This window comes from Rattus norvegicus, chromosome 17 (genome assembly GCF_021556685.1).
Source record: "Rattus norvegicus strain SHRSP/BbbUtx chromosome 17, alternate assembly SHRSP_T2T, whole genome shotgun sequence".
Lineage (NCBI taxonomy): Eukaryota > Metazoa > Chordata > Mammalia > Rodentia > Muridae > Rattus > Rattus norvegicus.
Window position 1 is genome coordinate 10,911,055 of NC_141550.1, and position 72,089 is coordinate 10,983,143.

At 46.0% G+C, this 72,089-nt stretch overlaps 1 long non-coding RNA gene across 1 annotated transcript; it reads right to left on the reverse strand.

The window, feature by feature from the left end:
* Positions 1 to 18,032: 18,032 nt before the first annotated feature.
* LOC108348510 (uncharacterized) lies at positions 18,033 to 52,901 on the reverse strand. The gene is made up of 4 exons (XR_015642000.1): positions 52,667 to 52,901; positions 23,525 to 23,621; positions 18,613 to 18,770; positions 18,033 to 18,304 (listed from the first exon to the last, which is right to left on the reverse strand). It is a non-coding gene; the product is annotated as an uncharacterized LOC108348510 (long non-coding RNA).
* Positions 52,902 to 72,089: the final 19,188 nt, after the last annotated feature.

The following is a 72,089-nucleotide window of genomic DNA, read 5'->3' on the forward strand; positions in this document are numbered from 1 at the left end:
GCCAAGTTGTGGGGCTAAAATATGTCAGGGAGTGGGCTGATTTTCCAACAGACGCCTAGTCAAGGCCTTCGGCAGCTAACCTGTGGCTCTGCTTCACAGGGCTCTCTGTCTGATTCCCTGCCTCTTTCTGTGTTCTTCTTTCTGTGACTGTGTCCTTCTGTCTCTGTCTCTCCCTCTCCCTTTGTCTCTGTCTCTCTTTCATTATCTCTCTCTCTCTCTCTCTCTCTCTCTCCCTTCTCCCCTTTGTTTCCCTCTCTGTCTTTCTCTTTCTCTCCTCCGTTCCCTCTTCTTTTTCTTCCTCCTCCTCCTGTCTCTCTTTCTGCCTCTGCCTCTGCCTCTATCTCTGTCTCGGTCTCTTTGCCTCTTTCTCTGTCTCTGTCTGTGTCTGTGTCTGTCTCTGTCTCTCCCTCTCCTGCTGTTTCCCTGTTTCTCTGTCTCTCCCTTTGCTTCCCTCTCTGTCTTTCCCTCTCTCTCCTCCTTTCCCTCTTCTTTTTCTTCTTCTTCCTCCTCCTCCTGTCTCTCTTTCTGCCTCTGCCTCTGCCTCTGCCTCTGCCTCTGCCTCTGCCTCTGCCTCTGTCTCTGCCTCTGCCTCTGTCTCTGTCTCTTGCCTCTTTCTCTGTCTCTGTTTCTGTCTCTGTCTCTGTCTCTCTCTCTCTCTCTCTCTCTCTCTCTCTCTCTCTCTGTGTGTGTGTGTGTGTGTGTGTGTGTGTGACACAAAGCATTGAAGGAACTGCACAGCTAGTCTTGTTCATGTAGGCTTTATGCCATACAGGCTTCTGGGTCCCTGACCTTTGGTAATGACCTCTCCACACTCTCACGCATACCTAGAAGTGGAGATAAACAGCCCTATTTCAAAGAGGAAGGAAGTGAGGACCAGCAAGCCCGGGTGACAGTGCATCACAGCAGAGTTGAACTTGGGGTCTAGAAGTTTGGCTTTGGATACCAGTGGTTAGGGTTCGGTTGCTAAATGCTTCCCCAAATGCCCTTGCACAGACATACCAGACCCGGCACCCAAAGGCCATATGTTGAAGGCTTGGTCCCTACCTGCTTGACACAGTCAAAGGAGACTGGATATAGTGCTCTGACCTAGTTAGTAGAGTAATACATCAATACTCTCATATATTGTGAGAATGTAGGTTTATTAAGAGATAGAGCCTTGTTAGAAGAGGTAGGTTACAGGGGGTACAACTTATGCCCCATCATTCTCGCCTTCCTCTCCCTCCTTCTCCTTCTCCTCACCATGAGTTGAGTCTTTCCTCTACCAAATTCCTGTCATAACTTGATGTTCCTTGCTTAAACTCACAGTAATAGGTCTAGCTGCCCGGACGGAGAGGAATTTCCCTTCATTATCTGATTGGCTAATAAAGATGACGAATAGCCAATCGCTGGGTGAAAATGAGGAGGTGGGTTTTCCAGGCAAGACAGAAAGAGGAGGGGAGGAGGAATTGAAGGAGACAGGAAAGGAGGAGGCAGAGGAAGACTTGTTGGAAGGAAGATGGAACAGAAGCTCATGGCCTGAGAAACTGCAAGTAGCAGGGATTTCGTAGCTGGGGAAGAAAGTGGTGTAGAGGTGGATCTGCCCAATCCAGGCAGCAGATTATACATCCATACTGATTGCCTTCCCCTTGCATGGGCTTATTGGGATTGGAGATTTACACTGTTTCTTTCTGGCCTTTGTCACAGCGATCTGTTACATTATAGCCACATGCCCTGGAAAGGGTCGAGTTTTCTTGCTTTCAAACCAAAGTAAAGGAGAAAACCACCACCACACCCCCCTTGGAACTTGGGGTGAGAATTAAACCGAGGCAGATACTATTAATACTTTTAATAGTCTACACAGACCTCAGTGCTTTCTGTAGCATTAGATACCCATTGATGCCGTCTTCAGATGTGTCCTGCACAGAGAAGAGAGGAATTACCAGATTAAAAGATGCTGATGTGGGGGGAGGGGGTTTGCACAACTCTTCCCATAGGACATTGCTATAAATGTTTAACATTATTATTATTGTTAATCTCTTACAATGCCTAATTAATTGTGTTTGTGCCTAATTGTGTATGAATGTTCCCTCCAAATAGATGAATGTCATATCACATATGGCATAAGGAACATTATTTGCACATATATAAATGTTTAATTCATTGCCCAACCACCCCAGAAAATGATTTTTAGGAGAATAACAGTTGTGCCAAGCCTATGACACAGACTCGATGGCTAGAGGTATTTGGTTACTTACTTGCTCATTTCTTGATAGTTTTATTAAGTAATAAGTTTTGTATGTAATTCACATGTATGTATATGTAATTTGTATGCACTCATCCATTTACAATGTGCAACTCAATGGCATTGACAGGTATGTGCAACCAATAGCACAGTCAGTTTTAAAATGCTTCCTTCACCTCAAGAAGAAACCCAGTCAGTGAGCTGCGATAACCAGGTGGCTCTAGACACGCCCATGGATGTAATGGTGGCACAGGTCTTAATGGAGATAACCAACCCCTTTCTGTGGATTTAAGACCCTCTCCACAAGACGAAACCCATGCCCAGTTCTGTGAATCTGACCAAACAACCTATGGTGAGGGAACTCACAGACTCCTGTCATGTAGCTACATAGTATCAAACTGACCCATCTGTCAGAATTCGTTGGGGGAAGTCTCATTGTACAGAGGACAGCGGCTAACACAAACACAGATGGTCAAAGCAGAGAGAATAGGTGATTCTGGAGTCCTCAGCCAAAATCGGGACATCTATATCACAGCCCCTCCCCCAAGGTTCAGGGACCATCACTAATGAGGGGATGGAAAGATTTGAGTCTGGTTTTGAAGGAAACTAGGGTAAAACAGCGTCTTCAGGACCTCCCAGCACTAATGCCTTCATGGAGTCACACAGTCTGTGGTCGCCTGCCCAAGAGCAGCATTCTAGCATGGAGGAATAGGGACTTAGGAGCCCTCAGCTCTAGCTGAAGAACTGTTGAGATCTGATGGCTTCTAGGGGTGAGGGTTAGTTTTCTTTAATAGCGTGGACCTGAGCAGGGTGACTAGGCTCCAGTAGATGACCACACATGCATGAGTATATTAACAGCAAAGACTGAACTCAGCGGGTTATTAAAAAAAAAAACAAAACTGTGAAGTTATGAAGGGGGTACGGGGAAGATGGATCAAGGAGAGTTAGAGGGAGGCATGGCAAGTAAATATTATCAAAATTTATCGTATGCGAAGAATGAATGTGAATAAAATATTTATTCTAAAAAAGTACCCATTGGGTATGACCCACGTGCTAGTCTCTGCCCTGCCATTCACCTTTAAGAACTGTTCATACCCTTTCTATCTCTAGAGGTATCTGTGCTGTGAACCTCCACATGAACGGAACAGCAAACCACATAAACTTTTACAGGTGGTCACCTCACGTGGTCTGTTCACATTGTAGCCGGTGTCAGTGTTTCCTGTGCTCTGGTGATGGTGATGTTGTGATGGACCTGTCTACGGAAGGATGCTGGACACCTTGTTCTCACTGGAGGGCTGGGATGAACAATGCTGCCATAATCATTCATTTATGAGAAGGAAGAGGAGGAGGAAGTTCCCTCCACAGAGAACTCACCACTGTGCCAGGCATGAGGTGGAGTAGTCCCCCGCAGTCCACAGCCCCAGTATGGGGGTAACGCGGAAGCTCACAGTGATGAAGGAGAGTTGGTTCGTGGGCACCCTGCTGTGGCAGGGAGGGAGGTACTCACCCCACAGGAACCACGCCTTACTTTTTCACCCTTTCCTCTGATTGGCTGGTGGAAGCTCAGGTACCAGCTACCCTTAGCATCGCCTCAGCCTGCCACACAGCAGCCATGGCAACCGGCCGGAGCATAAGACAAGCATTATTTCTCTTCAGTGTGTTCCTTTGTTCAGTTAGCCTGCTGAGGATGTAAGGTTGTCGTACTTCCTTATCTGTGCTCATAACGCGCTCTAACAAAGCGGTGAGCGGGCTTTTAAATAATCAAGTGTGTAATTTTATGAATGAATTAGTACAAGTGCTGGAATGGCTGCTCCCTGCACAGGTGTGAGCGAATGGGATCTGGTGCAGGGGATTGGAAGAACAGACTGCTGTGTGATCTTGGGCAAGGTCCCAACCCTCTCTGAGTCTTTTCCCTAAACAGAATGCCCATCGGGTAATATTCACTCTCAAATACCAACAAGCCTGATGAAATCCTGATGAGCTGGGAAGGCTGAGGATTGGACAAGTCAAAAAGTATAATAGTGGGAGACCCAATATATACTATATAGCATTATACTATTTAGTACCCAATAATACTTATAAATATATAGTATTATAGTATATAGAATATAGTACCCGATAATAGTGTGTGTATATATGTATTGGTACCCAATAATAGTATATAATAGGGGACCCAAAATAAGTATATAGTGGGGACCCATAAACCAGTCTTGCTTCCCATCTCCTTCCCTCCATATCTTGCCAGATTAGAGACATCACCCACTGATGAAAAGTCTGTGTACCCCAGTGAGAGTCAGAGCAATCCCAGTGTGCTGGCCAGCAGTTTAATCTGCCTCCCCCCTCCCCATTATAGTGAGCTATTGTTTTGGCAAGCATAAGATATGTGTCCCTCAGAGAAAGTGTCCATCTTTATAAATCCTGGGACAAAAAACTAGTTTCTTTCCAAATAACTGACTGTGTTACTAGCAGACGGGATTGTGGGAAGAGGGAGAAAACCAGCAAGGGTGACCATGGATGGAGGGAAGATGCTGAGGGGTGGGTCTGCGGTTTCCTCTGTCACCTTCCATCATCTGAGGGGGAACGTCAACAGGCACAGATGCATACCTCGTGTGTTTCTAACATTTGGGGACGACATTAGAGATGCAGTGTTTCCATGGGGATTATAAACTGAAATGCCATGAGGTTTGGATCGAGATGTCATAATCCAATGTGAATGGGTGAGGCAGGTAGGGAGGGTACAGGAATCAGGGGGAAATGTTAATATCTGAAACAAGGGGCCCGGGGATGTTAGGGCAACACACACACACACACACACACACACACACACACACACACACACACAAATGAACAAATTAACATAATTAAAATCCAACCATTTTATTGGTAGCTCAATTATTTTATTATCAATGTGTGTGTTTGTGTGTGTGTGTGTGTGTGTGTGTGTGTGTGTGTGTGTGGTGTGTGTGTAGATGCACATAACAACTGTGGAGATCAAAGGACAACTTTGTGGAGTTGTTTCTCTCCATTTACCTTTATGTGAGATCGAAGGATCAACTCAGATCTGCACGGCCAGTGCTGTATTCCCAGAGCCATCCCATAGCCTGTTGTGTGAGTTAACTTGAGGACAGCCATTTTGAAATCTTTGCTCTGAGTACCCTGAACACCAACTTCAAGTCTCTACCATCTGAGAGCATTGGGGAAATTGCTCTCCTTGCCCCATTGGATCACAGAAGATACTGTGGGTCGGGTGGGGGTTCCTCTGGAAAGTACATCACAGACACCCCCCTCATCCCTATCTCTATTGGTGCCAATTCCAAAAATTTCCCTTTCTACCTTGGGGTGTAATCACTGGCTTGCTCTCTCTGCTCCCCTCCTGGATCCTGGCCGTGCACCTCAGGGGTGAGTCTCAGGGTTATTTCCGTCCTCTGGTCCCAGCACACAGTAGCTAATGCTCACAATATGCTTATCACATGAGCAAACAAAGACAGAGAACACACAGGTCACTCACAGGAAACTGACTGGCTAAGGATAAAATACTGTGGGTATTAATTAACCCTTCATTTGATTGACTGACAGTGTTTTCTCACATTCTGTGAAGCGTCCCTTCTCAAAGCCTTCTGCCGGTGAAACCTTTTAACTCTGACAAAGCAAAATGTATCTACTCTGTTGTCATTGTTGCACACGGCAACAAAGTTCAGCTTCCCCCAGCATTCTTCAGTGAAAAAGGACGTCGTCTCCCAGCATGCAGCCTCACACCCTTGGCCTTATCTTCGAGGATACTAAGTTGGGGGAACCCTAGAGCTAGTATGAGGTGTTTTCAAACAGTAATAATGTGTTTGAGGTCACAGAGCTGGTGATCACATGACCTTGGTGGCATGATGATGTCAGACGCGATGGCCTCGGAAGTAAAGGGGCAGTGACAACCCGTAGCCACTCAGCAACGTGTGCTAGCAAGTGTATTCCATGCTTGGAAGGCTGACAGGGGTATTCTCATCGGACATCCTCACTGTGTCTTCCCAACAACATTATTATCATCTTCACTTTACGATAACAGAGCAAATTATGAGAAGTGAAGTGAGCTTGTCCAAGAACCATTCTAGGACAGAGCAGAGGCAGCGTTCGAAGCCTGGGTTCATTGGCCAGTGAGCTGTGCTGTGTGTCCTTCACCGGCTGCTGCTGCTGAGGTACCAATAGTGGTACCTCAGAGCAGCTGCATCTGCCATTTGTGTCTGTTCTGCTGGAGTTCCCCCAGAGTCAGTTGGATTGGTAAGGCCCAGTACAAAATGAGAGTGGGGCACATAGCTCCTGGTACAGTGATTGCCTAGCGTGGAGGTTAAGCCTCAGTTGGTTGGGAGGCAGCAGCAGTCACCTCTCTTTCTTTTCTTCCACTCTCTTCCATCCCCCCACCCCCAGCTCCTTGCACACCGGTGCTAATGGTATTTCTGCTGCACAATGTCACATCCCCTTGGCCTTGAGATGAGCAGACCTTCACGGATGCCAGGAGCTATAACTGACAACCAGCTGGGTCAGGTTCACACTGTCCACCTCAACTCACCTGTTTCTGTGCTTAGGGTGGAGTGCAGTGGGAATTCATGGATGGGAGCGCAGAAAGAGACTGCTCAGACCCCACGGGATAGCCCAGAAGGCAGCAGGAAGTGGATAAGGCTCCATGCAACAACATGTGTTCTCTTGTCTCATCATACAAAACACATGAAATACACTGACCAAGGACTGCAGGATGCAGAGCACAGAGCAGAAACCCTGACTTAGATCCCTTGACCCCCCCAGCTCCACTGATTTCACAACCAAGATCACAGGTTGCCTTTTTACTAGAAACCAAGATGTTAGACTTTTGTTTCTCGTCTTCTGGGAACCTCAAGTCACTCAGAGTCCAGTTCTTCCACCTCTAAGAGCCTTTATTATGAGAAGCCTGTAACCCAGGATTCAAAGAAATCCTCTCACTAAGGGCCACACAGTGCCAGGACCCGACTAGGAAGTCAAAGCCGTTTCCTGGTAGTAGACATTGACGGATCTGCTGAAGTTTGAAAAGTCAGCTGGAGAGCATCTCGCCCAAACATCAGGGGCCCAGGCTTCCTACGGGTGACCCAGGAAGGGGAGTGCTCCTTCCCTTTCTCATCCAGAAGAGCAGCATGCTAGGCACCAAGTCGATTAAGGGTGCTAAAAAGCTTGCCACACTCGACTCCTCAATCTCCTTCTCAGAGACCCAATGTCCCCCCTGAATATTCTCATATGTTCATGCTCAGGTCTCAATCGGTGCTGGGAAGAGACACTGATGGACACTACTCTCACCCTATTCTACCTTCTCCCCCCACTCCCCACCTCTGTCTCTGACCACCCGCCTTTTCCCATCTAGGATTTGAAGGACAGACGCAACTGGGCACATCTTATAGTTTCAGACGTCAACAGAGACTTTCTCGTTAAGGGGATCGTTGACTTGATTTTTCCAGCAGTGGTAAATGGAAATGGGTGCAGCTTTCCCTCTACCTTATGAGACAGCTTAATTTGACCTCGTCTGTCTTCTGGTTGGGCTACCAACTATGGGGTTCGTGGATTATGTTCTACCAACAACATATTCGCCCAGTCTGTTCTTCCTTCTTTCAACCCATCCAATGAGCTCTACTCTGAACACCAGCGATCCCCAGAGGGAGGAGGAGGAGAAAAAGAAGGAAGGAGGAGGAGACGATGACAAAGGAGAAGAAGATGACGACAATGGAGGAGGAGGAAGAAGGTGCTGCTGCTGCTGCTGCTGCTGCTGATGATGATGCTGATGATGATGATGATGATGATGATGATGATGGTTGTGATGATGGTGGTAAAAATGATGCTGGTGACGATGATGATATGAAGGAAAGAGATGAAAAAAGAAAAGGGGGGCTTCGTTGCTTATGTTTTTGATTGGGAGCCTAGCCTTTCCTGGCTGAGCCATCTCTCCAGCCCTGGGAGACTTATCTGTATAAACATCTTTTATTGAGTGCTTACTTTGCACCAGTGATTTGAATTCACCCTCTCGGTCTCCCTGGGACTCACCTATTACCAGCCTTCATGTTACACATGGGAAAATGGACGCTCAGAGTCTGCGTTTCTACAGTGAAGAGCATCCAAGCTGAGACAAAAAGCCACTTGTGTGATTCTAAAGACATACCCTCTTCCCATCAGACGCTAAGGACAGTACATTGTGAGTGACAGGCCCAGTGTCTCGCGTCCAGCAGGTGCTGGATGTATAGGCCTCTATACTTCTCTGCCGTGGGTTTAGATGCTGTTCTCAAGATTGCTGGCCCTGGGTGCAGGGAACCTTGCCAGATTTGCAAGCGCTTTTTGTGAGCTCAGGGTTTGAAGGGAAGGGGAAAGGTGGGCCTTGCAGCCCCCAGATCTAGCAGTGGGCGGTTCCCACGCCTCCTACTGGGACAGAGCACCCTTTGTTGATTGTACTTCCACATCCTACCCAGTCTTCAGCGTTGGCAGCTTCATATCGAGTCTTTGTTTTCATAATTCACTTACCTGCTATGACATAATAAGAGGAATATTGATTTAATCCCAACTTCTCTTGGCTGAAAGCCCATATCAACCAATAAAAAAAATAATTGCTAATTGCAGGGTACGCTTGCTCAGCTGCGGCCTCTGAACAAGGCACCGAGATAGCGGTGGGAAACAGGCTGTATCAGCAGACAAATGCCCTCCTCTGGACTTGGGGCACCATCTTCAGGACAGCATTCTACACTAAGGCTTCTAATTTTTCCTGGAATACAAAAGACGAGCAAACAGGGTCATTGAGGTGAAGGTCAGGCAGGAAAATTCTTCACACTCCCGTTGGTAGAATGTCAAGTGAACTGTCCTTTGCTCGGACACAATTTTGATATTTATTGGTTCAAACCGACTGGAGGACTCAGTCTTGCGTAAGACTCCACGGTCCATTTTAATCCTGGTGTTCTGGAAGCCACAGTGATGGTAATGACTGGGTTTGCCTGAGATAAAAACGGGAAGGGAGCTAGGAGGAGGGTCTACAATAATTACAGGGAGGGCGATGTATATTTTGGTATAATCTGGAAAGGGCGATTTGTGAGTCTGATAAGTGAGAACGTGTTGTGGGTGGAGTCAGCGTGGATTAGCTGCCCCAGAGCATTCTGTGCAGGAAACGGAGGGGGAGAAGGTCTTTTATTGGGTAAGTACTTGATCCTCATCCATCTTTTGCTCACTTGCTTTCTGAAGTGACCGAGATAAGGCTCAGTGGAATACAGATTGTGGTCCTTCAGTTACAATTCATAAGGACTCCTGTTTCCGCAGGATAGAGAGGCAGTAAACCGATTTGTGTAATTAAACCCAGAAGGGAGGATGGGCTGGGGACAAACGCCCCAGTCCCAATGCCTGGTTTAATGTCTAGAATCAGAGTTTAGTCTGGCTGATTTAGCTAAGCATGGCCAGAATGTGGGTCACTTGTTGTTCCATGGGGCCCCTTGCCTAGGCCTTTTTCCGATGGAGAACAGTTCTCTTGGCCAGTCAGAAACCTTCTGCTTCTATCCCTTTAGATTTGAGACTTGTAGTCTTCAAGGAAAATCATTGAGCAAGCAGACTGAGGGCTTCACACCAACGATGCCAGAAGCCAGAGTTTCACACAGCTTCTTCACTTCTCCCCCACTAGGTACCCATCATCTCCTCCCCGGGAGAGGCCTGCAAGGGAAGGGACCTCCAGGTCAACCTCTGCACCTCATGAAACAGAAAATTCAAGTAATGATGAGATCAGCCCACCACGCGCACACCATGCTTTTCTGTAAGAGAAAGTACCTCCTGGACTTGTCTGTCCTCCCATCTCACTGTGAATCTACCAAGACAGTGCCTGGGTTTCCTAGTACCCAGAGTCTTTGACGACGACCACTTCCTCTGCTTTGTTCCTTTGACTCAGAAACATTGATTCTTTCAAAGGATGCCTCTCATTTCCTCAGGGACATTCAGATGAAGGAAAAAATGCTTTCTCTGAAGGCATCGTGGAAGGTCCCTGGCATGTGACAGCTGGGGACAGTATGCACTTAGGAGTTGCTGTTCATCCTTGTGATCTCTACAAATGGAGAGACAAATCTCTTCATCATTTCAAATATGGGCTCCTGGGGCACATCACCTAGGATGTGTGCAGTGGAGCACTAAGGTCAGTTAGGCAGGCAGAAGAGACAGTCTTCAGTACAACAGCCTCACGTGACACTACGCAGTATTAATTGCCTTCCAAAGCAACAACATAAGCAAGCAGGTGGCTTGAACGAGTCTTGGCACACAAACAGGTGGTTGGATTGGAGAGGACAAGAGGAGAAAACAGGAGGTCAGACGGAGGCTATTGTAAGAATCCAAGTGATGGTGGTGGTGACTTGAACTGAGGCAGGGGAGTCAGCAGAGGAATCGGCGCTGTTGTAAAATATGCCTCAGCTCATACTGTCCTTTCAGACACATTATCTGATTTTTATTTCTATGTTAACCCAATAAAGAAAGGGCTATTGTGCCTTACTTGGTAACAAGGAAGTAAAGTCTGATGTGGGCTAAAGGATGGGCCAGAGACTTAAGTTTCAAATCCACATCATCATGCTCCAGGTTTAGGCCCACGCGATTGAGCATTCATGCCATAGTTATATCTGAGACCATCTTGAATGCTATGTTTTTAGAGAGGAAGAGAGGGAGGGGGTTGAGAAGAGATGGGAGAAGGGCAGGGGGAGAAGGGAGGGGGGAAAGAGAGGGAGGGCACGCAACTTTTCAACTTTCAAAGTCTACATTCTTTCGCTAATCATCTTAATGCCCCTGGGTCTTATTCCTCATCTCACAGATAAGGAAATTGGGGATTCGGAGACCTTAAATGTCTCGCCTAAGCTTACGGAGAGCCAGAAAAGCCAGACCTTGAACTCAAATCTACATCCTTTGTGCAATTTCAGTTCTGTGCCTCTGCATCAAAAACATGACAACAGAGGTGGAAAAGGAGAGAGACATCTTTTTTTTTTCTCCTACCGTACTAAATCTGCCACAGTTCACAGTAAGCAGAGAGGTCATAGTGGTATGTCTGTCCCAAATGTTCTGAGCTGTACTGAATTTGATCTGGCAGAGGGCAGGTCTTATCTCTCACAGTAGTACAAAATATGTGCAAAGAGTCTGTCTTACTCATTGTTCTATTGCTGTGGGGAGATGCTGCAACCAGAGCAACTCTTTTTATAAGGGAAAGCATTTAATTGGGGTTTGCTTACACTCTCAGAAGTTTAGTCCGTTATCACAAAATCACAATAATAGCAGAGCGACAAGCTTGGCAGACATGGTGCTAGAGAAGGAGCCGAGAGTTATGCCCTGATCTGCAGGAAGAAAGAGCGAGGAAGTGAGCAAAAGCAAGAGCGCAGGGGAGGGGGGCAGGGAGAGAGAGAGAGAGAGAGAGAGAGAGAGAGAGAGAGAGAGAACAAGAGAGAGCAAGGGAGAGGGGGAGAGAGAGAGAACAAGAGAGAGCAAGGGAGAGGGGGAGAGAGAGAGCAAGAGAGAGGGTGAGAAACAGAGAGAGAGCAAGAGAGAGCAAGGGAGAGGGTGAGAGAGAGCAAGAGAGAGGGTGAGAAACAGAGAGAGAGAGAAAGCAAGAGTAAGGGAGAGGGTGAGAGAGAGAGAGAGAGCAAGAGAGAGGGTGAGAAACAGGGAGAGAGAGCAAGAGAGAGCAAAGCAAGGGAGGGGGGAAGAAAGCAAGAGAGAGCAAGGAAGAGGGTGAGAGAGAGAGAGAGCAAGAGAGAAAGCAAGAAAGGGTGTGAGAGAGAGGAAGAGAGAAAGCAAGGGAGAGGGAGAGAGAGTGAGAAAGAGAGAGCAAGAGAGAGGGTGAGAGACAAAGAGAGAGAGAGAGAGAGCAAGAGAGAGGGTGAGAGAGAGGACAAGAGAGAGCAAGAGAGAGGGTGAGAGAGACACACACACACACAGAGAGAGAGAGAGAGAGAGAGAGAGAGAGAGAGAGAGAGAGAGAATGTGCATTAAAAAGAGAACTGGGCCTGGCATGGACTTTCAAAATCTCCATATCCAATGGCACTCCCTCCAGTAAAGCAACACATACCCCAACAAGGCCCTACCTCCTAATGCTTTAGAAAGAAAGCTCCACTCTCTGGTAACTAAGCATTCAAATAGATGAGACAGTCTTATCCACACCACCACAGTGTTCAACAGAAGAAAGGTGAATGGAGAATCAGTGGTGTGCCCACCATGTTCTCACTCACATAGACAACCTAGGGTGGAGAATATGCCTTCTATAAGTACTGGCCTACTGAGATGGCTAATCCACACTGTTAACTTTGCTAGCTACATTTGAGACTCCTCTGGGAGACATGTCAGAGTCAGTCAGTAGGATTGTTCCCAGAGATGCTTAACTGAGGAGAAAGGCTCAACCTGAGTATAGACAGAACCATTTTGTGGACTGGGATCCTGGATTGGCTAGAAAGGGTGTGGTGGTTTGAATATGCTTGGCCCAGAGAGTGGCACTATTAGGAGACGTGGCCTTGTTGGAATAGGTGTGGCTTTGTGGGAAGAAGTTTGCCACTGTGGGGGTGGGCTTTGGGACCCTCTTTCTAGCTACCTAGGAGACAGTCCTCTCCTGGTTGTAGTTGGATAAAGATACAGAACTCTCAGCCCCTTCTCCAGCACCGTGTCTGCCAGGATGCTGCCATGCTCCCGTCTTGATGATAATGAACTGAACCTCAGAACCTGTAAGGCAGCCCTAATTAAATGTCCTTTAAAAGAGTTGCCTTGGTCATGGTGTCTGCTCACAGCAGTGGGAAGTCTAACTAGGAGGAAGCCAGCATTGCCTTTTATGCCTCCTTACTCTGCTCAGATGTGAGCCGTCTCCCACTTCTGCTGCTGTGCCTCCTCTGCCATGATGGATTTACACACTAACCATGGTCCAAAACCCTTTCCTTCCTCGTGTTGCTTCTGAGTATATGTATGCATGCATGCATTCTGTTATAGCAATGAGAAAATTAATGAAGACATCAGTGGCACCATTTCTGTGATGGGATTCTTGGGTCTTTGGAAGGAGGTTGCAGAAGAAATATGCATGTGTTTGGAGCTTTGGGCTAGAAAGGCTGTACATACCTATAGACAGAACTTAGCATGACATTTTGTGGGAGTCCAGCAGATTATGGTGTCTACAGAAAAACAGACTGTGCTCTCGAGGCTTCAGAGGGGGCAAGGACTCTATCAGGAACTGGACCTGAAGACATTCAAGATTCATTCTGCCTGAAAATGAAATGCACTAGAATTTTAAGACAACATAATCTAGCCTGTGGCCCAGTTGCTGCTCTCTGTTCTCAGTCAAATTCACAGTAAGGGAGAGCCGGAAGCTGCAGCTCTGTAGTTTGGTGATCAAGGGAGCCTAAGCTTAAAGTTATGAACCAAGCACATGTAATATCACAGATATTGACACCATGGAGGAGAAAACTCCTGTTCTCACTCGAGAACAACAAAACAGCATCTCCAAAGACAGTAGCTTATTAATAGGCAAATCTATTTAACAGGTGAGATTCCAAACTGAGAATTCTACTGCAAGGGTTTGCTGCTCCAATATAACTGCCTTGGGAACTCTCCTCCCAAAGGCATTGTGATAGGGGGCCAGGCTGCATCTTGAGCTGGCAGAAGAGCTTGCTTCCATCCACGTGCCGATAGCTTTCCAGGCAAAACCAAAGAGTTGTAAGATCAAGTAAGGAGTGAGATGTTCCCCCAAAGAACACTACAGGCCCTGAATGGAGCCAACCCAAGAGGTCACATAGGCTCCAAGCAACAGAGTTTGAGGAACAGGAGTATCCAAACCTGCTGGAGCCCAGGTGATGTCATCAAGAGCCCGAGGTGCCAGACATGGTGCTACAGGGTTTAGTGTTTGCCCCCCTGAGTTTCTGTCTCACTTTAGGTGGCGCTTTCTTTGCTATTCCTTTGTGTCTTTCCTTTAAAATGGAAATGTTCTACAGGGGCTCTTAGTTAACTGTTAAATCGGTCTAACAGGAGACTCCGAAATTTGATTTTTTTTCTGAACAGTATCAGAACTATTAGTACTTAAGTTACTCTTATAGATAAAGTAAATATATCTTGAATTATGCGATGGCCATGAGTCATTGAAGACTAAGGGTGGTCTCTTATGGTTTGAAAGATATCTGTAGTGTTATCAAGTTAACAAGGGATGGACCTATGGTGGTCAGTCCTCACCATCAACTTAACTTGTTCAAAATCATCTAGAAGACACATCTCTGCATATGTCTGTGTAGGTATTTCCAGAGTGGTTCAAGAGGGAAACCTTCCATGAATGCGCCTGCCATCATCTCAGAGGCTGGAATCTTGGACAGATGTGAAAAAAGAGAAAGCCAGTGGAGCCCAGGTATTCCTCTCGACCAAGAAGTGAGCGGCTGCCTCATTCTGGCTCCCGTGTTCTCTGCTATGATGGGCTACACCCATAAACCATGAGCTAAGACGACTTCCCCCCACCCAAGTTACTTTTTGTTAGATTATGTGGCCACAACAATGACAAAAATACCCAATGTCCATTTATGGTGCAGATTCTCTTGAAAAATGCATTTGGGGATGGGGGATTTAGCTCAGTGGTAGCCCTGGGTTTGGTCCCCAGCTCTGAAAAAAAAAAAAGAATTTAAAAAAAATGCATTTGTGCACACACGTGGACCTATTACCACAGAGAGAAAAAGATGCAAGCTTAGGTTACAAACAACAAAAACGTAGGTGTGTTGGGGGGCAAAGTTGATTGAAACCTCTTTTATCCATCAGCTTCAAATGACAGAAGGTCTCCCAAGCAGTTGAGTGAAAACATTACGGGCCACCTACGTGACGTTTTGACTTCTGAGTCCTGGCTTCTCCTGGGAAAGATTCCCACCAAATGTCTTTGGATGTAGCTGGGGAAATGCCACTTCAGTGAGTTTCTCGGTTAAGTCTCAAAATCAGGTGACCTGTAGCATGAGCAGTGTCTCAGTGGTTATGAGAATGTCATGCTCTTCCAAAGGACCTGAGCTGAGAGCCCAGCACCCACGGAAGGTAACCCACAAGCACCTCTAGCTCCAGGGAATCTGACGAGCTCTTCCAGCCTCTCAAGTGAAGCACTCCCCCTACACACACATGAATAAAAATAAAACCCGTCTTTAAAAAAAAGATTAGACAGTTTTGAGGGAACACGGGATAGCCCAACCTTCCAATTCCACAATGATCCATGATATACTCAGCCACAGAAGGGATTTGTCCGAAATTACCAGTGCATCATGGGTAAAGTCAATGGTGACATCAGGCCTTGCATCCCAGCATGCGCACATCCTGTGTTGCTCAAGGGCGGACTGACCCCGGGAGAGCAATGTGTCCCACCAGCCTGGGAGAATTCTACCCTTCACATAGCTGCAGGAGGCCCTTCCCATCCATGCTGTCTTCCTGGTCCTCACATCCACCCCATTGCTAACCCACTCTCTCTTGCAGACACAGAGGCAGGGTCCCTGACCATTCCTTCTGCCTGGAGAATGGAGCAGGAGATAATATTTTTGGCTCTGGCCTACCCAGTAACACCACCTTCCTCTCCAGCGTTCATTAAAACAGCTGTCTCACAAGCACTGGGGAGCTAGGGACCAGGAGGGGGGCGCTGTGAAGAGAAAGCATGCAAAGCCATTCCTCGCTCTTGACACCTGATATGTCTGGCTGCCATTCAACCCCGGCGAGTCTCCGGTATCACCGTACCTGCCTTTTCCACACATACTTAACTGTGTTTTCAAAAGTGGCAAATCATGCCCCCATAGAAAACAACCAACTTAGTTCCGAGACAAATTGAACCGAGTTCTCTAGGCATCTTTTCACTTACTAACGCCAAGACTGCCGCATATCGGGGGCGCAAATCTCCATGCGCCTTGTGACCACAAACAGGGGTGCCGCAGAAAGTACACACCCCGAATTATGTCTTTAAGTGTTCATTGGAGACACTTGTAATCATGGTTTATTACTGGTCTCCTCCCCAGCATAATGAACTTTGATGAAATAATGAAACAGCTCTGGCGCCTAGGCAGTCGGGCTGGCAGCCTCTCCAGCTAAGACCTCCCCTGAGTACAATAGCCCCAGAACTGCGCCCAGCTCCCGTGGCAGAGGGTCAGGAAAGCTGGCACCAGCCCTCGGCTTCCCACCTCCCAGTTGCCAGCCCTGACCCCCTGAGTCCCAGAGATGCCACGGCCAATGGGAAATTGGAACTAAACCAAGAGATCTTGGGACTCGAGGATCATACAGCAGGAAAGAGAGAGGAGGGCGGAAATGGGTAGGACCCTCTCTTAGCACCCGCTGCCGTCCAGATCGGGAAACTGAGACACACGATCTGGAAACGACCTCACCAACAATACACGGTGGTAGAGAAAGGACTGGAAGCCGCTTTTTTCATCCATGGTTTTCCCGTGGTTTCTGCAGGGGTTCTTATAACCCTGCCGATTTAGCCTTTAAACAGTAGATACCTACCCTGGACACCAGGGGATCTGCTGGCAAAGCCACCTTCCTTTACTCTTCCAGTAATCCTGAAGACATAGTAGGTGTGGGGGTGGGGTGGGAAGGGTGGTGTCACTGGAGTTTGAAGTTGGTATTTCTCGCTGCAACTTCAAGTATGGGGTCAGCCTGCATCAGACTTCCATGGAGCACAACTCCCAGTGTTGGGATCACAGCCAGTCCTTCCGAGCAGCCATGATTGAGAGTGGAAAGGCCAACTCCAGCATTCTGACATGCAATGCCTTTCTGCAGAGGGCCTCCTCTACTAGCAACTTCCGCCATGAGCCAGTCCAGCCCAGGTGCTGTGCCCTGCAAAACTGGAAATATCCCCACCCTGCAGTCAAAGAAACTGAGACCAGACGTGATTAGTAACTTCAAGTGTGAGCTTGTTCGTTCTGTGTGTTTCCTTTCTCCCTGAGCTCCTCTTCCCCTCAGCATGTGCATGAGGTTGGGGGAGCCAGAAGACGGCGCCTCAGTAGCAATGATTATGTTTTCTGAAAATTTGTTTACGGACTTTGAGGAATAGCATTTGGGGTGAATTTAAATGCATAAATAGAGAAACGGCACCCCCTACATCTCCTCTGGTAGAACTGGCTTTGGGTGACATTACATGCAGGTTATTTTTAAATGTGCTGTAAGCCGTGTGCTGATGCTTTTACGGTAACTCACAGAGGTTTCTTTTCCATTATACTCTGTTCTGTGTGAATGTGCCATTCAGCGACGTTTTGGGAAATACATGACGCCATGCCCCTTCCCGTGACGCCTCCCTCTAGGAAACATGAACACCATGCCTCTCTCCTTGTCATTCATCGTTAGTGCCCTGCTCTGTGCAAACCCCAAGCTGGTTTTCATATCTGCGGGTTTGTTGTGTGAAGACATCCCACATGTCGTGTGAATTGGAGTTGTCACTTGTGTCTGACATCTTTCCTTGACCCAGATATTTTGGATAAACCCCCTGCCCCTTGAGCATCTGTGTCTGTGACCCATCCCTTTTCTTGCTGTGTCACACCTTGTGTGTGTGGATTTAGCCGCACAGGGAGGAAGACGGCCTCTGAAAGACCTCCCTAAGGACCTCACCACTGACACACTAATACCCAGTTCAACTGTTAGTCAGAAGATGGGACCATGGGAATCGTTTTTCCATTCCCGCTCTATTTTCTGACGGTAGAGACTATCCAAGGAAGATTTATTTCTGCTCATGGTTCTGCTACCGAGAGTCCAGGAGCTTGGGCGGGGCTCTGCCCACGGGGCTGGACCTCACGCTCCGTTATAACATAGCACGAAGTTAGAAAAGCAACAGGTGAGGTGGGAAGAGACAAATGCCAAAGCGGCTTTACTGCATGGTGGTCAGGTGTTGGGGCAACTAACCGCACGTCCTGACAGAAGTATACTGGTCGGTCGTCATGACTAAATCACTTCCCAAAAGTGCCACCGCTGAACATCTCCAGAACGGAAGGAATGATTCAGCATCAGAAGTTCAGAAGGAACTCAGGAGCGGATGTACTCGTGGGGAACCAAACCACAGCAGCTTGTCAATGCTGGTGGCGGAACGAGAGCTGCGTTGTGGTCTGGACTTGTGACCTAGTGAGACAGGACATTGCTGCAACTCTAAGAACGTGCATCTTCCTCTGTGATGTGTAGGGACCAAGCACGGGGCCTCCCTCAGCTTAGAGAGGATGCTGACCACTGTCTCAGTCTCTCCACACTGGACTTGCCCCACTTGCTAACCAATGACTTTCACTAACAGCCTCCCAGCTCAGTTTCCACCATTGCCCCATATGACCCAAGACTGACCGCAGAAGAGCAAACGTGAAGATTCCCCGCACCCTTAATTATACAAAGGGAATGATAGTCGGAAAATGAGGGGTTTGATTTTAGCATGTTCTTACCAAAATTCCTTATTGAATGTTTCCAAAGTGGGCCGTCCATGAGGAGACACATGGGATGAAGGTAGCATCTAGCACTTCCACTGTTATTTCATGGCAGCCCGCTACTCCGGTTTGTGGTCCATACCTCCCATGGGGAGCCTGAGGCCAGGGGAGACTTCCTATAACAAAGTAGACATATCTGTGTAAGCAGGGCACTGGACCAGGCAGGGATGGACAGAAAGATGGCCAAGTCTGAGCGTAGTAAAGCTGTGGTTTCTCTTGAGTGTCTTTGCTCCTCAGTTGGCTGAGCCCATAGCGGTGGAACAGTTGTTATGTCTGATGATGGTGCTGCTTCCTTACTGTGCTTTTGAGTTTGAAGCTCCCTTGGATCTCTAGTGAAATTGCTTTACGGGTATCAGGCATCCTCTAGTGTGTATCTAACATAGAACGCAAATGGCTCTACCAACCTCCTGAGCCCATGACCCCTGGCCTGTGTCACTCCAGACCCCAGCTACCTTGCTGTCCTACAGACCTCTGTGTGTGCACCTGGGGCCTGTACACCTGCAGTTCCTGCTCCTGCCACTCCCCACAGTTCAGCCTCCCTGCAGGGAGGGAACAAAAACACCCTTAAAATCCCATCTGTATTAAACTGGCATAAATGATTCCCCTACCATCGTGCCCTCATCGTGTGGTGTACCAGCCCTTTGCACGGTCTCCATGGTATCGAGCATTCGGCAATTGGTCTGCATCTATTTCTGTCGATACAAATTTGTTTTCAAATACAAAAGACCTCTTTACCCAGGTTTCAAGGTATTTATAGTCAAACATATCCCCTTACAATGTATGGAAGTGAGTTTTAAGGAAGAGAGGAAACACGTCTACATAACATTGATAGGGTTGCTACGATAATTCTGTCTCACTATTACGTTGTTCATTTATGTATCTGGCTTACAAATAAACATCATTGTAGGTGTACATGTATGGGGAAGAATGTGACTCCCCCCCCCCCCCCGTTGGGTCCTGTCTATCGCTCCGGCATCTCCTGTTGGTGTTGGGTCTCATGCCAGGTGGAAGGAGCTGTTATAATGCAGTGGTCAGTCATTTTCTGAGAGACTCCGGAAGAGATAGCAAATACCAGGAAGCCATGTTGGAAGCCATCCTTCACCCTCTGTGAAGAATCCTGAATACTTGGAGGCAGAAGTAAGCCTACATCTTACACAGAGGATATAAGGTCCCCAAAGGGCCAGCGGAGGTCAGGACTGAAAGCCAACACTCCTGGTATCACACAAGGACCCCTAAAAATCTGTCTCTTATAAACTCATAAGTACAATGGACTGGAAACGAAACCATGTTGACTTTCTCTGAGTTATCAGCAGAGGGGATCTTACCCTGTGCCTGAATGCCTGGTCCCTGGGAACAATCCCGCTGTGGAAGAGCATCGATGGAGTCTGAGATTAGGGCTGGTTCTGCCTGCTGCCCTTTCACAATGGCAGCGGGTAACTGACCCAAGGCTTGGTGGCACATCCGATCAAATGGACGATGTACAGAGAGGATGACATCAGAGTGGGGAGGGCTGAGGGCCGAGCCTCCACCAGAAGAAAGGACATTAGAAAGATGCCCAGGTATGCTCATGTTTAAGAAGACAATATAATTGTGTGTGCTTGACCAGTGTGTGTGTGTGTGTGTGTGTGTGTGTGTGTGTGTGTGTGTGTGTGAGAGAGAGAGAGAGAGAGAGAGAGAGAGAGAGAGAGAGAGAGATTCCAAGGAAACTGAGGCCAAACAAAGGAACTGACTGCCCTGTGGATCCTGGTCCCTGGTCCCAGAAGACAACAGAATGATCCATTCTGGGATCATCTGTCTGCTATTTTTCATTTCCAAGCGTCAGCCCATGTTTTTACCTCTGCAAATAGAACTGTGTTTAGCCTTGTGCCTGCAGGCTGGACACTGATGCCTTTCATACCTGGACCCAGGAGGCACAGTCAGAGCAGGGGGCAGTGTACATGGCCAATAGAGAGTCTGCACTGAAGCCTTGGAGAAGAAGGACAGCAGGAACTAAGGGGGCCGCTGTTGCTCTGTGCTCGGTGAACATGGGGTAGCCTTCCACAATGACAGAACTTAAGATTTAGAAGAGAGAGATAGTTTTATTAAGAAAAAATGTTTTCCTCTTCTTTTTAACCTTTACAGAGTCAAATATGTAACATGGGTTTTCCACAGTCCTCTGACAGCTATGCTCACAGTGTAACCCACAGTTACATTGTAACTGGTAATGACTGAAGTCAGAACAAAGACTTAACGTGGGTCTTCTGTGTCCTTTTTCTGTGTGATATTTTTTCCCAATGTGCCTCATGGTATACTTGTGTGTGTGTCGGTAGTCATGATCTACTGAGGAGCCAGAACTGAGAGGGGTGTGGCCTCTCCTTCCACTGCTGTGTAAAGTCCACCATGGACACCGACTCCCTCATACCTCAGTCCCCAGAGGCACAGTGTCTTGGTCATGCCATTTTCTCCATTCAAGAGCTGTACAGTCTCAGGCCCTGAATGGTCTACTGACAAGCACAAGGCAATGAGGGTTTGACAGGCAGAGCAGCAGTCCTTCTCCGACTCAGTCACCCGTATTTGTGGGTTGCTACCATGGAACCCACGTGGTGCGTGCTTTACACATATGAAATATGGAAGAACAGGGAATCCTGGAGGGTCATACCCGTGTCCCAGTCTCTTGTCTCCACGGAGAGAAGACTGTGGTTAGAGTCCCTATAATGAGGCCTAAGGGGTCTGAATCTGACTGACCGTCATAGAAGTTCTCACAGCCACCTCCACACCTATAAGGGCTTTACATAGCAGCCGATGCCCTCATTAGTGACAATCCTTGTCTTCAAATATTCTATCGCTGTAATGAAATACCCCAGACTGGGTGACTTAGAGACAATAGCATATACATTTAGTTATTAGTCCATGACGCTGAGGTTAAGCATCTGCTGAGCATCTGGCACGAGCGTCGTGTTGTAGGGCAACACTGCATATGGGACCTCATGCTGAGACAGAACTGAGATATCCCGACTGTCTCTCTATCATCTTCTAAAAATGCTGATGTCACCATGGACATCTCATGACCTCATCGACGCCCATTCAACCCCTAAAACCTTCACTTCCAATCCATGTTCAGAACTGTCATCAAAAGGGAAGTTGACACAGATTACATCACAGATCCCTGGCCTCTTGCATCCAACCTTGCTTCCTGCCTCTCCAAGCACGTTGACTGCAAGGCGTCTCCTGTTAAACTTTCTGTCTGCTTTCCAGGAACTAATCCCAAGCCAGTGAGTGCATCTGTGTGGGAAAGAGTAAGCCCCGAGCTTGCCTAGTTTAAGGCCCTTCCGGAATGCCCACTGTCCTCTGAAAGAACAACCAGAACCAAAGAGATAAATCCCTAAAGGACACTGAAAGTGTCTCGTCCCATAGCCTCTCCGAGAAGGACTCTCTCCCTGCTAGGCCCACGTAAAGGTGACACCAGACTATAAAATATAAGAGTTGGGGCTGGGGATTTAGCTCAGTGGTAGAGCGCTTACCTAGGAAGCACAAGGCCCTGGGTTTGGTCCCCAGCTCCGGAAAAAAAAAAAAAAAAAAAAAAAAAAAAAAGAGTCATCACGGTGAGGAGAGGCCCTGGGGCCACCCTTGTCCTTGCAGCACCCAGGAAAAAAACAGAGCTCCCTTTGGAGGCTTTCCTAGAATCTGTTTATTTCTTCGCTCGTGTGGTGGGTGTGAGTGTGCACATGCACGTGGTGGACAGCTAACCACCAGGACTCCATTTCCTCCTTCTACCATGTGGGCTCCAAGTATTGAACTCGGGCGGTCAGGTTCTGCAGCAAGTCCCATTCCCTGCCGAGCCATCTTGCTGGCCCTGGAGGCAATTTAATAACAAATTTTTGTTTAACCTCCTTTGCGACCCAGAGAATAAACACGATTCTGAAATTTACCCAACTTCTGTTTATCTAAGGAGCATTTGCCTATCTGGTGCTTGCATGGGACCAAGGTGTAGTTACTTCCCTGTAAGTATCAGCCCGTGAGATTTGCCGGCCGTGTTTCAATTATGGAAAGATGGTTTTGGTTTGCTTTTCACTTTCTGACAGGTGGCGGCAGGCAGCCAATACAACGTGAGCGTCTGCACGTTGGTCATCCAAGTTGCGGAACTGTGTGGCAGGTACTGTGGACAAGCTATGCGTCTCTGCGGAGCCCCTGTGAGTGGAGGCCTGCTGTAGGCACACTAGACTTCCCAGGGTCAGGGGGAAACTGCTGCATTTCCTTCCTCCTACGTCACACCATGCACCACACCTCCTAGGAGCCAGCCACGTCAGAAAAGAGTGTTAATAAATCTGAGCTGGACAAGAACAGCTTGTCACTGTTCTGAGACAACACAGTAACTATACATGCATGTTCCCTCTGTGTTCAGTGCTAGGAGTAATCCAGAGTTTCTCTAAATCGCACACAGGAGGCTGTGCATATGCTGTATGTAAGCCAATAACCGGCTTGCTGCTTTACAGAAGGGACCTCCGCATTGGTGGAGGCTGGAACCAGATGGATACCAATGGGATAATATTATATGATTATATAATAGTTCGGTCATATATATATATGAAAATTAATTTGCCTGAACCTTTTTATCTTTCTTATTTTTGTGAACATGTTTATTTATTTAAAAAATACCATAGAGGAAGTTTTGGATCCAAAAAAAAAAACACAGAGCCGTGAAAGAAAAGGAGTTGGAGTTGGATCAGAGAAAAAAGGGAGACACCATTGGCTGCAGAGGGAGCAGGGTAGCAAGCTGTTTAGTGTCGCTAATTAAAAAAAAAAACAAAAAAACAAGCCTACAAAGGAGTTTATATCAAAGCATAAATGCAAATTCTGAGACATGTCACGTGACCAAGGGATGGCCCAGTACCTGGTAGACACGGCTGTCAGGGGAGAAGCTGGCTTTGCACGGTTCTGGCAGTGTGGCCCTGCCTCCCTCCTGCTACAGAACAGCAGTCAAGGAAGCCCTGTGGAAAAAGATCGGAGATTCGAGGTCATTCCTGGCTACACAGTCTAAGGCTAGCCTTGGATATACCAGACAATGAATCCTTGTCAAAAAGCAGGGAGGAAGGGTGGCTGGAGGGATGGCGCTGCTGTTGAGAACACTTGCTGCTTTTCCAGAGGACCAGAGTTTGATTCCCGGCATCTCTGTGTGACAGCTCACAACCTCCTGTAACTCCGGCTCCAGAGGGTCCGACACCTCTTGGCTCCACAGGAATCTGCAGTCATGCACGCAAGCGCTCGCGCACGCACACACACACACACACACACACACACACACACACACACAGAGAGAGAGAGAGAGAGAGATATGCATGCATGCACACAAACACAGTTTTAAAATAATAAATCTTTTCTTAAAAGAAGGTCCCTCACGGGGGTTAAAAGGTGGGACAAGGACTGAACTAACCCTTACGTGCCAGCAGACCTCTGGGGAACCTGTGGGAGCCACACTGCTTTCCGAGTTATCAAATGTTTACACTTGGGGTAATACCACACATGTAATTAACTGAGCATATAAAATGAATCTCTCTGCAGCGGCATGATAGCTGGTGCCGAATCCTATTAAACACATTTAATTAAAAGTGCATTAAGCCTTCAAGCTTCTGAACACACCCTGCCCTCTTCAAAGCTGCTCCCTCCATTAAAACCTTCCCCACTATTAACTGTGAGTCAGCTTGTGACCCCTTTGGGCATGACCCAGTGAGGTGAAGTACCTCTTAAACACCAGTGTATCACAGGCACTAATGGATTTAAATCAGGGAGATTAATTCTATTCATTTGGCTCCTTGTTTCAGAAACAACTGTCACACTGAGCTTTAATTGACGAAGATGGTCGGAGGCCTTGGGAGATGAGAGACTCAGGAGGCTGGTGTGTAGCCAACATCAATTATTCGGCCTACTGTGCAGTGGGGACGAGGGTGAATCAAATCCAGACGACCCAGTGCCTCTTGTTTACCATTAGCGCCTTGCTTCTCCATCAGTCAAGCTTCCATAGACCCAGGAGAGGGTGAGAAGCTACAGCAGGACTGTCGTCTGGCTTCAGAGCTCGGCTTTTCCACCCTGAGCACCCCGCTCCCTACAAGTGGGGCCCTTATACAGCTATTTTTCCTTCATCCTTCCAAAGTCTGACTAAGAAGAGAAGAGACGTGACCAAGAGTCTCTGGGAAGGAAAAGTAAAATCCCACCTTGTGAAGCAGCAGCCCGGGCGTGAATAAGCTTGCCCAAGCTTCATAACCTGGTTGACCCCTCCCACAATCCCATCTCTCCCACAGGTATCATTCCCGTGTGGGGTTCTAACACACAGGAAGTCCTGGGTCACCTTTAGGCACATTGCTTAATCGGAGGTGAAGTAGGCCAAAGGAGCCTCCTGTTGAAGTGGTGCAGGAGAGAGCGTGTCTTAGAGTGGCAGGAGATGTAGCAGTCAGTATGACTGCTAGTGCCACAGAGAGCCAGTGAAGCATCCCACCACCGCCTGCTGGAGATCTCCCCGCAACTGCTTCCCCAGTGCCCACCTCCCACCCCCACGGTCAACCTTGTGGGGTGTGGCTGGCCAAGTCCATGCCATGATATAGCTCGGCGATCAGCATCTTTGATCTCGGAGTATTCAAACAGTGGCCCCATATTTTCATTTTGCACTGGCCTCAAGCAAGCTATGGACCCAGGCCTGGCTCTCAGTAAGCCCAGAGTGTAACTCCTGCCCGCCTTCACCAAAGTAGTAGTGGGAGGCTCATGATTCTTTTCAGAGTCTGCACCTTAGCAGAAAGCCTTTTCCAGCAGCTCTTTATTTTAGCTTATACCAGCAAGCTGTTTGTGTGTGTGTGTGTGTGTGTGTGTGTGTGTGTGTGTGTGTGTGTGTGTGTGTGTGTGTGTAATAAAGCACCCAGCAGACACTGGATAAATGACAGGTGTCAGGAGTCAGGGACATCCATAGGACCCTTGAAAACTGTGTAAACTCCTGAATCAAGCTTTTTAGCAGCCCAGCATGACATATATGACAAATACATACTCCAGAAAAGCAACCTCCAAACCCCATTCTTTTAAAATAAATTTAGATTTCTTTGTTATTTTGTGTGTATTTTGTTCTTTCTCCATGGGTGTGTGTACCATGGGTGTGCCCGATGCCTACCAAGGTCAAAAGAGGTGAATGGATCCCCTGGGACTGGAGATACTGACACTCATGAGCTGCTCTTTTGGTGCTTGGATGGGCACCTGGGTCCTCTGCAAGAACAAGTTCTCATCACCGCTGAGCCATCTCTCCATCCTCCAAGCTCTGTTCTGCAGAGCACTTGTCTCCAGCCGTCAGAAGCATTTCCAGGGTGACAGCCACTCATTGAACCTTGTTCATTGCTTCTTACTAAGCCCCAGTGAGCACATCACAGGCAAGGTTCTAAAAGTGTCCCGCAGTGAAGAATGTGTTTGTGAGACCCCATTCTCAGGCCTTGAGACACTTGGGAGACAGTAATATAGTGATGTTTCTGGCCTTAATACACTGGAGGCGAACTCGAAGGAAAGGGACCAAGGGATATTGCTGGGGACATCTAGGTATTTGATGGTGAAGGAGCGTCATTATATAAATATGTCTCAGGAACTGCTTGCAGGGCTAGGCCAACCTCCTTCATATGTCTCCTTCTTTTTCACTGGTTATATTATGAAATACAGTAAGCCCATGGCTCATGGTACTGTGTTAATCCTCCTAGGCTAGACGAAACAGCGGGCATGTCTTACCACTGTCTAGAAAGTAAGGAATGGAGAGGGTGGGAGAGAAAGGGATTCTGGGAACTTAACTAATGCTTATAAACAACCGAAAAATGCTGAACAAATTAGTCAAATATCAAGAGATAGAGCGACTATGTTGGGGTAAGGTGTGAGTCGCGCTTGTGGTTAGACAGATGCAAGTCAGCTGCAAAGATTAACCTGATTCTACCATGTGCTGCCTGAAATAATGGGGGAGACACTTGGACAGAGAAGTAGAGGGGTCCTCTTGCTCCAAACACGTAGTCATGGACTTTGACCGTGAAGGACTGACAGGTCTTTGTAAAGGAAAGGAAGTCTCACATTCTAAGAGCCAAAAAGGTTTTGGTGGTAGGCCTACAGAGGACTTTGGAGTTTGGAAGGACTTGTGGTCAGGGACAAACAAGGGGGGGGAGCGGTCCTCATTTATAAATGCAACCTCATTGCTTTACATAGATTGGCATTCATGTTCTGCCCCAGTCTTCTGAGCATCCAGAACTTACGGGCAACTACTTCAAGCAAGCCTCTGAAGCCCTCCCTCTTCCTAAGACTCCCTGGCTATGGAACAGGCCTGGGTTCCAGCACAGCCCCCAGAGGATGATGTTAGGAGCTAAAGCAAACATCCCGCTGACATGCTACAGGCTCTGGAGCAGGCTCTCAACAGCTCCTAGTGAGGCAAGGCTTCAAGTGCCCAGTCTACATTCATCTGTTAATGTGACTTGTGCTGGCCTCCTTCCCTTCTGCACCCCTCAACCATGCCTTCTGGGTCCTCTGCAAACGCCACTTGCTCTCCAGCCTTGGTCTCAAGGTTGGTTTCTGAAGAATTCAAGTACGGGGGTGGGGGGATTATTAAGCTATAATGGTTTCTGGAGTCTCCTGCTTTGAGGCTCTTGCTCCTATGGTTAAGCACACTAGCCAGATGACACCTCAGATCTCCTCAACTTACCGTGGATTTAGATCATGATAAAGCCGCCAAAAGTTGGAAATATCTCGAGTTGACAATGCATAGAATCAATGCCCTGGGCACCTGGCTGGAGCAACTCAGCCCACTGTAGCATGCTGGCCCTTTTCCTTCATGATTAGAGGACAGAGTGGGAGCTATGGCTCCCTGCCACTTCCCAATATCAGTAGAGTTTCAAATCCAAAACTCACACAGAGAATCATCAAGCCAAGGACTCCCTACTTATGATTCCTTCAAATGGATTAAAAACGATCTTTATATGTATGGCGGGTGAGTTCAGTGGTTGCCAGGATTAAAACAAAGGGACATGAAACAATCACTCCTTTTCACGTGTCATGTTGAGACGCTATTCATTAAGCATCTATACTGGTAAGGTCATGGACAAGACCCTGAGCATGCTGACTGAGTTAGAATCATCCGAACTAGCAGGATACACTGTCTATATGTGCAAGCAAAGATAATATTAACTCCCTCTCTGTACGCAACAATTCCCTCCTGGGGAGCCACTTTATGCCCAGAAATGGAAAAGCAAAATCAGGTACAATTTCTGGAATCATATCACCTCTAGAAATGAGAAAAACCACCTGAGACAGATGATCACTGTCCTCTGTCACTAGGATTGTGATAGAAGTCCACTGTGTTGAGAATCAGACACATCAGAGTCAAGGGACAGCCATTATTAGTGCTACCACCACAAGCTGTGACCAGGATGTTTATCCTGTTCATTTGTGGGGCTAAGAACATAAATACAAAATGCAGCTAAAACTTCTCTTACATGGCCTTGATTTAAGGGGAACATGGGTCTCCTGTCAAAATGTCAGACTTACATGGAGAGGTAAAGTGTTTCCATTGAGTAGCAGTCTGACCTATCTACCAAACTGCACCATGATGTCCATCAGAAGGAAAAGAGAACAGCCATTCACCAGGGACTTGAAGATCCCAGTCACAGCTTGGCAGTTCTGTCTTGTCTTACTACTTGAATTCAACCAGACTCATTGTATATAGAGAGGCTGAAGTTAGGCAATAGTCGAGGGTGGCCCTGTCTTTATCCTTCCCCCTAGAAGCCCTGCAGACCTCTGTGATGATAATCAGGCCGAGGGAGGAACAGCCTCCCAACAAAAGGGAGGGGGACCAGTTTCTTATGCCCACTCACACTATCAACAGTTAAAAGAAGAATTAATGTCCCTCCTCCTCAAACTCCCAAAAATTGAAAAGGATAGACCTTCATACTGCCTTTCTAGAAGGCTAGTGTTTTACTGATAGCGAAACCAGATTAGTAGAAACACTAATAGAAAAAATGCTAGAGACTAATCTCACTGGCAAACATTGATGTAAAAATCCTCATCAGTTAAGTTTAACAACATGTTAAAAGGATCAGGTTCCACAGCCAAGTGGGGTTCACAAGGCTCAACACAGAATAAGCAACAGTATGATAGATTGCATCTGCAAGTTCCAGGAGGCAACCTAAAATCATTTCAATGGATGAAAAAGGAAGTACGCAATAATGTTGACCACGACTTCATGGGGGCTGTGGAAATACAGAAAAGCTAGCAATACCAGCAAACCTCTTCACTAAGTTGCAGGGATAAAAAGTCCTAGGTAAGATGGTGCTCAGAGGTGAAAAAAATAAAAGCTTTTCTCTAACGAGGCAAAGCTAAGGATGCCCATACCTGCCTTCTCTGTTCGGAATAGTGTAGAAGTTCTAGACACAGCAATCGGGTAGGCAAGGAAAGCAAGCAACGTACAACTGAAAAAGAGAACTGAACATTGGTTCTGACATGGTGCTAAGAAGCTTGTAGAAGAAAGAAATTCAGTGAAGGTGTGGGGTGCGAGATCAGCACATGGTACCAACTGCATTTCTATACATGAACACCGATCAAAGCAAAACCTACATTAAGGAAACAGTGCCTCGTATAGCAGCATCTATAAAGCTAAGACACTTAGAGGGAGAATACCCCCAGAGCTGAAATGCTGAGAAATTCAAGAGCATTACTGAGAGAAGCTAAAGAGCACCAATAAATAGAAAAGGACAACAATCATGGATTGGAAGATGTAATATTACTGAAATAGCAATGCAACACAAATCACACATCTATCAAATTCAGTGCAATTCCCATAAAAATTCTAATGTCGATTTTGCAGAAATAGGCAAAAACTAGAAAATTCATAACTGGCCAAAATTATCTTGAAAACTAAAAACAAAGTTTGAAGTCTCGAATCCCCTGGTTTCAAAACATCTGACAAACCTACCATGAGTTTATGGTGGGTTTCAAAGGAGCTATGAAGAGAGATGGGATAAACAAGAGTTGGGAAGAATGCCCTTGGTTCCTTCCCAGCAAACCCATGCAACAGGGAAAGGGTGGTATTTCTAACACACACTATTGAGAAAACAGTGTCTCCATACACAAGACAACAAAGTGAACTTACAATGGGTCAGAAACAAAGCTATACCCCAAAAGTATAATATTACATTACATTCAAACCAGTGTGGCTTAGAGGATAACTGTTGGCCAGACTGTCCCCATACATCCTATACTTGCTAAATGAATGTTCTCTTTGGCCCTGTGTGCTCTTAACTACCTATGACTGTATAACAAATGACCCCAAAATTTTAGAGCTTCAGACAACAATATGGATTCTTTTACAATGCCCACAGACAGCAACCCCCTATGTAGATTTTCAGTGTCCTGATTTGGAGTCTCTCACGGGCTCTGATGAAGGTATTGGACGATATTATAGCAACTCTGAAGGTAAGTCAGTGAAGGATCTACAGAGTCCTCAACCCTCGATGTCGTTATATCCTTACAAACGCATGGCGAACTGAAGCTCCATTGTGGGTGGAACTATTAGGGGATGTGGTTGCATTTGCTGAACATCACAGCTAGATGCCTTCAATGACCTCAGAGCACGTTCATCAGCCCATATAATGAAGCGCTCACTATCTCGTGTCAGTGATGAAACGCTGCTCTGAAGGGATAACTTGAAAGGTTGCACTTTCGAATCATTGTAAAAGCCATTAAGCAGGATCGGTGTAAACCCTGGCTTTGTCCATGGCATGGATTATCAGGGTAACACCCATTCCTCTGGCTGATGGGCCTAGCCCTACTGTCATCCAGGGCACTGTGTGAATCTGGGAAAAGCCATTTAGCCTCCTTAACCCCCAGGCTTCTTTAACAACACACTACAAGGGCAGAGAGGGGAACGTGATGTCAGAAGCAGCATCCATCTCTGTGAACAGTGGTCGCAAACTTTCAGCAAGATCATTAGGAGAATAAAAAGGGGAATAAAATTAAATAAATAAAAAGTAGGGAGAGAAGAGCATGGCTCAACCTGCTTGACCAGCTGAACTAGAAGCCCCATCTTTGATTGGTGCTCCACTCATTTCAAATGCCTTGGAGCAGGACGGCCCAGGGTTTATTTGCCCTAGACTAACGTATGTGAGCTACTCAGAACCAGGGTGAGAACATCCGCTCATTTATTTTTCAGTCAATAAATATTTATTAACAGTCTACCTACTCCTTGCCAGGCACTAAAAACAATTTAGTGAGCACGGAAGAAAGGGAAGCAGGGAGAGAGGGATGGAGGGAGGGAAGGTAGGAAGGAAGGAGGAAGGAGGAAGGAAGGAAGGAAGAAGGAAGGAGAGAGGGAGGAAGGAAGGAGCGAGGGAGGAAGAGGAAGGAAGGAGAAAAGAAGGGAGGAAGAAAGGAGGAAGGAAGGAGGAAGGAAGGAGGAAAGAGGAACCAGCCTAATGGTTCTGAAATACATTTCAGTAGTCTATTGAGGTATTCAGGCATTAATTAGTTACTTCATTATCATCACAACATATTATTTAATTAAGTGAAACTATAATCAAGGTATGTTTGCTTTGAGCAATATATCTCTAGAAAGACACATAGGAAATTGGCATATGGAGCTAACCCACCTGGCCTGGAGACCCAGGTAGCGTAGATGCTTCTCCTCTTCCTCAAGTCTCTCTACTAGAGACTCCCCAAAGTCTCACCAAGTGTTTGACAGGAAGCCTGCATCTTCCTAACATGGCCTAGAAGCACAGGTGGAAAACTTGAGTCTCCTCCTCCCAAACTATCTTAACTTAGAGCTTCCCAAAGCTCTGCACACTTCCAGTCTGGTACCCTCTACATCTTCTCCTGGCCTCTTCCCACTAGAGAGTCCCCATAGCCTCACCCAGCACCCATCTAGAACCACATGCGTCTTCTCTCTCTCCCTCCCTTCTCCAGGATTCAAAAACCCCCACCTGCCACACATCCAGAACCTTCTGGCCACTGCAAAGGGCCACAAGCATATGTGGCCCGTGTACTGTGTTCCCCAAATTCACATCAAAAGACACAGCTGACAACGTGACTCTAGACGCCCAGGTCCCATTGGAGGAACACAAGCAATATGAAAAGCTAAAACGCGTCCCCTCCAAGAACACCAGTTGCATAGGAGTAGTCGCTAGTGACAACTCAGACAAAATGAGCAGAACGCAGAGTTTAGAAGGACAATTGCAAACCTGTTCCAAAGTCCTAACCAAAGTAGTAAGGCAAAAGAAGAAAAGGATTACAAATAGATATCAAAGATCTCTATCTGAAGATGGTACAATTCTAGGCAGAAGAGATTCCACTAAAAAAAAAAAAAAAAAAAAAAAAAGTAGACACGGTCCAGACTTTGAGCAAAGCCTCAGGTCACAGAATTAGCACAGTAAGTGAGTAACCTTACAGAAATGTCCCTTGAAAGGTTATCCAGGATCCAATGGATGGCCCGATATCCATGCACAATTGTACATCACTGATAGGTCTCAGTGGGCTATGAAAAGAGGACAGGAAGTTGGAAGGAAGGCTTGGAGGAGGAGTCAAGCACAGATGGGGAGTTGGGAGTTAGTATAATCAAATCCATCTTTGTATGAAGGTCTCAGAGAACTCACTTTAAAAGCCAAGTCTTCCTATATACATGACAGACATACTGACATGGTATGAGAGAGGGGAGAAAAACCCTTGGAGTAAACTTAGCCAAGGAAATTACAGGGTGTCCACAGTGAAAACGTAAAATAACGAAGAAATAAATGGAGGAAAATACTAGAAAATGAAAAGACCTTCATTCTCATGGATTGGTAGAATCAACAATGTAGTGGTGGCCATCTCACCAAAGTGATCTACAGATTCAATGTAATCTCAGTCAAAATCTAAGTGAAATTTATAGATAGATAGATAGATAGATAGATAGATAGATAGATAGATAGACAGACAGATAGACAGACAAACAGACAGATACCCATAAGCACAAGGGTAGCACTAAACACATTGAGATATTTTTAAAAGGAAGAAGGAAACATGTTATTGCAAGCAGAATCTATTGAAGGAGTCCAAAGGGAGTTGGAGGGAGAAAATGTCAGTGAATAGAATTATGTTACATGGTACAGGTGTATGAAACTCTTGAAGAATAAATACATTTTAAAAATTAACCAGCAATGGTAGGGGAGCAGGACGGGGGAGATCATATGTAGGGAGAGCAGGGGAGAGAGAAGAGAGATTGGGGAGAGGGGACAATCTCCAGGAAATGCCAGAGACCTGGGATGGGGTCCCAAAGCATCTATGGGGACGACTCTAGCTGAGACTCCTATCAGTGGGGGATATGGAACTTGAAGTGTCCATCTCCTGTAACCAGGCTGGACTCCCAGTGGAAGGAGAAGTACAACGACCCGCCCACAAACACTTCGACCTAAAACGTGCCGTGACTGCAAGATGTGCGGGGACAAAAACAGAGCAGAGACTGGGGGCATAGCCAACCGATGACTGCCCCAAATTGAGATCCATCCATGGGCAAGCACCAATCCCTGGCACTATTAATGATACTCTGTTCTGCTTGCAGACAGGAGCCTAGCATAACTGTCCTCTGAGAGGCTCCACCCAGCAGCCAATGGAGAGAGATGCAGAAACTCACACTCAAATATTAGATAAATGTGGGGAGTCTTTCGGTAGTGTTGGGAGAAGAATTTAGGGACCCAAAGAGGACAGGGACTCCACAGGAAGACCAGCAGAGTCAACTGACCTAACCCTTGGGGGCTCCCGAAGACTGAATCAACAACCAAAGAGCTAACCCCGGCAGGACAGAGGCCCCCTGCATGTATGCAGTGGATGGGCAGCTTGGTCTTCATGCGGGTCCCCCAACAACTGAAGCAGGGGCTGTCCCTGAGCCTGATGCCTGCCTTCCTGTAAATCCTGTCTCGTCTGGCCTCAGTGGGAGAATCCTGCAGTGACTTGATGGGTGGAGGGGAGGTGTTAGTAGGGGGATGGTACCCAGAAAGGGGCTTCCCCTTCTTAAAAGAAAAGGGGACGGTGGAATGGTGGTAGGACTTATATGAAGGAGTATGGAGAGGAAAGAGGAAGGGCTGATACTGGGTTGTAAAGTGAATAAAAAATAAATTAAGAAAACATGAATGAAAAAATCTATTTATCGATAAAAGAAAAAATAGAAAAAATGAATTGGCAAATGGCATTTGCACTTCAAACAGAGGTATGGGAGTGAAGCCCTGAGCTTGAGCCCCAGCACTGTATATGGCATGATGGCCCACGACGAGTTCCAGCACGGGGGGTGGGGGAAGTGGGGGTAGAAGCAGGATGGTCAGCAGTCCAGGCCTCAGCCATACAATGAGTCTGAGGTCAGCCTGGGCTGTGGCCCATGTATTAGATGGGAGCGTGTGGGGCGGGGAGGTATATTGGGCTCTGGCATGTATATCATCCAACATTCTTTACCACCCTGACAGGATAGTGACTTGGCTGTTGGCCTTGATCTGTCTCGGCGTGATGTGGCCACCCAGACAGACAGTTGCAGGGACAGACTGCTTCTCAACTTTGATAGCCACCTTGGTAGATAGCCCAACTCCATTTGGCAGTCACTCTTCGTGTCTTCCCCGGCTCTTGCCCTGAAGAAGCTTGGCATCTGGTGAATGAGACAAAGTAGGCCACATGGATTCTGCATATCAGGCTAATCCGGAAAGGCTGAAAGCAAGGTACCCGGAGGAAAGCTGTAGGGGGAGAGAATGGTCTTGAAGGGGAAAGTAGACAAGTTGCTTTAGAACTTGTGGTTTTAGAATTGGTGTGTTTGTCCCTTTGGGGCAGTTGAGAAGTGGCAGGGATAAGGTAACCAGTCCTGCCACTCAGAATTCAAAGGAGCTACCTGTCCATGACACTTTCAGTGGGACAACCAGGGAAGTGGGCACCCTAGGATGGACCTAGCTAGTGTTGGTATCAGGAATTGCTTTCGCCTCCAGCAGCGACACCACCTGGTCACTGCTGTCATGGCAACAGCCATACATTCCCAGCATACCTTTGGCTTAGTTCCCACCTTCACCTGGGAGCAGTTACTTCATATTCCAAATAAAAGGCAGACATTTTCTGTCCCCCTTACTTTTTCTCCTCTCTCTCTCTCTCTCTCTCTCTCTCTCTCTCTCTCTCTCTCTCTCTCTCTCTCTCTCCCCCCCCTCTCCCTTGTCTTGTTCTTGCATTAAAAGCTCTCCATGTGGAACCATGTTGGCTTGGTGTGATTTGTCTGGATGCGAGACAAGATTTCTACCCCAACAGCTAGTGTGCCCCAGTAGAGGAGACAGGACAAACGGGCAGTGAGTGGTAGATTTTGATGGAGATGGTAGGGTCAATGATCACAGTCTGGACCCTACGGCGGGGTGCTGCTTGGGAAAAGATCTTGATCAACGTGGCTACCAACAGTCATCGCCTTTATACCCCAGGCAACTACACACTATTGATCATTGCAAAGAAGCACCCAGCAAACCTCAGGTTGAAGTACGTCCTTAGTGTACCCGCCCAATCTGCTGCTCTGATTTATACAAAATACTAAATTGTTCCTTTATCCATCAAGGTCAACCCACTCCCTGAGGGCAAACTTAAGCTTGACACATATTTCTGAGAGGCACCCCTGACTGGTAACCATGGGATCCTCTCCCCCATTATACTTGCCAGGGTTCTGAAGGCCCGAGCTAATAGCTTACATGTTACCAAGATGTCAGGAGTCACTTCAGCTGAAAGAGTGCATGGCAAGAAATCTGAAAGCATCATTTCCCAGCTCTAGACTCTGGCTCGACACGAGCGTAGCTGCGCACAGGTGACTGAACCAATTGCCTTTACAATGTCTACACCGAAAGGAAGTTCAGATGACTTAATTCTACTGCATAGGAACTCTTATCCCGCCTTCAGTCACCTCTGGGACTGATCCTGAGAGTGACTAGGTCCTGAAGCTGGTTCGTCAAGATCTCACCACAGAGATGCAGAGAATGGCGTATCTCTCAGAGCCAGCAGACCCGTCCCCTTCAACTGACTGAAGTCCTTGCCATTCCTTTCCACTGTAACTGCCTCTTTCCCTTTCATGGCTGGGGCTTGTGCCTAAGCCATGTACATAAGAGTAAACATTTTGGGAAGGTGTCTGGCCACATCTCGCTCTGAAGGTAAGCAAATTGAATTCACGAGAGGCAGATGTTTATGCAAAGTCACTATACATGGTTGGATTGGGTCTATCTGCCCCTAACCCCAAAACTCATATGTTGAAGTCCTAACCCCACATCATGTGACTATTTGGAGGTAGGGTCTTTACACAGAAGCCATTCAGGTAGGCTCTACTCAAACATGACTGTATATCATTTACAACGAGCAAAAGGGGGCATACACAGAAAGAGTCTTTGAGGAAGCCGTGGGCAGAAAGGCTGTGATTGTCCAAGACAAGGGACACTTAACAAACCACAAGAATTTGGGGAAAAAGGAACAGGGCAACCCTTCCAACCATCAGAAGAGAGTGACTTTGTTGATAACTTACCTTGGACTTGAAGAATCGTAACCCCATGAAATTATGTTGTTTAAGCCAGTTAGTGTGTGAGTGAGTGTATGAGCGCGCGTGTGTGTGTGTGTGTGTGTGTGTGTGTGTGTGTGTGTGTGTGTGTGTGTGTAGAGATCAGTCATACTAACTCAGGGCCCACCCTCTGTTTCAGTTTAATGTGATGACCCTTGCAAAATTCTTGTCTCTAAATAAAGCCACATTCTGAGGGAGTTAGGAGTTAGAGTAGGTGGATTTAGCAGGGGAGCACACATCAATCTGCAAGTTATCACTCATTTATATTTTAGAGGCGAGAAGACAAGCTCCCGTTCCATACCCAGCTCCCCAGACAATGCTGTCCTACCTGTGCGCTCATGCTCACCCTGAGAAAAGAAGCCCTGTGAGCTCAGAATCTACCCCCTGGGACTTGTTCGAAGGTGTGGCAAGCATAGGAATGAACATGCCATGATGAAACTTGTCTCTCTGTATGCTAACCTAAAAGAGACATTTTTAAAGAACTGTAGGAAGCTGGGTGCCTGGCTTTTCCCTCATTTCTCTCTGTCTTTGGCTCGCAGGTCTTAGGGCAATCAACCAACACGCCGCCACCTATCGTTACCCTCCTGTTCCGGGTTCTTGGCAGGGCACAGGAAGTCTCAACAACTACATAGCACTCTTCAAAGCATTTTTCTCCTACCTTTGATTTTTATAGGTGCTTTGTCTATAATTACATGGTTTGCTGCATGTCTTGTTTAATAAGGATTAATATGAACTACGTGTACCAGCAAAGGGCAGCGCATAACTAAATGAGCATTTAATAACTGGTATTCATTAAGGCAATTATTTTAATAAATTAGGCTCAGTTAAACATAATCATCTTCAGCCTGATTTTTGAAAACAAAAAAACAAAACAAAACAAAAAGCCTACCTGGTGGAACATTAAGGATGGTCAAAGAAATAGACAGAAGCGATAAGGGCCAGGCTTAGGTAAGGGGAAACCACTGAGAGATCAGAGGTGATAAAGACGAAGGTTTGAAGGATTTTGGAAAATACAGATTATTGTATATTTAATGTAAACAATGAGAGCGAACATTTTTAAAGAGCATGCCAAGGGTTGAGACCTTTTTCTGACTACTTAGCCTTCTTCAAAGCAAGCAGAACCTTTCATGTTGTTGCCACGTTGGTGATGAGTGTTCTGGGGCGCGCCTCCATGCACACAGCTGGCAGACACTGGTAGCGAAGGCTAAAGCCCTGGCAACCTCCCTTCAGAACCTTGAGTCCCTACCTCTTGCCCCAGAAGCTCCGCATTCCAGGAGTTGGGAATGGAAATCCATCAGCTCCAGCTAAGCTCCAGGCCACTTCCCACAGAGCATCTCCTGCCTCTGTTTCCCCAGACCCAACCCTGTAATCTCCTCCCTAGTGCTGCAACAGAAGACCAACTGCAGTCCTGTCATTTCTGCTCTCATCTCCCGTGGATCCTACAAACCATCGCTCCTAACCTCCTCCATCCCCCAACTTGTCACAGCATGCCGGACCCTAATACCAGAAGGCATCCCTTCTGGGATGTCCCCTTCTGGGACAATGCTTAGATTAAAAGCAAAACCATACCTCTCCTATGGCTCCTGAGACTCAACCCTCCAAAACCCCATCTCCTTCCAAGCTCTATAACTAGAAACCTACTATGGTCTCCCTTTCTTGCCTGACCCCATCCCCAACAGACCACAAAGAACTTTCTCTTCCAACCTTCCTTCCCCTAACTCATTCCAGTTAGACAGCCTCCACTAGCAGGCATTCCCTGTGAACACAACAGCTAAACAAGCCAGGAAAGCAGGCAACAGGAAGGCAACACTCTCTCTGAAGTTTTCTGTTCCAGAGAGGAAACAGAAAACAAAGAATAAAACACCCGCCCAACAAAGACAATCTAGAAATCAGCACTTAGACCTTTAATCATCCCAAGCCCAGATGACAAGTTGCCAGCATGAGAACCAATCAAAAACAACCAGTGTACTAGGTCTCCACTCAAGCCAAGCTATCCTACCACAGCAGGGCTTGAATATTCCAACATAGCTGAGATACAAGAAAAAGACCTTAAAAGAACATTTATGAATATGATAGAGGGCCTTAAAGAGGAAATTAATAAATTCCTTAAAGAAATGCAGGAAAACAGAAACAAACAGTGTAAGGAAATAATTGAAACTACTCAAGACCTGAAATTGGAAATAGAATAGATAAAGAAACCTCAAACAGAGGGGTTGGGGATTTAGCTCAGTGGTAGAGTGCTTGCCTAGCAAGCACAAGGCCCTGGATTCGGTCCCCAGCAGCTCCGGAAAAAAAAAAAAAGAAACCTCAAACAGGAAATTCTGGAAATGAAAGATATAGGAATTTGAACAGGAACATCAGAGTCAAGCTTCACCAACAGTATGCAAGAGATAGAAGAGAGAATCTCAGGCACTGAAGATATGATTTAAAAAAAAAAAAGCAAAGTGGATACAGTCAACAACAAAAATGTTAAATCTAAAAACTCCTGACACAAAACATCCAAGAAATCTTGGACACTATGAGAAGACCAAACCTAAGAGTAATAGGTAGAGAGGAAAGTGGAGAATCCAAGTTCAAAGGCCAAGAAAATGTTTTCAACAAAATCAAAGAAGAAAAATTTCCTAACCTAAAGAAGGAGATGCCTATAAAAGTTCAAGAAGCATACAGGACACCAAGTAGATTGGACCAGAAAAGAAAGTCCCCTGGCACATAATAATCAAAACACTAAGCATACAAAACAAAGAGAAAATGTGGAAAGCTTTAAGGGAAAAAGACAGAGTGACATATAAAGTCAGACCTACCAGAATTACACCTCACTTCTCAGTGGAGACTCTAGCATCCAGAAGGGCCTGGACAGATGTGCTGCAGACTCTAGGAGACCACAGATGCCATTCCAGGTCTGTCATTCACTTTAGAAGGAGAAAATAAGCTAGTCCATAGTAAAGTCACACGTAGACAATAGCTGTTCACAAGTTTGGCTCTACCGAAGGCTTCAGAAGGAAAATGCCAACCCAAGGAGATTAACTACACACATGAAAACACAGGGAATAAATAACCGCACACCATCAAAATCAGAAGAAGGAAAACACACACACACACACACACACACACACACACACACACACACACCACCTCTCCACCACCAACAACAAAATAATAGGAATCAATAATCATTGGTCATTGATATCTCTCAATATCAATGTTCTCAATTGCCCAATCAAAAGATACAGACGATCGGAATGAGGCAAAAACAGGATCCATCCTTCTGTTGCATCCTTTCAAGAATTCACAGCATTGCGGTTAGAGATTACCTCAGGCTAGATATAGAAGAGGTGGAGAAGGTTATTCCAAACAAGTGGATATAAGAAGCAATCCCGTGCTGCCATTTTAATATCTAACAAAATAGACTTCAAGCCAAAACTAAGGAAAAGAGATGGGGAAGGACACTGCGCACTCAAAGGAAAAATCCACCAAGACGATGTCTCAATTCTTAATATCTCTCCTCTAAAAACAAGGGCACCCAAGTTGGTAAAACAAACAAAACCAAAACCAGAAAGACAAATAAAACACTACTACATTGTATCACATATCAACCTTCACAGGCTGATAGTGGGAGACACCAGTACCCCACTCTCATCAATGGACAGGTCACCCAGAGACATTAAGCAGAGAAATTCTGGAGCCTACAGACATTATGAACCAACTGGACCTAACAGATATCTACAGGACATTTCATTCAGAAAACAAAAGAATATACTTTTTTCTCAGCATCTCATAGAATTTTCTCCAAAATTGACCACATGCTCAGATACAAGGCAAGTCTTAACAGATAGAAGAAAATTGAAGTAACGCCCTTTGTCCTATTAGACCACCATGGATTGAAAATGGATACCAACAACAACAGAAAGCTTACAAACTCACAAAATGGAATGCCTGGATGAATACTGGGTCAAGCCAGAAATTTTTAAAAAAGAAAGTAAAGATTTCCTTGAATCGAATGAAAAGGAAACCACAGCACACGCAAACTTATGTGACACAGTGAAAGGTAATATGGGGGAAGTTCACAGCACTAAGTGAAAAAGAAATGGAGAGATCCTGTTCCTAGCAATTTAATAGCACACCTGAAAGCTCTCAAACAAAAAGAAGAAATCACACCTAAGTGGTGTAGAAAGCAAGAAGTCAGCAAACTGAGAACCGAAATCAATGAAATAGAAACAAAGAGAACAAATTCAAAGACTCAACGAAGCAAAGAGTTGATTCTTGGAGAAAATCAACGAGATAGAAAAACCCTTATGCAAGCTAACTAAAAGTCAGAGAGAAAATATCCAAATTAATAAAATCAGAAACAAAAAGGGGTACATAACAGACACCGAGGAAACCCAGAGAGTCATAAGAACATATTTTAAAAACCTAGCCCCGAGGGGTTGGGGATTTAGCTCAGTGGTAGAGCGCTTGCCTAGCAAGCGCAAGGCCCTGGGTTCGGTCCTCAGCTCCGAAAAAAAAAAAAAGACAAAATAACAATAACCTAGCCCCGAATAATATAAAGTATTTTGGGCTAACTCTAACCAAGCAAGTGAAAGACTTGTATGATAAAATCTTCAAGTCCTTGGAGAAAGAAATTGAAAAACTTACCAGAAGATAAAAAGATCTCCCACGCTCATGGATCAGTAGGACGGACAGAGTAAAACTGGCCATTTCTACCAAAAGCAATCTACACATTCAATTCAATTCAATCTCCACCAAAATTCCAACACAATTCTTCACTGACGTTGAGAAGAAAATCTCAACCTCTGGGAAAACAAAAAGCCCAGGCTAGTTAAGACAATCCTGAACAATAGACGAGCTACTGAAGGACCAGCCAGTCTCCACTTCAGGTTGTACTGCAGGGCTATAGTGATAAAAAAAAATTGGCATAAAAACAGACATATTGGTCAATCAATGGAATGGAACTGAAGACCTCGACATAAATTCACACACATATGAACACCTGATGTTTTAAGAATCCAGAAATATGCCCTGGAAAAAAAAGACAGCATGTTTGACAAATGGTGCTGGTCAAACTGGACGTTGGCATGTAGAAGAATGCAAATAGATCCATTCCTATCATCCTGCCCAGAACTCAACTCCAAGTGGATCAAAGACCTCAACGTAAAACCAGATACCCTGAACCTGAGAGAAGAGAAAGTGGGAAATAGCCTTAAACTTATTGATAGAAGAAAAGATTTTCTGAGTGGATTACCAATAGCACTAAGATCATCAATTAACAAATAGGACCGTATAAAACTGTAACATTCTGTAAGGCAAAGGACACCATCAATCAGACAAAATGGCAGCCTACACAATGGGTAAAGATTCTTACTAACTTGGTATCTGATAGAGGACTAGTATTTAAAATATATAAAGAACTCAAGAACCTAGATATAAAAAAAAATAACCTAACTTTAAAATGGGAGGTAGTTCTAAAAAGAAAATTCTCAATAAAAAGAATCTCAAATGACTGAGAAACAACGAAATGTTCAACAACCTTAGCCACCATAGAAATGCAAATTAAAATTACTTTGAGATCCCATCTTATTCCTATCAGAATGACCAAGATCAAAAACATAAGTGACAGCTCATGTTGGTGAGGATCTGGAGCAAGGGGAGCACTCCTCCATTGCCGCTGGGGGTGCAGACTTGTACAACCATTATAAAAATCATAGGTCGAGTCTTCAGAAAGATGAGAATCAGCCTACCCTAAAACCCAGCAATAATACTCTTGTGCATATACCCAAAGGCGCTCCATCCTACCACAAGGACACTTGCTCAACTATGGTCATAGCTGCTTTACTTATAATAGCCAGAAACTGGAATAAATCCAGATATCCCTCCACAGAGGAATGGATTTTTAAAAAAAGTGGTACATTCACACAATGGAGTATTACTCAGCTGCTTAAAAAATGACACCATGAAAATTGCAGAAAAACAAATGAAACTAGAAAAGATCATCCTGAGTGAGGTCGTCCGGACACAGATAAGCATGGTATGTATTCTCTTAAAGGAGTCTATTAGCCCTAAAGTAAACGATAACCAAGCTATAATCCCTAGACCCAGAGAGGTTAGGTAACGAGGTGTCTAAGGAAAGCCCCATGATATCCCTGGGAGAGGAACATGAGATAGGTTTTGGAGATGGACTGGGAGTGGGTGAGAATAGGAGGTGGGGGGACTTGGAGTGGAGGGAGAGAGTGTGGGGAACACGGCTGGAACCGGGAGCACTTAGGTGGCGGTGTGGAAACCTAAGGCAATAGAAACTTCCTGGAGTATATGAAGGTGAACCTGATGAGGACTTCAGTAATGGGGGATATAGCGTCTCAATTAGTTCTCTCTCATAGCCAAGCAAGGCTTTTAGTGGTAGGACTAAGTTACTGCCCAAGGGGGTCCCCTAGAAATCCCCCAAACAACCCAGGCTGTTGCTAAACCAACAGGCTACTCTCCTCAAACTGACAGTGGGACCAAGGATAAGATCCACAAAACTCGCTGAACATGGAGAAGTCCAGTGGTGCCTACATGGAGCCCTCAGCCCTGTGTTCTAGCCTCTGTAATACAGGGAGTTACACTGTAGGCTACCAAGGAGGAAATGTGGACACCAGCCCAGCCACAAAACCCCTGACACACAAATCTTTCCTACCTACAGAATATGCTAGCACAGTTGTGGCACAGAACTTGTGGGAGTAGCCAAGCACTGTCTGATTTGACCTGTGGCACACTCTACGAGAAGGAACTCATACACAACACAGCTCAGGTCACCATGAACAAGAGACTACGGCTGTATAGCCCAGAGACCTACAGTAAAATCAAACACTCCCGGTCTTTTAAAAATTTAATAAAATGATTCCGATTGATATTTTGCTATACTCACAGATTAGTGCCTTATCCCGTCACCATCAGAGAGACTTCCTCCAGGAGCAAATGGGAAGATATACAGAGAAGCATTGCTAGACATGAGGAAAGAGAATTTAAACTTGAGGTCTCCACCAAAAAAAAAAAAAAAAAAAAAACTGCCTTGTTATAAGAAGCAGAGGAGATAGGGGTCAACCAAGCAAAGCACATACAAGCTTACAGAGTCTGAAGCAGCCAGCACATGGCCTACAGGGGTCAGCACTAAGTCCTCTGCACATACATTATAGCCATTAACTTAGTATTGTTATGGGATTCCTGATCTTGAGAGCATGTGAGTCTCTGACTCTCGTGCCTGCTCTTGGAACTCTTTCCCGCCTGTCGGGTTGCCATGTCCAATTTCAATATGATGTTTTCTCCTTTATCTTATTCTGTCTTACGTTGTCATGTCTTATCGTTATCTCTTTCAAGCCTGCCTTTTCTAATGAGAGACAAGAAAAGGAGGGAATCAGGAGTGGAGGAAAGGTGGAGAGGAGCTGGGAGGAGTTGATGGAGGGGAATCTATAACCAAGAAATATTATATCAGAAAAGAATCTATCTTCAATAAAAGGAAAAAGAAACATTTAAAAGGGAAAAATTTGCCAGCTCCTTTGTATAAAAAAAAAAAAAGTCAAGTGCTTAGTTAATTTTCTGCCATCGTTGTTGTGACATTCTTGATCATCTTCTATGATTTGCTATTTTGTACAGGTCCCTACAAAACAGCACAGGTTCTGTGTGATAAGAAAGAAATCCAAAAGTAGTCAGATTAACAGAAAGATTTCTAGGTCTCATACATGACAGTGAGGCATTGGAGTGGTTTGGACAATAAGACAACTCTGCCATCTTCAACAATGTGACTTCCTTCTTTGTGTCTGGCATGACTGTCTGTTCTCACTACCCCTTAGCCGGAAAGAAGCAAAAAGAGGCCAGAGAAGTACATAAAACGGTTCTTATCATTTTCACTCCTCCCATTGGTCAAAACATCGTCAGGTGGATCCTCATCTCCGCCCCCTTCTAATCAAGCCATGTGTGGAGGGCCTGTGCCCTCTCCTTCCTCTTCCTCAGGTTCCAACATTCTCAATACCGCTGCTCACACACCAACCTGATCTCTCTTTCGCTAGGTTTCTAGTATGCCAAGATGCACCCTTAGGGATGGAGAGGGTGCAAAACAGTGTGCAAAATGGCGTACACAAAGATGCTGTGTAAGATCATCATGGGGATTATAAGTACTTGTATTTGGGAAATGAAAAAATTTCATGTTTGAACATGGGCAGCAGCCCCCAAATACCTTGTTCGCTAAATGCAAATACTCAAAGCTCTGAAATGCTTCTGGTCCCGATAAGGACCACAGAACCTATAGATGCGAGATGTCAGGTGTAATGAAGCTTGGCAGAAGAGGAGCTTTGAAAGTCACCCTGAATGTCCCGAAAGGACAACTGGGACTTCCATACTCTTTCTCCTGGACTTGACTCTCACCAGGTTGCTTATAATACAGGAGCTATGGTCGTTCCTGCTTCTATTCCTTAGACTTTGACTTACCACAGTCCCCTGAGCTGCTAGTATCATAAGGGTTTCATTAGCCGATTTCTAATATTGAAATACTCTTTGGTTCTCATGCCATGACCACGATGCCTGTGTCTGGCTTCAGTGGCTCCAAGATTTCCTCGTGCCTCAGAAGAAGTAACTCCTGATGGCCAAGAAAGACCCCATCTGGGACTGTAGTCAGAAGGCATCGTACTCCATGGGTCCCTGGGGCTCTGTTCCCATCATGATCACAGCTGTGGAGCCGACCATCAGACAACGAGGAATTGCGAACTAAAGGGTAATACTGTGGTGTGCTTCAGTCAGATGAAAGCACGGTGTGTCCTTCCTTGTTGGTCACACAGTGAAGCGGAGATTTCCCAGTGTTAAGGCTGGACAAGCCAGCAGGACAAACCACCTACCTGATGGGGTAAGCAGAGTGACTAGAAACAGACATCCCGTCAGACTGGTCTAAATTCAATTTGTCTTCTAGCACTAACTAGCTGCAGGACGTTGCTGTCCATGGGTCTTGTTTTCTCGAAAGCAAAAGCCAACTGAGTCATAGCACCTAACTAATACTGTCTCTGTAAAGCTTAAATGACAAAGAATTAAATGTCGCAAGAATAAGGTAGCCCTGAAGAGCAGGGACTCTCTCTGTTCACAGAGCCCTGAGCATCCCAGCTTTGTGCTGTACAGTGCCTCTGGGCAAAAAGAAGTGAGTCACACCTGGCTCTCGGAGCAGTTAGCTACCGACTCTCTGACATGGAAACTTAGTAGAACTTTGGAAGGCATAGTTCACGGAAATGAAAGGATAATGCCTTGGTTGTTTTGTTTTGTTTTCCATTTGTAAATAGGCGAAATTACAGCCACTCCTCTGTATCCACTCAAGACCCGCCCCAGGATCTTAATGGATACAAACAAAAAACAAAAAAAAACAAAAGAATCCCTGAGGATGGTCTAGGTTCTTACATTCAATGGCACAGACCTGCATACGGATAACAGATCCTCATCTACACTTAAGCCATCTCTAGACAACATACGACACCTGACAACATAAACATCCTGGAGAGAAAGCGTTGAAGTGCTCATGAAGAAACACGGCGTTTGGGCACTAGCACACACACCGTGTTCTCTTCAAGTATCTTTGATGTACAGCTGGTTGATTGAACTGAAAGCAGGCTGAGCCTGCAGACAGAGGACCTCCCATACTCAAGGAAGGACATGCGCTCCTTTTGGGGACTCTACAACTTCTCACACTCAGGGGGACAGAGTGCCACCACTTTCCGCCGCTGCTTCATTTGCATTTGCAAGCTGTATTTGTGCTTTATAGCAGCTGTTCCGTGAAAGGAGCCTACGGCTGACTGAGAGTGTGTTTGTATGTGTGCGTACTGGGGTGTGTGTGTGTGCGTGCACATGCATTTGTGTGTGTGCATACATTTGTCTGTGTGCATGCATTTGTGTGTGTGTGCGTGTGTGTGTGTGTGTGTGTGTGTGTGTGTGTGTGTGTGTGTGTACATTGCTCAAACACTCTGGAGTACTTTGGCACATGGTTCAGCATGCTTGAAAGAAATCCCTTAGTACATGTCTGTTCATCCTTCTCCTAATCTACTCTCCCTCCTAACTTTCCTCCTTCTCTCTTCTTTTCACCTTTTGTCCCCTCCTTACTGTTTCAAATTCCTTCTTGCTCATTCACTTCCAGCAGTTTGCAACTCCTGGAGGAACTTCAAACTCTCCCTGTGCCTCCAGCACCCAGCACCAGAGGCTTTTCTGTTCCAATAAGTGGAATTCCACTGGGAGTCATTCTGAGTCTTGTTCCCTTTCGGTGAACCAAGCTGGCACCTCCCATGGCGCACTGAGCAAGACGCAGCACAGCTCTAAGTCAGGCTCTCACACATACGGTTGGAAACCTGGACACATTTAATCTCAATCCTGAGCTTGTTTCCTTGACGGTGTCGTCCTCTTTGAGTCTAAGAACTGTTCTGCCTGGTATCTATAGGAGAATCATCTCCAATTAATGTCTTTCAAGTACAGCAGTGTTTCTCAAAGGCTCTCAGACCACCTGCTTTTGATCCACCCAGAATGTGTTCATAGCATTAGTTTAAGCACTTTTTTCTTTTACATTATTTCAAACTATTTCCCAAGATAACTCTATGCCAGTACCTTGATATCCAATAATCTTTAATTTGGAGAATTAATGCTGAGCCACCACTATGCAACTAATTAGAAACTGTTCAGTCTCGAGGTCAACACGGGTTCAAAACCCTTCCCCCCAGTATCTATTGAGGAGTTTAGAGGAGATCACATCTCTCTCTGAAGGCAGAACCTTATACTTAGATCTCCTGATGGTTGCTGGCTTTCCTTCAACTTTGCTTCCAATCACCCAAGTACCCAGGACCTGCCAGGCCTGTGTAAGGTTTTATTGATCTGAGCTTAGTCTGTGGGTCTGGGGCCATTCCCTCTTTATGGAATCTTAGAAGTCTTGGCCTATGAAAAATCTATGTATAGCTATATATTTCTGTGATCCTTAGAGCAAAAACAATTCTCTTGGAGCCATGAAAGTTTTTGTAATGTCCAGAGAAGTGACTCATCCCTCCTTATGCCTTTGACAAGGGAAGAGAGTTCTTATGAGCCCTCAAAATACATCTTGTAACTTTTGCCTTATCCCACTCAGCATCATCCTGATCTTCACTCATTCTAAACAACTGACTCTTCTTTCTAGATAGCTGTAGTCTAGTCTAAGTCACCATAGCAACTGGACCACATCTTGTTTCACTCTCATAAGGTTCTGCAAATGTACTATAATGCACTATTAAAAAGTGTTATGGAGGTTACATACAACATAAGGATAATACTTTCAAATATTCAAATTTCGTGAAAAAAAGAATCAGGAAATGGTAGATGAATTAAGTTATTGCTTATCCAACAGCTCTCCTTCTTATAACCTATCAGCCATACAAATTACTACAGCAATTACAAAAGAGGTTTGGTTTCAAGAAATTAGAAACAGAACTACAATATAATGAAGTAATTTCACTACCAAAGGTATAATCAAGGTGATGAGATCATTGTGTGAAAGAGATACCTACATGATGCCAAAATGGGTCACCAAAATGGGTCAATGGGTAAAGGTGCTTGTCTGATGACCATGACTGATGAACTGAGCTCAATTCCTGGGGCCACATGGTGTAAGGAAAGAACCAACACCAGCAAGTCGACCTGTGCAACAAAACTTCTCCTGGGAAGATACAGCACATGTCTACTCACCCCAGACAGGGAGCCTCCAACTAAGGTACAATACCACTAAAGACCAATTCAGTGAACCAGCAAGTGAGAGGACCTAACCCACTCCGTTTTAGAATAGGCAACCATGTTAGGTCTTGAGTTTCAGTTTCCCAAAGAAGCAGGCAAGACTCATTGGGAGAACCGTACCACAAACAATGGGTCATTAGTCAACAGCAGCCCTGACATTTGGCCAAGAGGGAGGATGAGCCAGGAACTGAGTCCTGGAGGATGAGTTCCTGAGACATCTAACCTAGAGAGATAGCAAGCTCCCATATTGGGTCTGTTCCTGGAACTCTTTAAGGTCTCACCAAATATAATAGTAACCAATCAAAAATGTAGTAATATCACTGCTGCTAATCGTGTTAAAGGTTACTTAACCCTTCTAGAAAATTCTCATAGCCCTGCAAAAAGGAGCCTGCAAGCTTCTCTTGTCGCCATTTTGTATGAATGGTTGACCCACGCAAGCTGGCTGTTTCTACAGAATAAATGCTCTTTGCTTTTGCATACTAGTTGAGTCTAGGGTCTTCAGTAATTCTCAGACCCTTACAGTGAGTTTTACTGGGGCTACCTATAGGAGCATGGTGAGGGGTTACTTAGAAGAGCAAAAATCACCCAAAGGCAATTGCATCATCAAAGTTCATGGCAGCATTGGTGACAGTTCACAAAAGCTGGGAACCTAGAGCACACTATACACCCTGCAGGCAACTCAATAGGTTGGAGAATGTCCCTTCCAAGTGACTCAGTTGGTTTAAATCTCTTCCAAACAGCTCTGCTTGTTTCTGCCTCTTCCTAGCTGTCGGTCTGGTTTCAGAGTCTTCTTTTACAGCTTGTCTTGCCTGAGAATGACTCTCAGCAGCTATATTGCTCATTCAGCAAGAGAGAGGCCTAGTGAATCTAGTCAGTTTCAGGGACTTCCTGCAAGATTTTAAATTGTTTAACTCCCTGCTTAAAGAACTTCTCTGTGGGAGGGTATGTTTTAATCTTGGCACACACAGACACAAACACAGACACACATGGATACACACACAAATACATACATCAAGGAATGTCTATTGACACCCATGTTTATTGAAGCATTATCTACAATAGCCAAGATATGTGATCAAAGATTTTATTGACAGGTGAACAAATGAAGAAAATGTAGAAGCTAACTGAGCTGATCTCATGGGAGAAGAGACTAGAACAGTGGTCACTAAGAATAAGAAGACTTGGAAATGGGTGAAGACTAAGGTCATATAATAGCTACAGATAGAAGCTAGGCATGGTGTCACATACCTTTAATGCCATCACTTACCAGAGATAGATGGGAGGATCAGGAGTTCAAAGCCAGCCTCTGCTACATGGAGAGTACAAAGTTAGTCAGGCTGTGTGATCCTCTGTCTCAAACAAACACAAATTCAGTTAGAAGAGGAATTGCCTTTTGTTTGCTATAAACTCAGCACAGTCACTACATATAACAGTAATTTATATAATATTTCAAATTGGCTGGAAGACATAAAAATAATAAATGTTTGAGGAGGTAGAGGGTTTCTCATGAATCGTGATAAATTGAATAGATAGATCGATAGATAGATAGATACACAGATAATCATAGTTTGTCCTATAAATGCATGTATTGTTGTGTGTCCATTGTAAAAAATAAGTAATTTTTAAAGCATAATTTCTTCTGGATTATTAAAACTTATCCCTCGGTTCAGAGCACATTATTTTCCATTATATCCCCTTACCCAATAGGCCCTTGGAGCCATCCTTGATCTGCCAGATTCACTTTTCTATAAGAGTGTTGACCACCTTAGCACCCCTGAAACTTCTCCAGGCTCCCAAATGTATCCAAGGAAACACCACAGCCATGCAGGACTGGGGTCCTGATCTCCCCTGGCGATCAACCTCTCCTCACATCCACACACAGACTGTGTTCCCCTTTTGTCCTGATGCTTTTTTCCATCCCATTGTTTTAAATTATCTTTTTTTTCTTTCCAAAAAAGAAATTAGCACTGGATATAAGACTCAGTGGTTACAGCATCTGCTTAGCCTGTTCAACACCCTGAGTTCCAGCCTCACTTGAAGTGATTGACATGGCTCACGGCTTTACTGGGGTCATGGCTGAAACCTAATACACGACACACTGTGAAAGCACAGCTGAATGAGTTCTGATAGACACCATCAAAATCAAGGAGGTTAACTCATCCACTACCCCTGTGATCCTGTAAGCCACCCCTCCCCTCCTCTCCCTACCCCATGATGCATCACTATATTGCTTACGACCATTCTATATGTGTCTCCACTTACAGAAATGGAAATTTCTAAATTGGGACTCCTCCTCCCATTCTGTTTCCACGGTTACTAAAGAAGCAGTAAATGACCACATATCTTTTAAGGTTAAGGTCTTCTTTCTTTTATGGTAGGGATACACACGTATAGTTAATAGGCGCATGTGTCCTTGTGTGCAGAGCAGGACACTGGATGTCTCCCTCTACTGTAGGCTGTGTAACAGTCTTGAAACAGAGCCTCCTACGGCCCAGAAGCTTGCCATTTCACAAGCTGGCTGGCCCGTGCACTATCGAGGTCCACCTGTCTCTGGCCTCTGACGCTGTGGTTTCAGGTACACGCAGCTTTTTGCGCAGATGCTTGGGATTCGAACTCAGGTGCTAATACTTACACAGCAGATGCTTCTTTAAAACCAGCTTGTTTAACAGTCTCATGTATTTATGTAATGAATATTAGGTCCCTTCCACGCCTCCAGTCCACCCTTCCCTCAACAGGGCCCCTTCCTTTCTTGCTATCCTCCGTGTGTAGAGCTTCATTAGCGTTTCTTGCCTGAGCTACAGCGGGAGGTAAATTAGTTTACCAGCAGCATCTGGTCACAGTAAGTACTCTTACCCACTGAGCCATCTCCCCAACTCCTACACCGAGCTCTTCCTTAGACCTCAGGGTAAAAGACTTCGGATGAAAGGCTGGGAAAGGTGTTCCAAGTAGAGGGGAGGAGGGAAGGAGCAGGAGTCACTGCCCTAATACCTGACAAAACAGAGTTACAATCAAACTTACCCAAACCGGACAGTCATGTCATCCTCATTAAATAAACAATCCATCAGAAGACACTGCTGGCTGGCAAGATGGCTCAGCTACATTAGAGATTGTGGCCAAGCTGAACGACCGGAGGTCAGTCCCCCAGACCCAAGTGAAGGAAGAAGAAACCTGAGTCCCAAAAGTTGTCCTCTCACCTCCACATGTATGCTGTGACACGTGCACACACACACACACACACACACACATGCACACACACACGCACACACACGCACATGCATACACACACACACACGCAAACATGCACGACTGTATAAGTAAAATTTTCTAGAGGGCCGAAGAGGACTAACGAAAGCAGACTAAGGAAAGGAAGGCTGGGAGGGTGTTCAACGAAACACAGACACTGTCCAAATACTTACAGATAAATGATGCTTTTTGAGACAGTGTCTCACAACGTAGCCCTGGTTGTCCTGGAACTCACTATGTAGACCAGGCCAGCCCCGAGCTCACAAACGCCCACCTGTCTATGCTCCCTAGGATTAAAGGAGTATACCACCAGGCCTGGTTAGAGATATACTTTCCTTAAAAGATATAAAAGAAATCTTTGAATTTTGAAATATGACTTTCAGCTTTCTGTTAATTTGGTTACCTCTGGCTTCTGGGCAGATTAAAGGAAGTCTGTGGGTAATGTATATGACTTAGCTGTGGCTGGAGGTACCACTCTGTCATTTAGAGTTCTTTGGGAAAAAAAATTTAAGAACGACTGACGGCTGAGGAAGCGGGTCTTATGACCAGATGTCCTCAGTGAGGCATCCTTCCCCAACACTTCTAGAAACCTAGGTTTTAGAACTGATGGGGTGGGGTTATTGGATGGGGTCCGGGGTGGGGGGATTTCCTGGCTGGGAGGAGGAGCCATGCCTGGCATCAGTGATTTCTCACAGATAGCCACTCCTAGCCATTGATGCAAGAGGAAGTCCCCAGGCTTCCCTATAGGCTGCTTCAGTGAAGAGGAGCCAGCCAAGACGCAATCTAATAGCTTCCTGGTCCCGGGGCCTGCTGGACAGGATTGATTTTCATAGACCTGCTTAGCAAAGTGCGCATTCACCAAACTATTGGGTTACACGCGACGCACCAACCAACTTCCTGGAATAGCTAATGGAGGAAGCTGAGAAGGAAGGGGCGATCTATCAATTATCAATAGGAAGCTCACAGGAACTCGGCAAATGAAGTGGCTAAAATGAGGGCTAGAGATGAAAAGAAAGCGATGGGGTTTTAAAGCACACATGCGCCTGTGATTCTGCAGATTAAAGGGGTGGGTGGATTTCCCCGGCTACTGGGATAATATGCCAGATCAAGTACAGCTGAGGAGGGAAGGGAGCGGGAGACCAGCAAAGCAGCCAACCTTGCCTGGAGGCGTGCATCATTATAACCCAAAAGAAAATAGCCTTTCATCTGGGAAACCACCTCGGGAGGGGTCTGCTCGGGGGAGGGGTCCACTCGACCCATTTGGCCTAGTATTAAATGACAGTAGGTTGAAAAAAAAGGAAGCCATTCCCCTTTCAATTCTATTTCGGTATGGCACAACGGCTACCTTCACACCTCCCTTGCCACAGGAAACAGACCTACACACGCGCACGCGTGCAGCCCTTGTGGGAGAGCCAGCCTTCTGCTCGTCTTCTGTTTGGGTTCAGGTCGGCTTTTATTGTTCTGAGGTAGTCTTACCACATCCTGGAGCTCGCTCTTATAGGCCAAGCTGCCCTGGAACTCAGGATCCTTCTGCCTCAGTCTCCAGGTATCTCCTCCTTCTTGAACAACGATGCACGCATAAAGATGTCTCCGGGAAGAGCAGAGCTACATACGACAGTGGTCTCATAAGAAGAGCTTCTAAGGGCTGAGAGCTGCTGTCCTAACACAGTGTGGTTCGGCGCTCACATGTCTGTGTAGGGCTGCTTACAGCAAACGCACAGCTTCCAGATGTCTCAACGCACATCCGGACTCCACAATGACGTGATTCCCGACTTCACAATGACAGCGATTGTATACACACTGTGGCTGTATACCCACTGAGTGCCCCTGTCATAGTCTCGGCGTGTTTGCTCCCCAGTTATATGTTTAACTTCTTCTGTCAAACATTATGCCACAGTAAATAGGGGCAGTTTGTTCCATCTTCCTTCTCCAGCAACAGGTGATGTCATCAAGCCGCTACATCAGGGATTGGCCAGGACCGTTCATTTCAATGCCTTTCTCAGGTGGCGACCAGTTGTTAAACCACACTATAGTATTCATTCTCAGTGGCTTTTCACACACCCCACGTACTTTCCCTTGAAGGAGCCGCTGAAGACCTACTGAAATTGCTAGACATAAGTTACAGAAAAGGAAGTGACTCAAACCGCATGTTCAGGAGCTGCAGAAGTGCCTCAGCGGTTAAGAGCACTGACTGTCCTTCAGAGAACCTGGATCCGATTCCCAGCACCCACACAGCAGCTCACAACCATCTATGGGGCCAGATACAAGGGTCCTGAATCCTTCCCTCTTCTGTCCTCCTTGGCACTGCACACACATGAAATTTACATATATATATATATATATATATCACAAATTTCACATGTACACACATTTATGTGCATATACATATATGTATATAGATGTGTAGATATAGACATATGTGTATATATGTACATATATACATATATATGCATGCAAGGTACTCATACACATAAAAATAAATCAATTAAAAACACTTAGAAATCTTATTGAGAAAATGTCAGTCCCAAGTTATAGAGACACAATCCTAAGACTCCATACTTCTTACAAACATCTACAACCCTTGGGACTGACTTTGGGTTGTCACTGGTTGTCATCATTACATAAAGAAAGGGCTCACTGCCCACCTTTTACAAATGAAGTACTTGAGGCACCGAGACAAAGATACCACATAGGAAAATGGAGAGTCTGGATTGGCCCATGTGTGGGGCTTTCGCTGCCTTCTCAAAACTTTCCTGGAGAGTGAGAAAATGCAGACTGAGCCCTGAGCTGCATACCTGGACACGTAGCGGTGTCGAACAAATCACTCTTCTCTACCCAGCGGTGTGCAAAGACTCTCAATTTCACGCTAATCGGAATCGAGGAAAGGTAAGCACCCCTGAAGGTCACAAAGCCAACTTCAGCAGAATTCACACTTTCGTTGGAAAAGTCTGCACTCTGAACCCAACTAAAAGATGGTATCCTTCATTCCAGGGCTGGGCACTGACTGGCCTCCTCAAAAAACGTGGCTACCTCTACGAGGCTAACAAGGTCCTCAGAGCTGCAGAAGATACCACTCAGACACCCGCGGGTCCCTTCTGAGTCATTTCAAGCTTGCGACATCCATTCATTGATTTTCTACGTTCTAGTAAAGGCTCACGCCAGTGTCGAAGAACTTGATGTGGAGCTTTGAATCCAGAAAGAGACTGATGAAAGCAATACAAATTACCTACTGTTTGCCCGTGCTGCGAAGGATCAGCTCAAAGAATCATGGGAGTCTATTTCATAGCCTTCCCATTGGGTCCCTAGCACCTCTGCTTCCTTCCAGTGATCTCTGTGCTGCTTCCGGATTGGCGTACACAGATTCCACTTACACCACTCTGACAGCGTCTCCCTGGAAGGAGAGAAGTAAGTCTCTTGGTCAAACGTCCTATCCAGCTTTCTAACCTTCCACTTGGACGAACTTCTTTTTTTTTTTTTTTTTTTTTTTGTTCTTTTTTTCGGAGCTGGGGACCGAACCCAGGACCTTGCGCTTCCTAGGTAAGCGCTCTACCACTGAGCTAAATCCCCAGCCCTTGGACGAACTTCTAAAGCAAGAACTAGCGTTTCCTTCTCTGCTGACATCATCTGCCTATTTAATTACCTAGTTCTCCTAGCAACCTCAGCCAGCTCTCCTCCAAAGCCTTGTAGCCACTGCGTCTTCTTCTGTGGACTTTCCTCTCTATCTCCCTTTAATTCCATAATCCCACCGCTACCCAGAGTTCATCCCGGTCGGAGAACTCCCCGGCTTCTCTTCCACACACTGCAGCTCTGAGTATGACTTAATGTCCAGTGGAGCCATAAAGGTTTGACTTGCGACTTGTTCCGCACAAATCTACAAGCATGAGTGTGAGACATTTGTGTCTGCATCGTTGTGTAATGGCATTGTTGTCTTATTGTTCTGGATAGTTCAATAAGTCTGAATTAAATTAAGTTGTTGCTAAAGAGTAGAGTTATGACTTATGCCTTCCCCCAACAAGGGATAATTAATTTGGTTTTTATGGAAATTACCAGTGCTCCTGTGGCCCAGGCCACACAGTAGAAAATGAGTGTGGCAAGTGAATGAGATGTGGATGTTGTGCCTGAAGAGAAAACAGTTGGAGGAGAGGCAGGAGTGGTGCACACGTGGAACGGTGGCCAGCATAACGGAACAAGATAGTGGTAGCAGCTTGATTTTGCTGAGGACTTCTGCGTAACAGAACTACACAGGTTTTCTACAGCATTATTTCATCTGACCCTTGGGGAAATCCCGGGAGTTGCATAAGGGTTAATACACTTCCTTTGCTTGCCCTGGTGTCTCAGGTAGGGCGTGAATTCAGTGGTACATTACTTTGGACGATCAACAAGCAGCCAGGATGAAGGTCCCTGGTTGGTACACTGACTGTGATGTCCTCAGGAACCAAGCACATCCTGTCTGTCAGTCCAGCCACCCTTGATGTGGGACCCTCATCTGTCACTTCGTTGCTTCCGAATGATACACTGGACATAGCATATGTTCTTATCTCCAAGATGTCTCCTTTAGGGCATGTCCCCAAGGACCTACCTTCCTCTCATTAAGCCCCACCTCCTGAGGGTTCCACCGCCTTCTAATAGCATCCCAATTGGGGATCAGGTCTTCAACTCACAGGCCTCAGGAGCATACTGATCCAAACTGTGGCGGCACCCTCGATCTAAACATGGAGTAGAAAAAATGGCAGAGAATGAACACCTGTAGCCAATTAGTGTGCTGTTTAAAGAGTTTCTGGGGTGGCACCTCCAGTACTCTCTGCCTGTGTCCCACTGGAGTGAGCGCTGTCATTTGAGCACATTTTAGGCAGGAAACCCAGTTGTTTGGCTGGAATCCTTGCCAGGCCAAACAGAACTGGAATGTCTTGAGTAAGAAGCGAGAGGAAGTGGAAATGGGGCAGACAGTAGTCGGTGTCCCCTCCCCTGTGCTTTCAAGCCTGGACTTGAATCACTGTTGTGACAATAAACACTTAATTGACCAGCAGGAGTGAGACACCAGAAAACTGATACCCAGCATCTGCCACTTTTTGGTAGTATAAACACACAACACCATATGCATGCACAACAATGTTCCATTAACACCAGAACCCAGGCATGATGGTAACAGCACGAGATGTAAGTTATTCCTGCCTCCCAGTATTTTTACCGTCTCCTCTCCATGGTTAAATACACATCTGTCTTTGAGTTACAGCTTCCCACAGGATGCTAGCATGTACTGGTCTGTAGGCACCAGTGGTGCATGTACCTAGTTTCATGGTAGGCTACAGCACCTGTGTCTGTGATGGGACAGTGCGAGAAGCACACAATACCAATTTTCTTTTTCTTTTTGAGCGATGCCTCTCTCTGATTCTGTCCTCACCATTGAATGGCATCTAGCTGTGCTCTTACTGGGGAGAGATTTGAGCTCCTGACCTGTCTACAAATGGCCCCTAGAACTCCCAAGACTCGGCCATCAACTCCCATGAGCTGATTCAACGAGCCTCCCGCAGACATCGTTGACTTGAACGTGCCTTGCTCAGCTCTGAACTGAGTACACTGGGGGCATAGAGAAGGGAGCAGAGAGGGTATACCCCAAGGACCATTCAATTCTTAAACCTGGAAATCAATTAAGAAGGACTGTCATCAAGTCAGCAGAGGTTGTCTCCTTACTCAGAGCCACTGAGGGCTGTCCCCTCACAACTCCCATAGTGCCAGGCAGGTGAAGGGCAGGTCTGCAGTCTTTGGGAGCAGGAGGTCTCAGCATAGCTGTTACACAAAGCCTCCTCTGGCCATTGCTGAACTGTGAGGCATGGAGGGAAGAGAAAGGGAAATAGCTAACTCTCCTACTACTAGGCTCATGGTAGTCCCTCTTTCGAGGACAGCCCTGTTTAACAATGAGCATTTGCCAATGTCTAGGATGCTTTGGAATTACCCAAACCAAGAAGCTGCTACTGGCGTCTAGAGGGTGGGGTCTGGGGAGGCTACCAAGCAGTCCACAGTGCCCAGGACCCATGGTGGAGATCTGTCAGCTTTAAACAGCAGTGCCGACTGACAAGCCCTGCTCCACGCACTGAACCAATAAACGCCGCCTGTGCGAATTTCGTGAGCCACAAGCAGAGACCTGGGCTCTCACGTTTGGTGCCGAGAGAAAGGTGCTGTTTATTATTCCACAGCAGGGGAAAGCGCTGTTTATACAAAACATCAAAGGTCGCTGCTTCTGATATCGATTCCACATTGCAGGAGCCCTGGCCAAATCAAATTAGCTTATTTTCCTCGATATTAAGTTTGACAAGCAAAGAGACTGTGAAAACCAGAATTCCAACTGGGTGTGCCCCTACGATTCCGTACAAAAAAAAAAAAAATGAACCTTGAGATTCCAACAGTAGCCTCATTCTTCGAGCAGGGATTATGTTGCAGACAGTATTTATCTTGTCTGGAGGGGCACTTGCTGGATCCTCTGTTCCTTCTAATATTAAGATTCTTCAGGATGGGACTGAAGCAGCCAACATGGGGTAGACCCCGTGGTGGATGCCAACAGCTGATGCCCAGGAGAGAAGCCTCGGCTCCATGTAAAACCCGATACTAAGATGATTTGGTGTTGGGCAGTGATGTGTCAGCATTTCTGTCTGTCAAAAGGACAAGGAAGGAAGAAAGAAATAGCATGGGCTGGTAAAGGTGTTCACTGCCCAGTAGCTTTGGAAATCTGGCGGATGCTGCGATCTCGCTCTGCCTGCCAGTGCACACACATGCCTGATGCACAGAGTTCTGCAGTGCACTCCTGGTGTCCTGAAGTGTCAGCCAGGAAGCCTTGCTATGGGATTAAGAACCACCGTCTTAGGCCTGGGTTCTAATATAACAACCAGGAAGGCTTGGGGTGTGGCACTGAGATTGTACCTGGGATCTTCCAGCTCCCCTGGAATCTGAATTTCCTCTTTTACAAAATGGGGTGTTGCAATAAAAGGTGGCCCTGTCCCCCAGAATGGGGTGGCTCTCAAGCATTGTGGAGAGTAGAGTTGGGGGGAGGTCTATCTGAGGCAAGAGAGGCAGTTTTCACTTTTAAACAGCACTCATGGGGTGCCTCCTGCACACAGACAACAGGCACTGGGGATTTGAGGAAAACCTTTCATTACATACTGCTGTGAGCTTTCGAGTCCAGCAGACACTGGGTTGGCGTTGGTCCTTCTCTACCTCTGGTTCTTTCTGCCTATACCCCTGTGACTGTCCCTTAGCTTTGGCGGGGGATATGACATAGATGTCCCAGCTGGGATCGAGCATCCACAAACACCTGTTCTCTACATTGCGCTCAAGGTCAGGCATTTTACTTCAAGCTTAGAACACAGAAGCGTCCATATCTGATGGCAGGACCTAGAATCCTGTCAGAGGCTGATTCTTGAGTGCAGCCTTCCAGGAATTAACAGCTTTATTGCCCTGTGGCTTCTGCGAAGGAACTGGGGCACACAACCTCTGCTGTCCTGCTGGAGTCCTCTGTGGTGTGAAATGAGCCTGTGAGGGGCGGTGACAGGGCTGTCCTTGTCCACTGTTTTGTTCCTTGAGACAAACAGGACCAGACACAAGAGGTCCTCACACAATAGCTCCGAAGGATGATTGGGGTCCCCTAACTGGAAGAAGGGACTTAAACAGGCTGCAAAAGAAGATTTGGGGAGGGCAGCTAATGGGGTCCTCTAAACAGAAAAATCATGCTTAAACATGGCTGTAAAGGAGGGTGGGGGTGGGGCTAAGAAAGGATGCATCTGAGAAGGCAGAGCTGGTTGGGAAGAGGCCTTGGAGATGGTATAGGGAAGAGGTGGCCTGGAGAAGAGGAATGACAGGAGATGCCCCATGCAGATGCTGTGTGGCAGAATTCCCACACCCAAGGAACTCACAAAGGCAACAGGGAGAAAGTAGGGAGGATCCCCAAGAAGAATGCACAGGTAAAAGGTGACCTCTAGATCCCCCGGGGCCTGGTAGATCAAGACCAAGACTTCTGCCTTTGTCCTGAGGCTAATGAATAGGTTCAGCCTTCTTGAATGAGTTCTCCAGTCTGCTTTTCCATCCGAACGAGAGCAGAACCAAGGAGTGTCTCTTCTGCACATGTCACTGGCCTTCCCACATGCATCCTCCTCCTTTCTTTCTAGACTAATATCTTGACTTTCCCTTGAAAATTTACCCCTCTGCCTTCTCGGTTCCAGGAGATCAGCTACATCTCATTTCCACCTCCAACCTCCATTCCTCCTAGCCAAAGATTAAATCATCCCTACATCAACAGATGTGGTCTGAAAACACAGCAAGAAGGTGAGCAAAGATACAATATAATCTTGGCACTCGGGAGGCTGAGGCAGGAAGATCATGGACTTAAAACCAGATTGAGCCTGTCAGGAAGAGGAGGGGGAGGAGGAGGAGGAGGAAGAAAAGGAAGAAGAAGGAGGAGGAGGAGGAGGAAAAGGAAGAAGGAAGAGGAGGAGGAGGAAAGAAAGAAAGAAAAAAAGAAAGGAAGGAAGGAAGGAAGGAAGGAGAAAAAGAAGAAAGAAGGGGAAGCAGTTAGATGAGGCTTCCTGAAACTCTCTCCTATGAAAATCTCTCTCTTTTACTGTTGGTAAAGAGACATAAAACTTCCATTTTATATATTTTCTAGGCTCACCCTTTGTCTTTTGCCTTGAAACAGAAGGGAGAGACCGGAACCGATATTTTGCAAGATCCCAAAAAAAATAAAGCAGAAGTGAGCCTTCCTACTTTTTGGGCACTAGATCAAATCTTATCTTATGCCCAATGGTCTCCAGCCCCGTTAGCTTCCAGAGGCACTGATTTCACCCTTGTTCAGTCATGCTGAGTAGAATTTGGGATGTAGAAGTCCATCATTGATGCAGAAGACTAGGCCAGTGGTCCAATGTCGCTAATTCTACACAATATGGTCTACAAAAGGGTTGCCAAAAAAATAGAGACATCTGGGAGACTGAAACTGAAATCTACAATCATAAAACCCTATGTTCTACCCAAGTCTTATGATGGGCCATTAATCCCAAACTTCACACCATCAAATGCACAGTGAGTGGTCGGAAACACACGTGACACCGTTCCAAAGACTTGGGATTCTGTTTGTGCGTTTGGAGAACAGCCTAGAAAATTTGAATGTTTCCCCCAAGGAGTCAAGTCTGGTGGGTCTAAGGAGCCAGCAGGGGATCTCCTGCGAGCTTTTGCTTAGCTCTCCAGGACACTTCCTCTCTGGGGAAGGCTCTTGCTGCTGGGCCCCTCCACCCCTATGGTGGAAGTTGGCTGTGCATCAGAAAGAGTGAGTAATGAGGAGCTGGTTTGCAGGCTCCAGAGAACAACACTTGGTGCGGCTGGGCTGAAATTGCTTGGGAGACAGCCCAATGGGTGGATCCTTGTCTGTTGAAGCTCATCTGTCCCTGCCTGGTTCTGCTTGCCCTTCTCTTTTGAACCTAAGGCAGATGACAAGGAGTGAGTCTCAAGCTGCCGTGTTGAAGCTGCCAGCATTGGCCCTCAGGCGTCTATTCAGAATGGTCTCTGTTCAGTCAAGCACCTTCAACCTCAGATCCTTTTCCTCAGCAATGGTCAAGAGAAAATAGAGAGGGAATCTTACTGTAGGGAGGGAGAGTGGAACTAGTGTTTGTTCAACTGTATTTGTTAAGGCTTACCTTTTTATATGCCATGGGTTTTTTTTTTTGTTTTATTATTTTGTTTTGTCTAGCTCGGCAGTAAACTGAACAGTCCCTCACTGCCTGTGGACATCTGCTTCATCTTGGGAACAATGAAGAACATTGTAACTGTTTCAGTAAGTTGTCGTAACAATTAAACCCCCGAGAACACAAACGGGAAGTGCAGCCCAACACATTTAGTGAGCTCCATCAACGTTGTCTGCAATCGCCCAGTTCCAACAGGAGGATGCTAAGGCACTGTCTGCCGCCAAGAAAAGGGAGAAGTCAAAATCAGACTGAGTTGCAGCACCGCCTCTGGTGAGTGCTTGCATGAAAGCACACCAGCAGCTCACTCCCCTTTCCAGTGGCAGGGTCAAAGAGTTCAGCCTCTGGCTCAGCACGTGTGGTTTCTGCCCAGTGAATCAGCCCCGTGATGGGGATATTAACTTGCTCAAGCCGACTGATGTGCGTGTCACTCTTCATAAGGCGGTGTACAGTGTACAGTCGCCACAAACGTCCCCTGTCGGGAGACTAAATAATGTTGTCTGGGGCTTGCCAATATGTCACCCACATCCAAAACCCTGATGTTAATCGAAACCATTTTGGGGTTGACACTGGAGGAGGGGAGAAAACAGGGAAGGGGTGTTTCTGAGAATAGCCAGGTGGGGACAGAACGTTATCCTTAGTGCAGTAGGGCTATGCCACCCTATCAGCTGCTCGACCACCGACTTAGGCAAAGCCAACTTTGGCTCCCTCTTTCTCTGCTGGTTCAGATCATCCATGAGCAGCTGCCCTATACACCAACCCAAGGAACCGTTTGCAAGGGGGTGGCTCCGTATTTCACAGAGGTGATCTCTGTGGTGACTTCAGTCGTTTCCTATCTGAGTCAGAGAGGCAAGTGCAACTTGAAGAGAGGAGACAGAAGCCTGGCTTCCAGGGCTCACTCTCAAGGCTTGGACGGGTTGTCGTCGTCTTGGAGGAAATTCCTATTTTCCCAAGCCAGCCTTTCCATCACATCACAGTCAGAGTCTGGGGAAACTGCCTGTCTTTTCACAGCCATCATTATGTTAAAAAGACAGGTTGGAATCTTAGGAAGGACTCAAGAAATGCCCTTGCTCTGAGCCAAGAAAGGAAAGAGTGGGAAGGAGGGCGATCAAGCTCTGGCTGGAGAGGTCTAAGGCCCAGCCAGTGTGCATCAGGAAAGCAACTCCACTTAAGGACTTCCGCTGAGGCAGAGCGGGACTTTGCAGCAGCACTAAGGGGACCCTTGTTTCCATTCTGAGGATAATCCTTCAGACAAGGGATAAGTAAGTGAGCTCAGACTGGGAAGAGGGGATTAGGGCAGAGAGGGGAAAATCTCACCACAAGGACTGTTTACAACCTATAAATACTGTTGTTAATTTCAAGCCATCAAAATCATTCAAGAGCAGAGGGTGGCCCATTCCCCAGGGGATCCTCGGACCCTGCGTGAGTCTGTAAGGGATCTCTGAGCAAAGATGCACACACTGCCCACCCCCCTAGCCCCCCAGTTGCTGCTATTCCTGGCCTATAAAAATATGACCTTAATTACAAGTCAAGTCGTTCTCATTAGGAGGGGGAGGGGGGGAGAGGCTAGAGAGGCCTGGTTGAGAAATGGACACTGGTCTTGGGGAGCAGAAATGTGCTTGCAATTTACATCAGGAAGAAAGCGGTTCTGATTTTTATAGAGGATGTGCCGAGAACATATCCGGCTACAGAAGAGACGTGAGTGGGAAACAACCGAGGCCTCGTTTACTTTGGAGGCAAGACCCAGCACAAAGAAGGCTTCTTCCTTTCTCCTAGGTGAGAGAGTTCGGGGAACCCTTTCTCATGGCCGTCCTGTAGATTTATTTTTGGACAGGAATATGGCTTAACTCCTCACTCCCTATAAAGCAAGCCTGACAATAATGGCCTAGCATCTCATCCCTGGGCTTACGTGACCGTGTTCCTTATGTGCTTGATTCAAGGTTAATTACAATAAGTCAGATCTTATCACCCCCATCAGGAAATGGACATGAAACCAATTGCAGATGTGCATGGGAACCAGAATGTGAGCGGATGTTGATGGGAGCCAGGGGCTTTGCTAATAGCTCTAAAAAAATGGTTTCTATTATTTACTTATTTGTCTTTATTCTATGGTTCTGGGGGTTGAATCCAGGACCTTTCTCATGGTAGGGAAATGATCCACCTGCGAGCTCTATAACCAGCCAGTGTTTCTGTAGTACCCCCCCCCCCGCCCCAAACCCTAGAAGGTGTTGTCTCCTAACGCAATGGCAAACTGAGGCCAGGAGACATGAAAGGAGCGGTCCAAACTGGCTCACACCCTGCACTACCGCTCTCTACCCCTGCCTGCATCACTCAGGGTCAGACCCAGCATCCACGGGCATCACCTGAGGGTTTCCGGTCCGAGCAGTGCGGTTCACAGCATGCAGGTTGCTAGAGTTCCCTCCTAATGGAACCAGCCAGTGTTTAAATGGGGAGTGGAGATGTGACACGGGCTTCTGTCGCAGTTTGATTTCGCATCTTGTTTACTTGAGACAAGGATTCGATGAGTAGCCCAGGCTAGCCTGTAAGTCACTGACCACCTGCCTCTTCCTCCTGAGTGCTGCGATTGCGGGTTTGAGCATGCCCAGCCCATGCAATGGATTTTAACATCTCCTGAAGTGTCATTGACAACAGTAACAAGTGCTCAACATACCGAGTGTCAAGGTGACCTAACCTTCACCCAAATGGGTGAACCACTACCCTGAGGACTGATCCTCTTTGTTCTAATCTACCCTACCTTAGACAAGGAATCCATTCCTGCCCAATTTCACATGGGAATCACTCAACTTACCTCAAAACTTGAATCCAATCCCATCCGAGCTAGCAACAGCATGCAAAAGCTGCCTTTATGTTTAGTAAATGGCTCAGAGCAACACTCATCCTCCCAGCTCCTTTATGGAGAGTAAAAAGCTCAGAGGAATGCCATTCTCCAGGGTAGTGGTGAGTGGGTGGGCCGGCGGAAGAGGCTTTTCAGACCTGACCAGCCACATCCTGGAAATTTTCATGGGCAGTACTTGTCACTTCTGGGGGCAGTTTTTAACGTTGCTTTCAGATAAAGAGCCCCAAAGCAGGGTGGAAATCCAGGCACAAGATGATGAGGCAAAAATCTGTCTGTCCTCTGGGACATGAGTCGTAACAAGGGCGCTCCTTAAGGTTATAACTACTGCATTAGTCAGCTTGACATCACTAAAATGAAGGAGCTGACACGGGCCACTTACAAACTAAAGAAAGGTTTATTCTAGCTCAGGGTTTTGGACAACCTATAGGTAGTATAAGGATCCTTCTGTTCTGATTCAGGTATTACAAGAGAATTACACACTGATATACACTAAAATAATTGCATGTAGAGCTGGATAATATTCCTTCCAAAGACCCATGTTCTAATCCAGGAACCCACTTCTCAGCCTGTGTTCTGTTACTATAACATAACTCCTGAGACGAGACCATTTATAAAGAAGAGAAGTTTGTCTAGCAAACACTTGGGGAGCTAGAAGCCTAAGACTGAGCAGCAGGTGCTGACTAGGGCCTCATGCTATGTTATGCCATGATGGAAAAGGAGAAGGACAAGAGGGTATCTGTGTGAGGCTGTGATGGGGTTGGGGAGACAAAGCAAGAGGGGGGCGGAGAGAAAATGGGGTCTATATAAACAATGGAGTTTGATTCAGCTCTAAAGAAGGAAATCATGTTGTGGCTTCCAAGATAATGGTTGCAACTAGAGATTGTCATGTGAAACAAAGTACACAGATACCTACCATAAGTGTTCTGTCTGCCCCTGTTGGGTAAGGTCCGCATATGGCAAGACAGAAGACGAGCGAGGATGGTGTGAGGAATACCACGGAAGCACATGTATGCTGAAAACATGCTAAAGATGCCTTGGGGCTCGGAAGGTGGGGTAGCAGGGGTCTACACCTGTGTTCTCCCTTAGAATGCTCGGAGGGAGAGCCGATACCACAACTGTAGATTTCCAATTTTAGACTTAGAGGTCTGACCTTCAGAAAATAAAATAAACCTCTTTAGCCACTGACTCTGCAGCCATTTCTAGTATCAAGCAGAGGGCAGAAATGGCCACAATGACTCTGGGAGCTTTTCCTTGCTTTAGTGATTAAGTGAGAAGCATTCCACACTGCTTTCAGATCTCAAGACCCAGTCAAAAATCTTAGAAGTTAAATCCAAGTCGCCCTTCTAAAAAGACAATAAAAAATCACTCAGGGCACTAAAACTTATCAGGAAACACCCCTTTAGAATTCGTATGGAAACCTTAATTAGACTAATTCTCTAATTAACTTCAGTGCTAAGATTACAAGATGAGCCACCAGGGCTGGTTTAAACCGCCTTCAGTCTTTATAAACACTTAACCTACGGGCGCATAACAATTTACCATCTGCTTCATTAGCTTGGTCTGATATTGTTGGCAAAATAATGCCATGTTCAGTTCAGTTTACAACCAACCGAAAGGACTGGTCACTGTAGATAGGGCTCCCATAGCTTCAGGGGTGAGTGGACGAGTGTATCAGCCATTTTGAATTTAGCTACCGCAATGCTTAACCAAACCCCAATCAGTCAAAAGGCAGAGTAACTCAGCCAAGGAAACAGTTACAGTTCTCCTCTCCAGATGAAACATTTAAAAGCATTAAAAAGTTAAAGCCAAAGAATGCTGAGAAATTTTAGGCTAAAACCAAGTCTCTCAGGAGACTGTTGGCCCGAATGACCAGAGAGCCTCACTGGGGTTGTCTCCAAGTAGATGAAGTAAAAGAGATCAAACAGAGGAATTGAGTCCCTTCTGTGAGATCTACCCACAGAAGCCTCTACCTAAGCTTAGGAAGGTGACTCGGGACAACCATGGGGGACCAGGGTGGGGGTGCATCTTTCATCTCAGCACTAGGGAAATGAGGCAGGAGGATCTCTGAGGGCAGCATGGTCTACATAATGAAACCCTGTCTCAGAGAGAGAGAGAGAGAGAGAGAGAGAGAGAGAGAGAGAGAGAGAGAGAGAGAGAGCGCTAGTCCTGAACTTTCAGGGATATACCATCTGTTCTTTGTAGTAACAAAGCCCACAACACCAACAATAAAAACATAAAGCAGAACAAAGCCAATTGTGAATAAAGAAGTGTACAGAACCATATCTTTTGATCTGATTCTGAATCCGGACCACTGAGAGCTTAACTTCCTGGTTCTCTGTGAGAGAAAGCCAGTAGTTTCTATGGGCTGAGAAAGGGGTATTTGTGGACCTGCTGGGCATCAAAACTGCCCTTGTAGCAGAAAGGAAGGAGCCCACAGCTCTGTTTGAAGGTAGTAGGTGGGTTCCCTATGGATCTGGGATAGCAAGGTTAAAGTTCAAGGTTTAATGGCTTCAATATCCCCTTCCATTTTGACAGCCCTTCAACAGGTGTTTCTGTTAGCGAAACGCTGTTAGAAAAGCATTTTATAGGTGAAGTTACAAAGAAGGGATTCTGAGCTACAGCATACCGCATCTCTCTCCTTACCTGGACCATCAAGTGGTCTTTCTTAACCGCCCTAGTTTTCAGGCCAACAGAAGCCACCTGACCAGCACACCACACCTTCTAAAACCAACCGAGAAAAGGCAAAGTAATTCAGAAACAACAGAGGGCGCTCTTGTCAGTAAATAGCCCACAGGGTGTTTCCAGGAGGAAGGAAGTGGCATGTTTTCCTCCCAGATCTGGAATTGTTTCTTATTTGGCTCTTGTTCTTCTGTTTTGAGGGTAAGCATCCAGAAGAGCATCATTTCCTCCTTCATGGGCAACTTTTGTTTGGATTGGTTACAAGCCCCAAAGAATCATGGGTAAGATGAGTTGTTAATGAGGACGGTAATAATCCAGCTCCTTAGAAGGCTCCTATTACAGCCATTCAGAACTAAGAGCATCAACTCAGTTCCCTAACAATATCTGATGCTCATAAAATTTATTCCTGAGTGACGTATGCTCTGGCCAATCAAATAGGTCGTGTTTTCAAGCCACAATAAACGGCAATTACAGAAAGCAATGAGGGAGGCTGCTTCCCCTTCTGTGAAGCTAACTCCTGAGCTCACCCACCTACTCGGAGCTGATATCTGCACCTTTAAGTGATGAGAAAGGTTGTTTGAGAATGGTCCAAAGTCACAAGTTTATCAAAACTAGGAGCTAAAACCCATCAGGGATTAGTTTCCTACTACAGACATTTTTTTACTCTTATGTGAGACTTTAATAAAAAAGAAGGAATTTTAAATCCCATTAGAAAGGACTAGCACATGGAAACATCTCACGGCGAAACGTCCAGCAGTTAAGAGTAGCCATTCTGGGGCTGGGGATTTAGCTCAGTGGTAGAGCGCTTACCTAGGAAGCACAAGGCCCTGGGTTCGGTCCTCAGCTCCGAAAAAAAAAAAAAAGAACCAAAAAAAAAAAAAAAGTAGCCATTCTGAAGCTGTGGCCTTTCAGGATGAATTTTACACCTTCGCTGTGCATATATTTTTAATGCACTTATCCACCACCAAAAAAATTGGAAATCCATCACCGAGCGCTACAAAACCAACTAACTCCATAGTCTCTTTTAGGATGCAGGTGCTTCTTTCTTATTTACTTATTTATCTATTTTTATTTATTTATCTATTTATTCAAGCTCTTTATAATAAAGTCTTAATAGATTATTTTAGAAAGAGACTTAGATTCTGGGGATTACTCGTTGAAGAGAGATAGAATTAAAAGGCTAGCATCAGCGTGATTCCCAATATTATTTCCCAATATTATTAGGTAAAATACGTGAGATTTGCTTTTAAAAGTGCCAAGAAGAGTAAATTAAGAGAGAAACTCGAAAGAAACTGACTGAGGAGCTGATAAATATTGTTATGGATAAATATTGTTATGTGGGCTCTCTCTCTCTCACATACACACACACATGTGCGAGCTTTTTATAGATTTGAAGTTATCCATAATGAATAACTAAGCACATGATGATTTTTTTCCCATGAAGTTTTGTTTTTTTTTTGTTTTGTTTTGTTTTGTTTTGTTTTCCAGAGCTGTGGACCGAACCCAGAGCCTTGTGCTTGCTAGGCAAGCGCTCTACCACTGAGCTAAATCCCCAACCCCTTGTTTTGTTTTTAAATCAGGAAATGCTGCAAGGAGACTGGTACCTGGAGTACCTGGCGGGATGCTCGAAATACCAAATACCAGGTGAAGGAAGCTTACCCATGTGTCCAGAGCTCTGTACCTGGCACAGCTCGCTCTGCATTAGCACACTCCAAAATAGTCCTTATTGCTCTCAGCAACCAATGGCTGCTGAGAGAGGGAGAATACATATGTCTTCTCTAAGGACGAGACCCTAATGCCAAGAGGTCAGCTGTAAAAACATACCCATCCAAGCAACAGTGGACGGACCCAGCAAGTTTCATATGTACACTTGGATATATGTAAAGATAATAATTAAAGGAAAAGAAGCCATGAGTCTGAGGAGGCTCGTGGAAGGGTTGGGGAGCTGGTTTTAATGAAATTTAAAAAATGTTTAAAGATGACAGAAAGTGTGTGTGGGGAGGGTAATGGGTGGAGGGGGCCTGAGGTGTTGTTGAGGGAGAATGCGATCAAACAACACTGCATGACATGCTCAACACTTTAATAAAATACTCCTTTTGTAAAAGAAAACAAACAAACAAAACCCCGATGTGAGACATCCTTGGGAAGTCTCTCCAGATCACACCGGCTTCTTGCTGTTTGTGAGCCTTCAAGAGTTAACCCAGCAAGGAGCAATGGGTTCAGGGGCCTGGGAATTACCAGCCCACTCAGCCAGACTGAACTTTGTTCCATCCATCTCGCCCTGTAGAAAAGCATCCCGGAGCACCTTTCAGGCCTCCTGCTTCTAAGGTGGCAGGAAAAGCCATGAACAATGCTAAAATGACATCAACGACACAAAGAAGCATTGTCGAGCTGTTGTAGGCGTCCTACTATGTGCTTTACCACACAGTAGGCTATTGACATAAATGGTCAAGATGTTTCCTAACCAGGACTGTTTCCATCTTAGAAACTTAGCTTGTGATATTTAGAAGCATCTAGAAACCGACTGTGCGTGACCGTTCTTTAGCATAGGGTAAGTTTCTAGTCTTCTCCCTCCAAGCTTCTAATCCTGTATGTGAAAAACAGTGAAATTCACACCAATGGGGAAGAATGTAAAATAAAGGCCCCTGGAGCCTCTATATACCACAGTGACATCTTCATCTACTGTCCCAGAAATGGTGGCACCAGTCACTTTTCTAATAGTCATATCCAATGGTGTTAGGATCCTCAGTCAGGATGGTGTCTGTTTCCACCCTGCGTTCCTTTGCTAAGACTTCCGGATGGACTATGACTCTCATCATAGTCTGAAGGTTGTGTGTGCAGGACAAAGCTGTCCCATTTCTCCTCTTCCTAGCCAAGAGCAATGTCCCCCAACCTTGAGATAGAGTTCTGACCTAATCATTGAGGTTTCTAGAACCATCAGGTAGTTGGTCAAGAGTCTCCATCCGAATGTCCTAGTGATCTTCAAAGCCCACCTTTGAATTCAAACCATTACTAGATCAGATTATTAGCTGTGCAGGAGGTTAACTAAGATCTGCCACTCTGCTGGACTGTGGAAAATGTCTTATGAACTGCTAGATGGTACCTCTCGTAGACCCTCCCACATATAGCATGTGGCAGAGAGTGGAGAACTTTGTACTATCTGTCAATTATCAAAAAGTATAAGGTTTCAACTGGGAGGGTATTTCCTTGAGACAAAGGCATGTTCTTCCGTGCCGCCGTTTTGGTCATGGGCAACTTTAACTGTACTATTATGACTATGACATCGGCTTTTGGTACCTCCTGTCAGTGCTGTAGCTGCTTTAATGAGCAGAGTGGTGACAAGTTTACGGAAGAATCGGGCCAGTCGGAAGATTCTCAATAAAACCCTAAAATTGCTAGTGAGAATTGTGCTTGGTTTCGTCACTCATCGGTCAAGCAATAATTACGGATCATTAAAAAATAGACAATCCATAATGGATATTATAGGCCGAGTGGTGCCTGTACAAATTAAATGAACAAATTAAAATTTAATTTAAATCTATATACTCAGAATTGTTGGTCCTCACAAACCATGAGGAATTGGTGAAGTGAACTTGATATGGTTAAAATACCCTTAGGTTAATCAAGTCTTTGATAAAATGTGCTTTTTAAGGTGATAGAGAAGGCCAACCTGTCCTGATTTGGGCAACAAACGTTGCATGTGCTAGGAAACCCTTCAGTTCCTGAAAACGTACCCTGATCATCATTGACCCTATGGAAGGTAATCATGGCTGTCCTGCCTACCAGCCTGATCGCCCTTCATTCTTGTCCGTCTTCTTAAGAGTAGTCAGACTTGCTAACAGATCTACTCGGGATGTTCATGTGACGATACACTGAGCTACTGTTCCAAAAGAGCCCCACTGTGTGGTAAGCAGGACACTTCATGGTTCCTATTGTCGTTATCGTCTTAACTGCTGGCAGAAGTGGAATTTCAGAATGAATCGGTTCTTCCTAGAGCCCCGCTGTCCATTCCTCTTCTACATTACACATTTAGGGAAATTGGATTTAGTAGGAGAGTGACTGGTTCTCGGGTGTGTGTGGTTAGAGGTATAGCTACTGGGCATCTTCGCACACAGCCCTCAGAGAGGCAGTGTTGTAAGAAGAAAGCCCCGATCACCTTCGGTCTCCATAACGCAGGAGATGGTGGGTATGACTCAAGTACTTGAAAATCGCTGGACGTTGGTCCTCAAGGTTCGCATACAGCCTGTTCCATTCCAGGCTACCAATAATTAGCCACCCTTTGAGCAGGGAGTAGCTGGGGCAAGCCTTGGATAGAGTCCACCGAGGATGAATAAGAGACAAAGGTTCTCAAAGGGCACTCTCGTTAAAACAAACAAGCAAGGGGCCTGCAGGGTGAGGTGTCAGGGACTCTCAGATTCTGTTGTGTCATTCTCTGGGTTGCAGTCATAAAGCTGTCTTTCCCTCTGGAGCTGTGACTTAATTAAACCCTTACATTTTTGTCATAGCTCCACCATTACTGCTTTGACTCCTAAGCCAGAAGGTGGGCTCTAGGCTAACTCATTATGGAAGTGGAAGGAAAAGTTATGGGGTCAAATGAGAATGGACCAGAAGGAACCGCAGCAAGGGCATTGTTTTTTAATTCCCCACTTGGGTCCTGGAAGTATTTTGTCTGGCTCTTGTTGTGAACAGAAACTCCCTGACTCCAGGCTCTCCGGCCAGTCCACTGCTTCTGTCCGCAGAGACACCACCAAGTCTCCTGCAAGCTCTTCATCCTGCAGCTTCAGATCTCCCAATGTCCTGTCCACTGCTGATGTATGGGCAGGACGGTGTGATTTTGTCACCAATTCCCAAACAAGGATGTAAAGCTATAGCAGAGTTCAGCGAGGAAATCAGAGTGACCTCTGAAGTAATAATAGGGCTAAGTCCACACAAAACGATTGCTGGGTGACCCAGCCCGACTGTGAAAGCCTTCTCAACTTGTCTGAAAACCACCGGTGTGTTTAAAGACTGTATGTCTAGAAGCATCCCTGTGGCCCCTTCTCTACCCTGTCTCTGAAGGGAAATTCAGAACGGACTTGAGTTTCAGTTGTGAATAAAGAGAAGGTATATCTTAAATCGCTGACTTTGTGAACCCTAATTTTGGGGTATCTTCAAGGAAGTTAGGGTGCTTGGACAAAGGGAAGGAGGCATTTTTAAACTGGCAACTGGATTTTATCTCCCATGAATGACCCATGGTCTTCCACGTAGGAGACATTGGCAAGTGTCAGACAACTCCTGAAATGGTGCTGTGGTAGGAGAGAGCTCACGCCTGGGTAACAACAGTTCACTGATTTAAAGGAAAACCAGAAAATACACGTAAAGACAACAACTTAACGTGTGAGGGACCTCATCTTTTGCAGGGGGAGAGGGCACTGCTTTTTTCTGCATCCTACCTAACAGAGTTTGAGTTCTCCACAGTAGAGGGCAAGTATCACTGGGGTCCCCTTGAACTTGAACCCACCTGATTCTTCAAACCATTTAGGCAACTTTCTCCCTGACTCCCCTCCCCAACTGTGCTGTGAAGACTCATCTCCTGCTGTCTCAAACCTCAGGCCCCAGGTGAGTCCCAAAAGCTCTGATCTGTAGTCCCTACCATGACCTGGCA